The sequence below is a fragment of the Peromyscus leucopus genome, chromosome X, assembly GCF_004664715.2.
Source record: "Peromyscus leucopus breed LL Stock chromosome X, UCI_PerLeu_2.1, whole genome shotgun sequence".
Taxonomy (NCBI): domain Eukaryota; kingdom Metazoa; phylum Chordata; class Mammalia; order Rodentia; family Cricetidae; genus Peromyscus; species Peromyscus leucopus.
Genome location: NC_051083.1, coordinates 3232419 through 3286389, shown reverse-complemented (window position 1 = coordinate 3286389; position 53971 = coordinate 3232419). Strand labels below are relative to the sequence as shown.

General features: G+C 57.0%; 3 protein-coding genes across 3 annotated transcripts; 1 reads left to right on the top strand and 2 right to left on the bottom strand.

The window, feature by feature from the left end:
• Positions 1-11155: 11155 nt before the first annotated feature.
• Positions 11156-21737, top strand: LOC114689076 (steryl-sulfatase-like). The gene is given in 13 exon segments (XM_037199230.1): positions 11156-13230; positions 13551-13672; positions 14681-14798; positions 15130-15134; positions 15943-16366; positions 16938-17074; positions 18551-18688; positions 19465-19581; positions 19584-19626; positions 20272-20393; positions 21354-21464; positions 21467-21675; positions 21678-21737. Coding segments are annotated over 13 exon segments (2205 nt in total). The 5' UTR covers positions 11156-12631.
• A 2991-nt stretch (positions 21738-24728) lies between these two features.
• Positions 24729-32647, bottom strand: LOC119086683. Its single transcript, XM_037199229.1, has 10 exons — positions 32614-32647; positions 28426-28576; positions 28149-28383; positions 27677-27858; positions 26697-26878; positions 26279-26373; positions 26001-26135; positions 25651-25716; positions 25223-25384; positions 24729-24958 (listed from the first exon to the last, which is right to left on the bottom strand). Exons 1-10 carry the CDS (start codon positions 32645-32647, stop codon positions 24827-24829), a joined length of 1374 nt encoding a protein of 457 aa, XP_037055124.1. The 3' UTR covers positions 24729-24826.
• Positions 32648-49993: 17346 nt separating this feature from the next.
• Cd99 (CD99 molecule (Xg blood group)) lies at positions 49994-52441 on the bottom strand. Its single transcript, XM_028863498.2, has 4 exons — positions 51861-52441; positions 51459-51509; positions 50848-50964; positions 49994-50045 (listed from the first exon to the last, which is right to left on the bottom strand). The coding sequence occupies exons 1-4, from the start codon at positions 51931-51933 to the stop codon at positions 50029-50031; spliced, it is 258 nt and encodes an 85-aa protein (XP_028719331.1). The 5' UTR covers positions 51934-52441; the 3' UTR covers positions 49994-50028.
• Positions 52442-53971: the final 1530 nt, after the last annotated feature.

Genomic DNA, 53971 nt, shown 5'->3' with positions numbered 1-53971 from the left:
TCTAAGATGGCGGGCGCGGCGCGGCGGAGGTCGCCTGTCAGTCAGGCGCAGGCTCCGCCCCCGCGACCCCACGACCTGTCAGTCAAGCGCAGGCACCGCCCCTAAGATTCGGACGCGCGCTCTGATTGGCTCCGGCCGGAGGAGGGAACCCCGGGTTTCTAAGATGGCGGGCGCGGCGCTGCGGAGGTCGCCTGTCAGTCAGGCGCAGGCTCCGCCCCCCCGACCCCACGTCCTGCCAGTCAGACGGAAGGCTCCGCCCCCGGGCTGGCCACGTGCGCGCTGATTGGCTCCGGAGGAGGGAACCGGAATTTCCAACATGGCGGGCGGGAGAATGCGGAGGGCGCCTGTCAGTCAGGCGCAGGCTCCGCCCCCGGGCCTCGGACGCGCGCGCTGATTGGCTACGTAGAAGGGAACAGGGGTTTCTAAGATGGCGGGCGCGGCGCTGCGGAGGGCGCCTGTCAGTCACGCCCAGGCTCCGCCCTCCAACGCCAGCCTCGCGCGCTGATTGGTTCCGGAGCCGGGCACCGGTTCCCAAGACGTCGCGTGGGGGGCGGAGTCATGGGGCGGGGCCCGGAGGAGGCTGCGGGCGCCTGTCAGTCACGCGCAGGCCCCGTACCCGGCCCCAAGGCTGTCCGTCAAGCTATGGCCCCGCCCCCGGCCCCTCTCGTGCGCGCTGATTGGCTCCGGAGGAAGGAACGGGTGTCCGAGCTGCGGACGCCTGTCAGTCACTCCCAGTCCCCGCCCCCGGGCCCCTCTCGAGCGCGCTGATTGGCTGTGGAGGAGGCGGAGCCCCTCCCCCGCCGCCGATGACGTCAGCGCCGGCCCAGCGCGGCACCGGAAGTCCCGCCCCGTGCCCGAAACCCGGAACGGCCGGCGTCCTGGACACCGACCCGGGGTCCGTGCATCCGTGCGTCCCTGCGTCCGTGCGTGCGTGTGGACGCCGCGGGTGACCTCCGACCCCGGCGCGGAGGGCGGGGCACCGGGCGGGGCGAAATAGGCCACTTCCGCTGCGCGCCTGTCAATCATCCGAGGGAGGGGAGGGACTTCCGGGCTCCGCGGCGATGGCAGGTCGCGCCTGTCTATCATCCCGGCGAGGCGGGCGCGTCCGGGGACTGCGGCAGTCGGGTCTGTCAGTCATCGGGGACAGGCGGGCGCTTCCGGTTAGCGGTTCGCCCTCCTGTCAATCACGGTCGCTGTGGCGGGCGCTTCCGGGCACTGCGGGAGTCGCGCCTGTCAATCATCCCGGCGAGGCGGGCGCTTCCGGGTACTGCGGCAGCCGCGCCTGTCAATCATCTGCGAGAGGCGAGCACTTCCGTTGCCTGCGGTTACCGTCGCTATCAATCATAGCGCACAGGCGGGCGTTTCCGGGCATTGCGGCAGTCGCCCCTGTCACTCATCCCGGGGAGGCGGGGTCTTCCCCAAGCCCGCTGAGTCCCCTGTCAATCACGGCGGCGGGGGAGGACGCTTCCGGGAATGCGGCAGTCAAGCTTGTCAATCTTCGCCTGAAGGGCGGGCTCTTCCGTTGGCTCAGAGACCCGCGCTGTCAATCACCTCGAACAGGCGGGCTCTTCCGGGCACCGCAGAACTTGCCTCTGTCAATCAACCCCGATAGGCGTGCTCTTCCGGTCAGCGATTCCCGCTACTGTCCATCACCCGGAAGAGGCGGGCTCTTCCGGTCAGCGATACCGAGCTCCTGTCCATCACCCCACAGCGGCGGGCTCTTCCGGTCAGCGAATCCCGCTCCTGTCCATCAACCCTCAGAGGCGGGTTCTTCCGGTGCCCGCTTCTGTCCATCACCCCGCAGAGGCGGGCTCTTCCGGTGTGCCGTCCGCGCTCTTGTCCATCACCGCGCAGAGGAGGCTTTTCCGGTGCGCCCTCCTGTCCATCACCCCTCAGAGGCGGGCTCTTCCGGTCAGCGATTCCCGCTCTTGTCCATCACCCCTCAGAGGCGGGTTCTTCCGATCAGCGATTCCCGCTCTTGTCCATCACCCCTCAGAGGCGGGCTCTTCCGGTCAGCGAATTCCGCTCCTGTCCATCAACCCTCAGAGGCGGGTTCTTCCGGTGCCCGTTCCTGTCCATCACGCCGCAGAGGCGGGCTCTTCCGGTCAGCGATACCGCGCTCCTGTCCATCACCCCGCAGAGGCGGGCTCTTCCGGTGGACGGCCCGGCTGCGCTGTCGATCATCCCGCGGAGGGCAGGCACTTCCGGCGCGCACCTTCTCCGTCACCCGCGCAGCCCCGGCCCTCCCGGTGACGTCACGCGACGCCGTGACTACGCATGCGCGTCTTTCATTCACCCAGTGGTTACGTCATTCACTCATTCACCCCGCGTCATTCACTCATTCACCCCGTCATTCACTCATTCACCCCGTCATTCACTCATTCACCCCGTCATTCACTCATTCACCCCGTCATTCACTCATTCACCCCCCGTCCCCGTCATTCACTCATTCACCCCGTCATTCACTCATTCACCCCGCGTCATTCACTCATTCACCCCGTCATTCACTCATTCAATTCGTGTTTGCGTCATTCATTCGTTCACCCCGCGTCCTTTTCCACGTCTTTCATTCATTCACTCGACGTTGACGTGTTTACTTCATTCATTCATTCACTCCTTGTTCCTGTCACTCATTCACTCATTCGTTCACTCATTCATTCACTGCGTGCCCCGGTGTTTACTTCATTCATTCATCCATTTACTCGGTGTCCGTGTGTTTACTTCATTCGTTCATTCACTCATTCACTCCTTCTCCCTGCGTTTACTTCATTCATTCACTATGAGTTCGTCCGTTTACTTCATTCATTCATTCATTCATTCATTCACTTATTCACTCTTGGTGTCCCTATGTTTACTTCATTCATTCATTCACTCCCTGTCGCTGTGTTTTCGTCTTTCATTCATTCCTTCCAGGTTCTTGTGTTTACTTCACTCATTCACTGTGTTCAGGTGTTTACTTCATTTATTCATTCACTCATTCATTCATTCACTCCTTGTTCCTGTCATTCACCCATTCACTCCGTGCCCCTGTGTTTACTGCATTCATTCATTCATTTACTGGGTGTCCGTGTGTTTGGTTCATTCATTCATTCATTCATTCCCTCCTTGTCCCTGTGTTTACTTCATTCGTTCATTCACTCCGTGTTCGCGTTTATTTTCTTCATTCGTTCGTTCTATGTTTATGTTTGCGTCATTCATTCACTCCGCGTCCGTGTGTTTACTTCATTTGTTCACTTTGTGTCCGTGTGTTTGCGTCATTCATTCATTCACCCCGTATTTGTGTTCACTTGATTCATTCACTCATTCACCCCGTGTCCGGGTGTTTGCTTCATTCATTCGTTCACTCCCTGTCTGTCTTTACTTCATTCATTCCCTCCGTGTCCTTTTCCCACGTCATTCATTCATTCATTCACTCACTCCCTGTGGATGTGTTACTTCATTCCTTCACTCATTCTGTGTTTTGTGTACTTCATTCCTTCACCCCGCGTCCGTGTGTTTCCGTCCCGGGGGGTGGGGACGGCGCCGGTCGGGGTTCTCATCCGGTTTCATCCGGTTTCATCCGGTTTTTAATTCGGTTTTGATTCATTTTTAATTTCATTGTTTTCGATTTGATTCGATTTTTAATTCTTTTTCCTTCAATTCAATCCAATTTATTCCAATTTAATTCGGTTTGATTCAGTTTAATTCAATTTTTATTTCATTTTTATTCAGTTTAATTCAATTTTCATCCGATTTGATTCGATTTAATTCGATTTTCACCCGATTTCATTCGATTTAATTCAGTTCAATTCACTTTAATTCAGTTTTTCATTCAATTTATTTGAATTTCACTCCATTCCCATCCAATTTAATCTGATTTAATTCAATTTAACTCAGTTTCATTCAAATTGCAATCAAATCTAATTCAACTTTCATCCAATTTAATTCGATTTAATGCAATTTTCAATTCGATTTAGTTCAATTTTTAATCAAATGCTTAAATTTAATTCAATTTCCATCCTTTTAATTCGATTTGATTCGGTTTCATTCAATTTTTAAATTCAATTTAACTCGGTTTTCATCCAACGGAATTCGATTTAAGTCGATTTTGATTCTTTTTTAATTTAATTTAGTTCAATTTAGTTCGATTTTAATTCAAATTGATGCAGTTTAACTCAATTTTTAATTCGATTTCATTCAATTCGATTTTTAATTCACTTTCGTTCGATTTAATTCGGTTGAATTCAATTAAATCAATTTTTAATTAAATTTAATTCAATTTTCATCCAATTTAATTCTATGTAATGCAATTTCTAATTTGATTTAGTTCGATTTAATTAGATTTTTAACTCATTTTCGTTCGATTTAATTCGGTTTAATTCAATTTTTAATTAAATTTAATTTTCATCCAATTTAATTCGATTTAATGCAATTTTTAATTTGCTTTAATTCGATTTTATTCAATATTTTAATTCATTTTTAACTCAGTTTTTCATTTCTGCTCAAGTTTCCCGGCCTGGGCCCCCCCCCTCCCCCCAGGCGGGTGCTTGAGCTCAGTGCTGCCCGGAAGTACTGAGCACCGGGTGCTTCCCGTCTGCGCTGCTCCTGACTCGGTGCTTGTGACCGGGGTCGGGCGCAGTGCCCGGGTGACTCAGTCCCCAGCACCCTGGGTGTGCCTGAGCGGCTGGCGAGTGCCAGAGGTGCTGGGAACTCGGTATTTAGGGCCCGAGGAGGGGGGGAGTGCTCATCACTCAGTACTTTGGGATTCCTTGGAGAAAAAGTGCTGATGGCTGGGTGACCGGGGTGCAGGGTGCTCGTGACTCAGTCCCCAGCACCCTGGGGCTGGGTAGAGTGCTTGTGACTCGGTCCCCAGCACCCTGGGGCTGTGAGGAAGCAGGGGTGTGGGTGCCATGGGTGCCGGGGGTACTGGTGACTCAGTACTTGTTGTGACCTCCTCGGTGCCCGTGACTCAGTCCCCAGCACCCTGGGGCTGGGTAGAGGGCTCGTGACTCGGTCCCCAGGACCCTGGGTCAGCAGGGGAGTCTCGAGGGCGGACGAGAGCCAGAGGTGCTGGTAACTCAGTACTTCCACAGCTGACAGGAAGTGCTGATGACCGAGTCCCTCTGACCCCTAGGAGGTGCTGATGACCGAGTCCTCCTGACCCCCAGGTAGTGCTGAGGACTGAGTCCTCCTGGCCCGCAGGCGGTGCTGATGACCGAGTCCTCCTGACCCCCAGGCGGTGCTGATGACAGAGTCCTCCTGACCCCCCCGAGGCGGTGCTGATGACCGAGTCCTCCTGACCCCCAGGCGGTGCTGATGACTGAGTCCCCCTGACCCCCAGTTAGTGCTGATGACCGAGTCCCCAGCACCCCGGGGCTGCTGCTGTGAATTGAGCGGTGCCCAGGCCACGCGCGCCCGCCCAGGTGCTGATGACTCGGTACCTACGGGGAGTGCTGGGGACTGGGTGCTTCCCCGGAAAACCCAGGACCGCGGGACGCGAGGAATCGAAACGTGAACACGGAATCTAAAAAATGTTCTTGAAACGAAACAGAAAATTTTAAAAATTTAAATTTAAATTTTGAAATGTGAAAATGAAATAAAAAAAAAAGTTTTTAAAAAGAAACAGAAAATTTTAAAATTTTTAATTTATTTGTGAGATGTGAAATTGAAATTATAAAAAAAGTTTCTAAAATCAAACAGAAAATTTTAAATTTAATCGCGAGATGTGAAAATGAAATCTAAAAAATGTTTTTGAAATGAAATAAAAAAATTTTAAAAATTTAATTCGGAAATGTGAAAATGAAATGACGAATGATATTTTCACAAGGAAACGGAAAATCTAATGAATTTCTCGATTTTATTTCGTGACAGGAAAAGAATAAAATACGGAAATAAAAATGTGACAATGAAAGGATGAATGATATTTTCAAAAGGAAACAGAAACTCAAAGGAATTTTAAATTTTATTTCGTGAAAAGAAAAGAATAAAATACTGAAATAAAATGTAAAAAAAATACCGTAAATTCACAGGAAAAGAATAAATCATGAAAATGTGAAAAAATAACGGAAATTCACCCAGGAAATCAAAACATTAAAATAAAATACAGGAAATATTTTAAAATCACACACACCATAAAAATAATAAAATAAAAAAAACATTTAAAATTATACAAAAGCAAAATTAAAAAAAACTACATAGAATATATTTCAAATCCACAGACAAAACCCGAGGGTGGCGCTAAAATAAAATGCTCCAAAAAACCATGTGAGAGCCGCAGACAAAACCCGAAATAAAACGCTGAAAATAAAATGCACGAAATATTTTCTGCATGACACCCAAAAAAACCAAAATGAAAAACTTGCAGGATGCACAAAACTAAAATAAAAATGCACGGAACGCTGAAAAATTTAAAAAATACGTTGAAGCTGATGCACAGAACTGACAGGAAATGTTGACGCGAAACGCATAAAAAAAGATAAAATTATGCATACGACTGGTATAAAATGTCTTTATTTTTTGAATTTTTTTTCTTTATTTTTCTCTTCATTTTAGGATAAAATTGTCAAACGTCGGACACACATAAGAGATTAAAAAGCAAAGATTCCCCCATATAAGACAAAAATAAATGAAATAAAATAGTTGCTGGGGGGGGGGCGCGGCTCAGGACCTTTGGGAAAAAAAGTCGAAAGCGGACAGTTCTGATAAGGAAAGGAAAACAGGTTCGTGATCAAAAAGGCCTTAAAAATCAGAAATTGCGCCCAAAAAAAAGGAAAAAAAACCGAAATAAAACAGGTTCGTGATCGAATGGAATGTTTTAAAAATCAGAAACGATGCCCCCCCCCCCAAAAAAAAGAAAATCAAACCCAAAAAGTTTTAGAAATGAAAAGCGACGTTTCTTTCCCACATCGACGCCGGGCAACATTCTGAAACAGAACATGATTTGAGAAAAGCAAAACGCAACGCATTTCTTTTTGTACGCGCTGTAAAAACCACATGCGAAACATTTTAGGTAAAAAAAGAAACATTATAGGTAAAAAGAAACATTTCAGGTAAAGAAATATTTTAGGTAAAAAAGAAACATTTTATGGAAAAAAACATTTTACGAAAAGAAACATTTCAGGTAAAGAAACATTTTTGGTAAAAAGAAATATTTTATGGAAAGAATCATTTTATAGAAAGAAACAAACACTTTATGGAAAGAAACATTTTATGGAAAAAGAAACATTTTAGGTAAAGAAACATTTTAGATAAAGAAACATTTCAGGTAAAAAGAAACATTTTATGGAAAGAAACATTTTAGGTAGAGAAACATTTTAAATAATCTCAGAAGCAACGGGGACAAAAACCCAAATTAAATGTTGTAAAAAATCAAAGAAAACACTTTTTTTTGTAACGAAATGAAACAATTTAACCACCCAGAGGCCCTGGCTGCAAACATGGGAATGAAAGGCGGTGAAATGGAACCTGGAATCCCGCACTCGTGACGATCAGTTCATGAACGACACTGAAATGACAATGAAAATAAACAGAAATTAAAATTGGATGATCATTAAGTGACCACTCAAAGTTGATTAATCAGAATCAAGGGGTAACAAAAGTAATCATTTCAATTAAATAGTGATCCGGATTAAGTGACGAGTCAAAGTAATTAACCAGCATTCAATAAAAATAAAAATTAAACACGACTTGAAATTAATTCAATAATTTGAATTAGATAATCAGAATTAAACAATAATATCGTAATTAGAATTAAGTCACCATTCGAAGCGAATGAATCAGAATTAAATGGTAATAAAATCCATTGATCAGAATTAAGCAGCAACCAAATAAATAATCATTTAAATTAAATAAAAACTGAGATTAGGTGACAAGCCAAACTACATGATCAGAATTAAATGGTAATGAAATCCATCATTTCAATAAAATGATAACTCAGATTCAGTGACAATGCGAACCAAATGACCCGAATTAATTAATCATTAAAATTAAGTGACAATTCGAAATCAATTCATCAGAATTCAGTGGCAACGAAACTAACCATTAAAATTTAATAATAATAACCAAATGCTAATAGAATTAAATCAAAACTAAAGTTTAATAATCGAGGTAATTAATAATTCAGATGAACTGACAGTTTACCTTGAAAAAAATCAGAACTAAATAATAATAAATTTAAAGAGGAATTAAAAGTAAGTGACAATTCAAGATTAATTAATAAATAATCATTTAAATTAAATAATAATTGAAATTAGGTGACAAACCAAACCAAATGATCAGAATGAAATGACAATAAAAGAGAATTAAAGTTCAATAAAGATAATTAAAGGATGATGTAATCATAATTAAAACTTAATAATTGAATTATTAATAACTAAAAACGAGTGAAAATTCCAATTAATCAGCATCAGGTGACAATAAATTAGATCACTAAAATTTAACCATAGTAATTAAATGATAATGAACAGAATAAGAATTAAAATTTCAAAAAAATAATTAAATGATGACGTAATTAAAATGAAAATTATATTAAAATTAAAATTTAATAACTGAATAATTAAAAATGAGTGAAAATTCCAGTCAATCAGGATTAGGTGACAATAAATCAGATCATTAAAATGTAACCATCATAATTAAATGATATTAAAACTGAATGAGAATTAAAAGTCAATAAAAATAATTAAATGATGACGTAATTAAAAATAATTAAAATGGAATAACTGAATTAATAATTAAAAATGACTGAAAATTCAAATTGATCAGGACTAAACGAGGACGAAATACTCACGAGAAGGAAACCATCATTAAAATTAAACGATAAATAAATTAAATAATGAACCACGAACCCCGGCTTCTCGTCCCCGCCGTTTCCCGCGATTCTTCTCCCCGGAAAAGCCGCAGACAGGAAGTCCCGCCCCCCGTCGCCTGGACAACGGCGATGACGGACAGCACGGCGGCGCCTCCCAGCGACCCGCAGACAGGAAGTCCCGGCTCCAGTCGCCGGGATACGGGGTGGATGGACAGGCGAGTGAACCGAGGCCGGAAGTCCCGCCTCGGGTCGCCAGGATACGGCGATGACGGACAGAGGCGAAGGAATGGGGATTCCCGGAAGTCCCGCCTCTAATCGCCGGGATACGGCGGTGACGGACAGCGGCGCAGGAATGCGGGCCCCGGGGCTGCGTCCGTCACGTCAGGGTCTCCCGGAAGTCCCGCGTCCGGTCGCCGGGATACGGCGGTGACGGACAGCGGCGCAGGAATGCGGGCCCCGGGGCTGTGAATCCGTGTGTCAGCGGAAGTCCCTCCTACGCGGCGGTGACGGACAGCGGCGCAGGAATGCGGGCCCCGGGACTGTCAATCCGCTGTGTCAGCGGAAGTCCCTCCTACGCGGCGGTGACGGACAGCGGCGCAGGAATGCGGGCCCCGGGGCTGTCAATCCGCTGTGTCGGCGGAAGTCCCTCCTATGCGGCCCCTGAGTGACAGCGGCGCAGGAATGCGGGGCCCGGGGCTGTCAATCCGCTGTGTCAGCGGAAGTCCCTCCTACGCGGCCCCTGAGTGACAGCGGCGCAGGAATGCGGGCCCTGGGGCTGACAATCCGCTGTGTCAGCGGAAGTACAGCCCACGCGGCGGTGACGGACAGAGCCCAGGAATGCGGGCCCCGGGGTTGTTTACTTCCTGGAGGATTCCTGAGTCACTCGATAGGAAAGCGGAAGTCCCGACCCGGTCGCTAGGACACGGTCGTGACTGACAAACCATTCACGTCGCAGAACGGAAGTCCCTCCCAAATTGCTAGGAAACCTCTTTGATGGACACCACGACTGAGAGTGGCAGCGGAAGTCCCTCCCTAGTCGCTAGGAAACCCTCATGAATGACACCGAAAACCAAGAGTAGGACCGGAAGTCCCTCCCTAGTCGCTAGGACACCTCCATGACTGACACCCCCGACCGCGCAAGGCCCCGGAAGACCCTCCCGCGCCGCCCCTGAGTGACGTGCGGCGCAGGAATGCGGGCCCCGGGGCTGTTGACTTCCTGGAGTATTCCTGAGTCACTCGACGGGAACCCGGAAGTCCCGCCCCGGTCGCTAGGACACGCTCGTGACTGACATATCAGTCAAGACTCCCACCGGAAGTCCCTCCCCAATTGCTAGGAAACCAATTTGATAGACAACCAGGGACTAAGAATTGACCGGAAGTCCCTCCTAAATTGCTAGGAAACCCTCTTGACTGACACCCCCGACCAAGGACGAGACCGGAAGTCCCTCCCAGGTAGCTAGGAAACCCTCTTGACTGACACCCAACACCAGAGCGGGTCCGGAAGTCCCTCCCTCGCGGGCCCCCTGAGTGACAGCGAGGCCCGGGAATGCGCCTGGGGTGCTGGCGGCGCCTTGACTCGGTCCTCGCCGCCCACGCGCGCTTCCGGCCCCGCCCACCGCACCCCCAGGCCCCGCCCCAGGCGCCTGACGTCACAGCCCGGCCCCCCGGGCCCCGGCTCCCTTTGTTGTTTTTTTTTTGCTGGGTGCTGGGTGCTCGGTGCTCGGTGCTCCCGGGCGTGCACGGTGATTCCGGGGCGGGGGGGGTTCCGGGGTCACGCACAGGGTCACCGAGGGGTCACGGGGAGCCCGCGATGACCCCCTGACCCCGCACTGACCCCGCTCTGACCCGCACGCCGGGCGGTGACGTCACCGGGAGGGACCGAGCACGCGGGGTACTGGGTGGGCGGAGGGGCGGGGCCTCAGGGGCGCGGGGCAGGACGGGAAATAAAAACCCCGGGGGGACCCGGGAGCCGCGGACGCTGAGACCCGGGAGCACCGAGCGCGGTGAGTGCTGGGTAAGGGGGGGGGCGGGGTCAGCGGGTCGCCGCGGGGTCGGGGGTGAGCGCCGTGACCTCCCGTGACCCCGCCGTGACCCCGCCTCTGACCCCAGGGTGGTTTTTTTCCCCCTTATTTTGGCCCTTAGCATGATCTTAGCATGTTGTGGGTGGGCGGGGTCGCCGCGGGGGTCACTAAGGGGTCGGGGGTGAGCGGGGGCGGCGCCCTGACCTCCCTGTGACCCCCGTGTGACCCCCAGAGGCCCCGACCCCGACCCCAGGGTGTTTTTTTTCCCCTTTATTTCTGTCCTTAGCATGTGCTTGGCATGTTGCGGGCGCCAGGGTCACCCAAGGGTCACCATGGGGTCAGGGCCAGCCCCGTGACCTCGCCGTGAACTTCCCTGACCTCCCGGTGACCCCCGCCCGAGGCCCCGCCCCCGTTTTTTGGCCCTTTCTTCTGCCCTTAGCATGTTTTTAACATGTTCGGGGGGGTGGGCGGGGTCACCGTGGAGTCCGGGGTGGTGGGGGGCGGCGCCCTGACCCCGCCATGACCCCTCCTGCCCTCACCGTGACCCCCGCCCGAGGCTCTACCCCTGTTTGTTTACCTCGCTTAGTGTGTGCTTAGCATGTTTTTACCATGTGCGGGGGTCTGGGAGTCACCAAGGGGTCAGAGCGCTAAGCACACGCTAAGCACACGCTAAGAACATGTTAAGTATTGACGGTGCTGCGCGCTCAGTCCGCGCTGGGTGCTGCGGGCCAGGGATTCCCTGAGTGCGACACGCTACGTCCTCACGCAGAACGCGTGACGCCGACCCGCGCGGTGCTGCACGCGAAGCACACGCTAAGAACACGCTAAGGGCTGACTCCGTGCTGCTCGCTCGGGGCCGAGTGCTGCGCGCTGAGTCCTCCTCGCTCGCTCCGTGCTCGGTGCTGGTGAAGTCCCCGGTGAGCACCCGGTGCTGGGTCCACGCTAAGAACATGCTAAGAACACGCTAAGTACACGCTAAGCCCCTAGCGTGCTTCCTAGCGACTGGGGAGTGACTTATGGTCCCGCTCTTAGTCCGCGGTGTCTGTCAAATTGGTTTCCTAGCAATGGGGGAGGGACTTCCGGTCCCGCTCTTAGTCCGCGGTGTCTGTCAAATTGGTTTCCTAGCAATGGGGGAGGGACTTCCGGTCCCGCTCTTGGTCCGTGGTGTCTATCAAATTGGTTTCCCAGCGACCAGGGAGGGACTTCCGGTCCCACTCTTGGTCTTGGGTGTCTATGGAATTGGTTTCCTAGGAATTGGGGAGTGACTTCCGGTCCCGCTCTGAGTCCGTGGTGTCTATCAAATTGGTTTCCTAGCCATTGGGGAGGGACTTCCGGTCCCGCTCTTGGTCCCTGGATGTCAATCAAATTGGTTTCCTAGATATGGGGGAGGGACTTCCGGTCCCGCTCTTGGTCCTGGGTGTCTATCAAATTGGTTTCCTAGCGACTGGGGAGGGACTTCCGGTCCCGCTCTTGGTCCCTGGGTATCTATCGAATTGGTTTCCTAGCCATTGGGGAGGGACTTCCGGTCCCACTATTGGTCCTGGGTGTCTATCAAATTGGTTACCTAGCAATTCGGGAGGGACTTCCGGTCCCTCTCTTGGTCCCGTGGTGTCTGTCAAATTGGTTTCCTAGCCATGGGGGAGGGACTTCCGGTCCCGCTCTTGGTCCGTAGATGTCTATCAAATTGGTTTCCTAGACATTGGGGAGGGACTTCCGGTCCCGCTCTTGGTCCCTGGATGTCTATCAAATTGGTTTCCTAGCCATTGGGGAGGGACTTCCGGTCCCGCTCTTGGTCCTGGGTGTCTATCAAATTGGTTTCCTAGCCATGGGGGAGGGACTTCCGGTCTCATTCTTGGTCGTGGTTGTCTGTCATATTGGTTTCCTAGCAATTGTGGAGGGACTTCCGGTCCCGCTCTTGGTCCCTGTTGTCTGTCAAATTGGTTTCCTAGCCATTGGGGATGGACTTCCGGTCCTACTCTTAGTCATGTGTGTCCATCACGAGGGTTTCCTAGCGACCAGGGAGGGACTTCCGGTCCCGCTCTTGGTCCCTGGATGTTTATCAAATTGGTTTCCTAGCCATTGGGGAGGGACTTCCGGTCCTACTCTTAGTCATGTGTGTCCATCACGAGGGTTTCCTAGCGACCGGGGAGGGACTTCCGGTCCACGTCCTGAATGGTTTGTCCGTCACGAGCGTGTCCTAGCGACCGGGGCGGGACTTCCGGGTTTACACGCTAACCTCACGCTAACCCCGCCCCCCGCAGGACCATGTGGCTCCTCCCCTGCTGCTGCTGCTGCTCCTCCCCCCGGAGGCCCCGCCCCCGCCGCCGCCGCAGGCCCCGCCCCCCCGAGGCCCAACTTCGTGCTCATCATGGCCGACGACCTGGGCATCGGCGACCCCGGCTGCTACGGCAACACGACGCTCAGGTGACCCCCGACCCCGACCCCGGGTCACGACCCCGGGTCACGACCCCGACCCAGCCCCCGGGTCACGGCACACATGTTACATGTGTGATCTCTGATCCAAACCCGTGACCTCTGGACCCGGGACCGTGACCCCTGACCCGAAACCTGAACCCAGGGGCCGACCCGTGACCCCCGACCCCAGACCCGGGACCCAGAACCCCCGAACCCCGGGTCCCACACGCGTGTCACACGCGTGTTTTCGGGTCCCGGACCCCCAACCCGACCCCCCGTGACCCCACATGACCCCCGTGACCTCACATGACCTCGTGTGACCCCCCCAGGACCCCGAACATCGACCGCCTGGCCCGCGAGGGGGTGAAGCTGACGCAGCACCTGGCGGCCGCGCCCCTGTGCACGCCGAGCCGCGCGGCCTTCCTGACGGGGCGCTACCCCGTGCGCTCGGGTGCGTGTGTGCATGTTGTTAGCGTGTTGGTGTGTGTGAGCGTGTCGGTAGCGTGTTTTTGGCATGTTGTTTAGCATGTTGTTAGCATGTTAGTGTGTTTTTAGTGTGTCGGTAGCGTGTGTGAGTGCGCTAGCGTGTTGTTAGCGTGTTGTTGAGTGTTGTTAGCATGTGTTAGCATGTTTTGGCATGTTTTTGGCGTGTGTTAGCGTGTCCTTGGCGCGTGTGTTGGCCTGGGATGCCGTGTGAGCGCGTGGGGGTCGCCCGGGGGGGGCGGTGGGGAGCCCGGTCACGTGTCGGAGAGCCGGATCCTGCGTGTGAGCGCGCGTGTGTTCTCATGTTATAGCATGTGAGTGTGTCAGTGGCGTGTGTTAGCGTGTTCTTGGCGTGTGAGCGCGTGTGCGAGCCTGGGGCCCGCCCCGGGGGGTGCGGGGGACGGGCGTGGGTGACCCCGTGTGACCCCAGTCTGACCTCACGTGACCCCTGCGCCCCCGTGTGACCCCGTGTGATGGTTTTTTTGACCCCTGTGTGACCTCCCATCATCCCCATGACCCCTCTGTGACCCCGTTATGACCCCGCTGACCCCCATGTGACTCTTGCTGACCCCTGGCTGTCCCTGTGACCCCCATAACCCCACCCCTGACCCCAGTGTGACCCTGCTGACCCTCCAATGACCCCCGCTGACCCCCCTGACCCCCCCGTGACCCCCAATTGACCCCATGTGACCCTCCCTGACCCCTCTGACCCCCCACCGTGACCCCGGTTTGACCCCCGTGTGACCCCCGCTGACCCCCCCGACCCCTCGCTGACCCCCAATTGACCCCATGTGACCCTCCCTGACCCCTCTGACCCCCCTGACCCCCGCTGACCTCCGCTGACCCCCTGACCCCCCGTGACCCCCAATTGACCCCATGTGACCCCCGCTGACCCCCCGACCCCACCGTGACCCCGGTCTGACCCCGTGACCCCCGCTGACCCCCACCGTGACCCCCGTGACCCCCGCGCCCCCAGGCATGGCGTCGCACAACCGCGTGGGCGTGCTGCTCTTCGCGGCCTCCTCGGGCGGCCTCCCCCCCGGCGAGGTCACCATCGCGCGGCTGCTGCAGGAGCGCGGCTACGCCACGGGCTCGTGGGTGAGTGGCGGGTCGGGGGGGGGTCGCGGGGGGTCACCCGGGGTCAGGGGGTCGGGGGTCACCCAGGGGGTCTGGGGACTCCACCCCGGGACCTGGGATCGGCACCATCCCAACTCCCCCTGCGATTTTATGGCTGGTGGTGAGTGGCGGGGTCACGGGGGGTCACAGGGGTCAACCGGGGGCAGGGGGCGGGGCCGTGGGCGGGGTCACAGGGGGTGGGGCGGGGTCGGGGCCGGGCAGGGGTCAGGGCCGGGGAGAAAGGGGCGGGGTTCGGAAAATGCAGCGGGCGTGGCCCGGGGAAAAAGGGCGGGGCTGGGGCGGAGTCAGGATCGGTGGGCGGGGTCATGGGATAAAGGGGCGTGGCCGGGGTCCAGCGGGCGTGGCCCGGGGAAAAAGGGCGGGGCCTGGGCTCGGGGGCGGGGTCGGGGGCTTTGGGGGGCGGAGTCCGGGAGAAGGGGCGGGCCAGGGCCGGGGGCGGGGCTCACGTGTATCCGTGACGTCACGTCGGACCCCGCCCGGCCCCGACCCGACCGGCATCGTCCCCACCCCCCACCCCCCACCCCCCCGGGTCACCCTGGGTCATCCTGGGACCCCGAGCGGCACCATTCCCACCCCCCACGCCCTCCTATGACCCCCACTGACCCCCACCTGACCTCCCTCGCCCCCACGGACCCCCCCTTACCCCCCCTAGCGTTATTTTCCGACCCCGACCGGCACCATCCCAACTCCCCACGCCGTTTTTCCGACCCCGACTGTCACCATTCCCACCCCCCGCGCCCTCCTACCGCCCCCGTGACCCCCACCTGACCCCTCTCACCCCCCCACGCCCTTCTATGGCCCCCACCCACCCCCTACCCACAATTTTACGACCCCGACCAGCATCATCCCAACTCCCCACATGATTTTCTGACCCCGACGGTCACCATTCCCACCCCCCACGCCCTCCTACGACCCCCACTGACCCCCACTGACCTCTCCAACCCCCCCCACCCCCCACCCAGCCCCCACCCACAATTTTACGACCCTGACCGGCATCATCCCAACTCCCCACGCCCTTCCATCGCATCCTGGACCCTTGACTGGCATCATTCCCACCCCCACCCCCCCCACTGACCTCCCCACCCCTACCCCCCCGACCAGGCAAGTGGCACCTGGGCCTGAGCTGCCGCCACCGGGCCGACTTCTGCCACCACCCGCTGCGGCACGGGTTCGACTTCTTCCACGGGGCGCCCCTGACCAACCTGCGGGACTGCCGGCCGGGCGCGGGCACCGTCTTCGGCCCCGGGGCCCGCTGGCTGGTCTTCGCCCCGCTGCAGGCCCTGTGCGCGGCGGGGCTGACCCTGGCGCTGCTGCGGGGCCTGGGCCTGGCCCGGGTGCCCCACGCCGCCTTCCTGGCCCTGGCGCTGCTGGCGGGCGCCCTGGCCGCCGCCTTCCTGGCCTTCCTGCGCTACTTCCGGCCCCACAACTGCTTCCTCATGACCGGGTTCGAGGTCACGCAGCAGCCCGCCGCCTACGACCGCCTGGCCCAGCGCCTGGCCGCCCAGGCCGTGGGCTTCCTGGAGAGGTGAGTGAGCGGGGGGTCGGGGGAGGTCAGGGGGGTCGGGGGGGTCAGAGGAGGGGGTCAGGGGTCACGGGGTGGGGTTTGAGGTCATACAGTAGCATTGGGGAGTTGGGATGATGCAAGTCGGGGGTTTTTGGGGTCGAGGGCGGGGTTCGGGGTCACAGAATAGCATTGGGGGGTTGGGATGATGTCAGTCAGGGGTCAGGGGTCGGGTTTGAGGGTTTGGGGGGGTCTGGGTGGGGGTTGAGGTCGTAGAATAACATTGGGGGAGTTGGGATGATGCCGGTTGGGGTCACGGGATGGGTCAGGGTGGGGTTTGGTGGTCGGGGTGGTGGGTGGGGGTCAGAGGACGGGGTCCGGGTCAGGGGGTGGGGCTTGGGGGGTCAGGGGAGGGTTTGAGGTCGTAGGATAACACTGGGGGATTGGGATGATGCCAGTCGGGGTCACGGATGACACGGAAAGGTTGGGATGATGCCGGTCGGGGGTTTTTCGGGGTCGAGCCCGCGACCCCAACCCCTGACCCCTGACCCCCCTGACCCCCGTGACCCCCCTGACCCCCGACCCCGCCCCCCAGGCACGCGCACGCGCCCTTCCTGCTGTTCGTGTCCTTCCTGCACGTGCACACGGCCCACTTCGCGGGCGCCGACTTCGCGCGCCGCAGCCGCCACGGGGCCTACGGGGACGCGGCCGAGGAGATGGACTGGAGCGTGGGTGAGCGGGGTCGGGGGGTCGGGGCGGGGTCGGGGATCGGGGTGACATGTGTGTGTGTTAGCGTGTGTTCGCGTGTAGTTAGCATGTTAGCGCGTGTGTTACCGTGTTAGCGCGTGTGTGTGCGCATACGGGCCCGCTCTGCTGGTGGGTGTCAGTCATGAGGGTTGCCAAGCGACTGGGGAGGGACTTCCGGTCTCGTTTTTGGTCGGGGGTGTCAGTCAGGACAGTTGCCAAGCGACTGGGGAGGGACTTCCGGTCCCGCTCTGGGGTTGGGTGTCAGTCAGGAGGGTTCCCTAGCGACCGGGGAGTGACTTCCGGTCCCGCTCTGGTGTTGGGTGTCAGTCAAGAGGGTTTCCTAGCGACCGGGGAGGGACTTCCGGTCCCGCTCTGGTGTTGGGTGTCACTCAAGAGGGTTTCCTAGCGACTGGGGAGGGACTTCCGGTTCCGCTCTGGTGTTGGGTGTCAGTCAAGAGGGTTTCCTAGCGACCGGGGAGTGACTTCCGGTCCCGCTCTGGTGTTGTCACTCAAGAGGGTTTCCTAGCGACTGGGGAGGGACTTCCGGTCCCGCTCTGGTGTTGGTTGTCAGTTAAGAGGGTTTCCTAGCAATTCAGGAGGGACTTCTGGTCTCGTTCTTGGTCGGGGGTGTCAGTCAAGAGGGTTTCCTAGCGACTGGGGAGGGACTTCCGGTCTTGTTCTTGGTCGGGGGTGTCAGTCAAGAGGGTTTCCTAGCGACTGGGGAGGGACTTCCGGTCCCGCTCTGGGTCCGTGGTGTCTATCAAATTGGTTTCCTAGCGACTGGGGAGGGACTTCCGGTCTTGCACTTGGTCGGGGGTGTCAGTCATGAGGGTTTCCTAGCGACTGGGGAGGGACTTCCGATCCCGCTCTGGGTCCGTGGTGTCTATCAAATTGGTTTCCTAGCGACTGGGGAGGGACTTCGGGTCCTGCTCTTGGTCCTGGGTGCCTGTCAAATTGGATTCCTAGCAATTTGGGAGGGACTTCCGGTCCCATTCCTGGTCCGTGGTGTCTGTCAAATTGGTTTCCTAGCCATTGGGGAGGGACTTCCGGTCCCGCTCTGGTCCTGGGTGTCAGTCAAGAGGGTTCCCTAGCGACCAGGGAGGGACTTCCGGTCTCGTTCTTGGTCCTGGGTGTCAGTTAACAGGGTTTCCTAGCGACTAGGGAGGGACTTCCGGTACCACACTTGGTCCCTGGATGTCTGTCAAATTGGTTTCCTAGCAATTTGGGAGGGACTTCCGGTCCTGCTCTTGGTCCGTCGATGTCTATCAAATTTGTTTCCTAGCAATGGGGGCGGGACTTCCGGTCCCGCTCTTGGTCTAGCAACACCTGCGTCCTAGCGTGTTTCTCACATGTATGTGTGTCAGCGTGTGTGAGCGTGTGCGCACGCGTGTGAATGCAAACACCCCGCGCCCCGCCGTCCCCGCTCACACGCGTGTGCCCCACCCCACCCCCCCCCCGCAGGTCAGATCCTGGACGCGCTCGACCGCCTGGGCCTGGCCAACCACACGCTCGTCTACTTCTCGTCCGACCACGGCGCACACGTGGAGGAGGTCACGGCGCGGGGCGAGGTGCACGGCGGCAGCAACGGCATCTTCCGGGGTGAGCGGGGCGCGGGACACGCTTACACACGCTTACACGCGCTTACACGCGCTTACACACGCGCTCACACGCTTACACACGATTACACACGCGCACACGCATGTGCAAGCGTGTGATTCCGTGTGATACTCATGGCATCTGCGGGGTTTTGATAACGGGTGGAGCAGGGTGAGGGTGGGCGGGAGACACGCGTGGGCCCGGTCGACAGGTTTACACGCGCACACGCGTGAGCGACGTGGACAGGTTTACCTATTTGCAAGCGCACATGCGTGTTCACATGATCAAACGTGTTTTTGCGTGCGGGACGAACGCCATGGGCTTGGTAGACCACGGCGAATGATGACACGCACACGCGTGTGCCCGGACACTGATGGACCGCGATGCACCCGTGAGTTCGCCGTGCACACGTGTGGTTCAGATCAGGGTTTCACGAGACGCGTGCGGCGTGCGGGGCCGGTGCCGGTGGCCGCACACGCGTGTGCATGGTCCACAGGTGCATGAATCCATGCGTACACGCGTGTTCTTGTACACACTTGCGAATGATCACGTTTCTCTTGTGTTTTTTCCGTGTTTTTCGCGTTTTTCTCGTGTTTTTTCCGTGTTGCGTGTCCCTCACGCGTGTGGAACTGTCCACCGGTGCACGGATCCATGCGTGCACGCGTGTTCCCACGCACACATGCGTGTGACCCCGTGTTTTTCTCATGTTTTTCACATCTTTCTGTGTTTTTCACGTGTTTTTTCCATGTTCCATGTCCCCCGCACGCGCGCGGCCCCAGGCGGCAAGGCCAACAACTGGGAGGGCGGCATCCGCGTGCCGGGCCTCGTGCGCTTCCCCATGATGCTCCCCGCGGGGTCGGAGGTCGCGGAGCCCACGAGCAACATGGACGTCTTCCCACCGTGGCCGCCCTGGCGGGGGCCGGGCTCCCCCGGACCGGTGAGTGGGAGGGGGGCGGGGCCTAGGGGGCGGGGGGCGGGGCCTCGGGGGGGGCACGCGTGGTCACGCCTGCGGTGACCGGGATTCTGCACACGCGTGTTCTGTTATTTTTATTTTATTTTTGAATTTCATTTCCTGGGTGGGGGCGGGACTTCCTGTGGGCGGGTGGGGTGACGGACAGCACCGTGCGGGACTCCAACCCGGGCACACGTCTGTGCAGCCATCCTGTGAACACGCGTGACTTGGATTTTGCACACGCGTGTTATATTATTTTTATATTTTATTTTTTTTTTTGCCCCTTGGGGGCGGGACTTCCTGTGGGCGGGTCGGTGGGTGCGTGGGGTTGATGGACAGCCCAGTTTTGGACCCCGACACGTGCACATGCGTGTGCGCCCGTCCCGTGAACACGTGTGTCTGGGATTTTGCACACGCGTGTTTTATTATTTTCATTTTTTATTTATTTTTCCTGGGAGGGGGCGGGACTTCCTGTGTCTGGCCTGGATGACTGACAGCTGGAGGGCCTGACTTCCTGTGGGCGGGCTCTCAGGGTGATTGACAGCCGTGCCCGGGACCCCGCCCCGCGCACACGCGTGTGTCCGTGTTTTTCTCATGTTTTCTCTCCCCTCTCCCCGCGGCCCCGCCCCCCCAGGGTGATTGACGGGCGCGACCTGATGCCGCTGCTGCGGGGCCGGACCACGCGGTCGGCGCACGAGTTCCTGTTCCACTACTGCAACGCCTACCTCAACGCCGTGCGCTGGCGGCCGCCCAACGGTGAGAGAACACGCATGCGGGGACACGCCTGGGTCATGCGACACGCTTAAAACATGAAACAAGTCACAGAACACGCTTACAACACGCCTAGGACACGCTTAAATCATGGAACACGCCTAATGGACGCCTCACACATGCTTAGGACACGCTTAAAAATTGCAACAAATCGCCGAACGGTGAGTGCACATGCTTAGGACACGCCTGGGACATGCAACACGCTTGGCACATGCCTGGGACACGCTTAGGACACGCCTAGCACACGCCTCATGCACACACACACTATGTACACGCTTAGGACACGCTTAAATCATGCAGCAAGTCACACAACGTGCTTAGTGCACGCTTTAAACACGCGTAGCACACACTTACACCACGGCATAGTCTTACACACGCCTGGGACACGCTTAGGCCACGGCTCACGGTTATTAAACGCCTAATGCACGCATAACACATGCCTAGGACATGCTTAAAATACGCAACAAATCACACAACATGCTTAGCACGCGTCTAGCACTCACTCACCTCACGCGGTAGGCTTAGAACACGCCCCGCACATGCCTAATACACACACGTGATGTGCTGCTCGCTTATCCATTGCCCACACATGTTTCGGCGTACGTCCATTGGACACGCGTGTTTCATGTGTTGCACGTTGACATGTTACCATGTCACACGCATGTGCGCACGTCCATCCATCAGCCACGCGTGACCACCCACCCCGCCCCGCCCACATAGCGCAAGTTTCCGCCGCCCACGCCTGTTTCACATGTCACACGTGAACATGTCAGCGCGTCACACGCATGGTCGCACGTACAGACATGACACACGCGTGTTTGATGCCTTTTATGTTGACGTGTTACTGTGCCACACGCATGCTCGCATGTCCATGACATGTTCTTAGCGTGTCGCACGCGTGTTACATGTCCTTACCGTGTCACCCCGCCCCGCCCCGCCCCGCAGACACGGCCGTGTGGAAGGCCTTCTTCTTCACGCCCAAGTTCGACCCCGCGGGCGCCAACGGCTGCTTCTCCACGCACGTGTGCTTCTGCCACGGCGACCACGTCACGCGCCACGACCCCCGCTGCTCTTCGACCTCTCGCGCGACCCCGGCGAGCGCCGGCCCCTGACCCCGGCCGCCGAGCCCCGCTACCACGCCGTCATGGCCGCCGTGGCCCGCGCCGTCCGCGCCCACGCCCGCACGCTCGACCCCGCCGTGCCCGACCAGCTCTCGCCCGCCAACCTCGTGTGGAAGCCGTGGCTGCAGCTCTGCTGCCGCTCCGCCCCTCCGCCCTGGCGTGCCACTGCGCGGGCGACGAGGACGGCGGGGCGGGGCGCGGGCGCTGACGGTCGGGGGGTGGGGTCTGGGGGGCCCCGGACACGCGTGGGCCCGGGTCGGACCCGACCCGGGCGAGCGCGGCGCCAAAAAAGCCAAGAACATGCCAAGAACATGCCAAGAACATGCCAAGAACATGCCAATAATATGACAACACAAGTGCAATACGCTTGATATCCGGGGTCGGGGTGCACGCGTGACCAGATGAGACCCCCTGGAGGCCGACGAGGGACCACGGACACGCGTGACTCTGGCCCAGACCCTCCCTGAGCAACTGCGACCCCCAAACACGCCAAGAACTGGACAACATGCGTGCAACACACATGATATCCGGGGTCAGGGTGCACGTGTGGCTGGACTTGACCCTCCCCAGAGGCTGAGGATGGACCTAGGACACGCGTGTTTCTGTCCCCACCCGCCCCCGAGACCACAAACCCAAAATACCCCAGGAACACGCCAAGGATACACCAACACGCGTGCAATATGCGTGATCTCCGGTTGTAAGGTCGCGTGTGTGACAGCATGTGACCCCCCTGGAGGCCGACGAGGGACCACGGACACGCGTGAACCTGGCCCCGACCTTCTCCCAGCGACCACGACCCCAAAACACGCTAATGACACACAAACACGCAAACAAAACGCATAACTGTGCTCGGGTTGCACGCGTGACCTCACGTGAACCCCCCCCCAACCCGTGGAGGACGAGGACGGTGCCCTGCGTCATGCGTGCAACCCCAACCCGCCCACGCCACGCCCACGCGGACGTTTCTGCACACACATGAAGGACGCGTGCGCGCGTGTTACTTTTCTGCACACGCGTGCGCCCCCTGCCGCTGCTGCCGCTGCTTCGCCACACTCAGTGTTTGACATGAAGGACGGGCGCGCGGGACCCCAAGCCCACGCCACGCACACGCGTGACCCGCGCGAGCCCGAGACGAATGTGATCACGGAGACGCGCCTGGACCCCGCGCACACACGCGTGATCGGGGGCTCTGGGGGCCCGGTGTGAGCCCTGACACGTGTGCGTGAACCGACACACGCATGTGAGCCCCGGCCTGGGCGTGGACTCCGCCACACTCGTGCAATTTCCAAGAAACACGCGTGTTGACCCCGGCACACGCGTGTGAACCGCGAGACGCCCGACCCCCGAGCGTGAGCAGACACACGCCTGTGAGCCCCGGCATGCGCGCGTGGACTCCACCACATGCCTGTGAAGTTCCAAAAAACACGCGTGTGGACGAGGAACACGTGTGTCGACCCCGACCCACGCGTGTGAACCGCGAGACGCCCGACCCCCAAGACACACACTTGTGAACCCCCGCGGGGTCAGCGCACGCGCACACGCGTGACCCCCGGGGACCCCTGCCGCCCCCAGCCGCCGTCAGTATTCACATCCATGTCGCCCCTGTGTCCCCCGCGTGCGCACTCACAGCGTCACGTGTGCACACGACCACGCCCAACCCCTGTGTCCCTGTCCACGCGACTCATTTTCACGGGAACACGCGTGTTCTGTGATCCTTCTCCCCCCGTGCGCCCCGTGTCGCCTGCATGTGCACGGCGTGTCCTCGTGCCATGTCCGTGTCCCCGAAATTGAAATTTTGATTTTGAAATTCAATTTTAATTTGCGTTTTAAATTTTCCGTTTTGAGTTTTAAAATTCTTCCCCTTTATTATTTTTCTGTCGATTTTGTTTTAATTTTTTGGTTTTATTTAAAAAATTTCCTTTTGATTTCGTTGCTTTTTTGCTCTATTTATTTTTTTTTCAATTTTAAATTTCAAATTTTTTAATTGGGCCTTTAATTTTTTTCCCTTTATAAAATTTTAAAATTCTTCCATTTTTATTTTATTTCTCCGGTCGATATATTTTTTTATTTTCATTCCTTGTTTTATTTCAAATTTTTTCTTTTTACTTCTTTTTCTGTTTTATTTTCCTTTTCAAAAAAAGAAATTTCGAATTTTTCTCTTGTCAAATTCGAGTTTCCCTTTTCATATTTATTTCACCTCCTCCCACGCCCCGTTATTTATTCCGCCCCCCGCCCTCCGCGTCCCCCCGCGTCTCCGCCCGCCGCGTGCGTCCCGCCCCCTATTTATTCCCCCGGAAAAAAACAAAACCCCCGTGTGTGAAGGACGAAGAAATGAATCTCAAAAAAAATTTGTGAATTGTGAAAATGTTTCCCCCGCCCCCCCCCCGGCCGCGTTCACGCAGAGCGAGAATAAACGAAGGACCTGGGCTCGAGCGTCTGGTCTTGGGCGAAAAAAAAAAAATTTCCACGGTTTGATTTCTATTCTAGTTCAAATTTTTAATTTTCAAATTTTAATTCTAATTTTAAAATTTTGTTAATTATTTCCCCAGGTTTAAAAAATTTTTTTTAATTTTTTTGTCAATTTTTACGTTGCCTTGTGAGGTTTCAGGGCCACAGAGGGGGGAAAACAGGAAAAAAAAATTTTTTTTTTCCCGATTGTTTGACTTTAATTCTAATTTTAAAATTTTCTAATTTTTTTAAGTTAAATTTTTGAAGGTAAAGAAATTACTTTTCTGATTTTTAAAATTTTTCTAATTTGTTTTCAATTTTGTCACGTTGCCTTGTAAGGTTTCAGGGACACAGAGGGCGGGGGGCAAAAAAAATTAAAACAAATAAATGAAGAAAAATTAAAGTAAAACAAAATTTTTGAGAAAAAACTTAAAAAATTTCAAATTTGAATTGAAAAACTATTTTGGGGAGGAAAAAATTTAATTTTTTAAATTTCAATCCCATGCTCGGTGTCCTTGTCTCCCGCGTGGCGCGGGGGACTCAGCCGCCAGCACCCCAGGCGGCGAGGAGGACTCAGCGAGGAAAAAATAACACGGACCACGCGGCAGGCGAATTTCAAAATTTTCCAAAATTCGGAGGAAGAAAAAAAAAACAAATTTGAAATTTGAAATTTTCGAAATTTCCAAATGAAATTTTTTTATTTCACAACTGAAGACAGAAAAAGGCGACGCTGTCAATCAATCCCCGCACAGGAAGTCCCGCCTCCCCCCCCGCCGATCACGCGTGCCGTGACCACGCGCGAACTCACACGCGTGACCGTGTCCGTGTCCGCGCACACGCGTGTTGTGATCACGGGGCCCAGCCCTCGCGCAGCAGGAAGCGCGCGGCGTCCCGGAAGCCGGCGCGGGCCTGGGCCTCGAGCGCGGGGCGCGGGGGCGGGAAGAGCGCGTGGCGCAGGCGCCGCAGGTTGGACGCGGAGAGCTGGGGGGCGGAAAACACGCGTGGTCACGGGAAAACACGCGTGTGCGGGGCGGGGGGTCACGCATGTGTCATGTGTGTCGCAGAGAGGGGGTGGGTGGACGGGAAGTGGGTGGGGGCGGGACAGGAAGTCAGGTGTGTCACAGGAAGTCATGGGCTACAAACAGGAAGTCACACGCGTGTGCACGACCGGAAGTCACGCGCATCATGTGAAAACACGCGTGTTGCATGTCACGTGTCCCGTGCCCCCCCCTCCCGCGCACTCACCGCCACCTCCAGGTTGCTCACGCGCACACGTGGGCCCCAACCCCACGGCCCGGGGTCCCGGGGCGACACGACGGCGCCGCCGCAGAACGGGGACACGGACACGGCGCGGCCCAGGCCAGGGGGCACGGGGAGGGCGTTGGAGAGGGCGCCGTCGGCCCAGGCCTGCGGGGGAGGGGCACACGCGTGTGAGCACGGGACACAGGAAATGGAACATGGGACCCGGAACACATAACATGTGATTGTGCAACACGTGACAAACGTGTAACATGAAACACGTGACGACGCCCGTGCACACGCGTGTGAACATGGGACACAGAACACCGAACACACGACATAAAACATGGGACACGCGATGGTGCAACATGGAACGTGCGTGTGACACGGAACATGTGAACCCGCCCCACCCCGCTCCACGCGCCCCCGCCTACCTCGCCCTCGAACTCCACGGCCTCGAATCCGGCGAACACGGGGACGAAGCAGCTGGCGAGCAGGACCTGGGGGGTGTGGGAGAACACGGGACGACACGCATGTGCGAAACCCACGGCCGCCGAGGCCACGCGTGACATCCACAAACGCATGAGTCCAGGTCACACGCGTGTGCGCGGTGTCGGCGCGACGGACGGGGCCCAGTGGGGGCCGAAACACACGCGTGTGTCACTCCACACTGCGCACACGTGTGTCGTGGCATGTCAGGACGTTTTTTACTCTGTGAAGCGTGTTTTCGTGCACAGCCCCTCACCCCGACACCCTACCCCCGATTCCCGACCCCCGCGCTCACCCGCACCAGGTCCTCCCGCGTGGCGAACGCCGACACCAGGCGGTTCCCGCCGCCCTGCGCGCGCGTGACGGACACGTGGAGCCGCCCCTGGGCCCGGGCGTGCGCGTCGGGGGGAGGAGCCGCTCCACGCCGGCCCTGGGTCGCGGGTCACGCGGATCAGTGTGACGTCACACACACGTGACGTCACACGCGCGTGATGTCACTCACACATGTGACGTCATGCGAACACATGACATCACGCACGCGTGTCACACCCGCCGCCCACGCCCCAAGCTCACCTCAGCCGGGCCAGGAGGTCGAACCCCGGGGTCGCGACCCCCAGCGGCCGCCGCCGCGCGTCCTCGGCGAGGTCGAGGGCGAACCGCGTGCAGAGCTGCGGGGGGGAAAAACACGCGTGTGCGTGCGCACACGGGTCCCGTGATCCCCGCTCCAGGCGCCACCCCGAACCCCAGGTCCATGTGACACGCGACACGCATGATGTATGACGTAGGCGTGACGCACATGTGACCGTTTCCCGTGCACACACGTGTGGAAACCCTGGGGTCACGTGACTCCACCCTGGGTGCAGCCACCCCACGCCCCAGGGCAATGTCACATGTGACACGCGTGACGCACACGCGACCCATGTTGAAGGCATGAACTCGTGTGATCGTTTCTTCTGCACACGCGTGTGCAAACCCCGCCCCCCACGCTCACCTCCAGCCTCTCGGGCGCCGTCACCAGCGCCGCGGCCACCAGGGCCCCGGCCGAGGCCCCCGCGACCCCCGCGACCTCGCGCAGCAGCCGTGACCCGCACACACGCAACGCGCGCGCCGCGCCCAGGTGGTAGAGGCCCAGGAAGCCGGCGGCCGAGAAGGAGAGGCGCACGGGGGCCATGGCTGCGTGGGGGGGGAGGGACACGCGTGTCAGGGCCGCGCACACGCGTGTGACCCGAACACGTCCCTGCACACGCGTGGGCCGGGAAATCGAGCGCCCGCGTGCGGCCAGGCGGGGATCACACGCGTGTGTGTTCGCGTGAGCGAGGTCACGCGTGTGCCAGGGCGCTGGGGACTCGCGCGTGCACGCGTGACACACGTGCGTGTCATGCAATCAATGCACACGCGTGTCAGCGACGCACACGTGCGTGTGCCGTGGCCACGAGGGACCGTGGGGCGCGGGGATCGCGCGCGTGAGCGTGTTGGAGGTCACGCGTGTGCAGGGGAACCAGGGACACGCGTGTGCGCACATGCAAAACACACGCGTGACCTTGCACACGCATGACCCAAAAATTAAAAAAAAAAACACCACGCGTGAGACTCGCACACGCGTGACCCGTGACCTTTGCACACGCGTGTGCAATTTGCACGCGTGACCCCAAAAATAAAAATTAAAAAACCGGAAACCTCGAACCCGGGTCACGCGTGACGCGTGTTTCCCGCCCCTTAAACCCGACCCGGGACCCCGGGGGACCTCGTGACCCCGTGACCCCGAACCAAGAGTGACGTGCGCCGCCCTCCCGGTGCCGCTTCCGGCCTCCCCGGAGCGACTTCCGGCCCGCGTCCTTTTTCCCGCCTCCGCTGGGGTTTAAAAAAAAGAATCGGACCGGAAGTGCCCCGGGTGACGGGCAGCGCAGCGACTCGGCCGGAAGTCCCGCCCCACACCACACTTTCCAAATCGCTAGGACCCCGGGGACTCACGTGGGGAATCTGGGAGAAGCCGCTTCCGGTGTCGGCGCCGTCACTTCCGGTCCGCGACCTTTTTCCCGCCGCTCGGGTCGGAAAAGAAGAAAAAAAAATGAATGGGACCGGAAGTGCCCCGCTTGACTGGCAGCGCCGAGGCCCACCCGGAAGTCCCGCCCCACTCCGCCCTTTCCAAACCCCTGGATCCCGGGGACTCACTTGGGGGACCTAGGAGAAGCCGCTTCCGGTGTCTGCGCGGTCACTTCCGGCCCGCGACCTTTTTCCTGCCGCTAGCTTAGAAAAAAAATATAATCGGACCGGAAGTGACTTCCGGTGTCTGCGGAGTCACTTCTGGGACCCGCGACCTTTTTCGCGCGCTCGAAAAATAAGTCACGGCTTTACGAACGGAAGTCCCCAGTGATCGACCCTCCAGGCCGCAAGTCCCGCCCCACACCGCGCTTTCCAAATCCCTCGGACCCCGAGGACTCACATGGGGGACCGAGGAGAAGCCGCTTCCGGTGTCTGCGCAGTCACTTCCGGTTCGCGACTTTTTTCGCGCGCTCGGGTTGAAAAATAAGTCACGGTGCGTGTGTGTGGGGGGGAGCCGGAAGTCCCCAGTGATGGGCAGCCCAGCCCGCTCGGAAATCACGCCCCTAGAACGGACCCCCGCGTCTCCCGGGGCGGCAGCGGCCACTTCCGGTTTCCCTGACGGCGGACGCCGGAAGCTGCGATTGTAGGGAGGGGCGGGGCCGCGGCATGTCACTCACCCCGTCCGGTTCTCCGGGTCCCGCGCGGTGACTCGCCCCAGAAGGCCCCGCGCGCGGCCATGGCTGCGGCGCCTCTCTGTGACGTCACAAGCGGGCGCCGCCCTGTTGTGTTCTCCGTTTTTACGCCGCCGCCGACGGCCCGACTTCCGCCCTGCGAAGGGCAGCGGCGTCGTGCGTAAGATGGCGGCGCGTCCGCCATTTTAGAGGAATTTTTTTTTTTTCTTTTTTTTTCTTTCTCTCTCTGGGGTCCTGGGCGGCGGCGGCGGTGACGTCAGTGGGGGCGGGGCCTCAGCGGTGCGGGTGACGTCGCCCCGGGTCGGCCACGCCCCCCGTGCGGGGGATAAACGAGGCGGGGCCGTGTGAGTGACATGAGATGCTTGGGGGCGGGACTGCGGAATTTTGAAAAAAATTTTTTTTTTTAATATTTTAGGAAATTTCAACTTTTTTCTAATTTTGAATTTTTGGTTTTAAATTTTCACCATTGGCCGAGAAAAAGTCGGGATGTGTGTAATTGTAAATTTTAAATTATTTCAATTTTTCAATCCTTATAATTTTATTATCTTGATATTAATTTTATTTATTCATCAAAATTAATAAAATGGAAAATTTAAACGAATAAAAAATATAGAATAAATTAAAATCTCCAAAATTATTTATTAAAAGATTATTAAATTAATAAAAATTTATGACATCAATGAATTAAAATGAATAACAAATTATTTTCCGTTTTTTTTTATCTTTGCCGGTTCAAATCCATGCCGATGGGGAAAAAAAATACATAGAAATTTTATGTCCAAACCCCACTCCGGACTCGACCTAAGATGCAGCGTCGACTGTAATTTCCATGAAATTTCGTAAAATTTTTAAATTCTAATTTCGGCGTTCCTTCAATTTTACAACTTTTCACAGGGCCCGGTGGGGAAATCACAAGACATTCGCGCCCGTGGCGTGGTTTTCAGCCTTTGTGAAGCTTTCCTGTCTGCACACGTGGTCACGCGCGCGTGTGCACAGCTGAGAACTCAAAAAAGTAAATTTTTTTTTCACCATGAGTTTTTCGCAAAATAAATTCAAAAAAAAAAATTTGAGAATAGAAATTCCCCACTCGGCGATTTTTTTTTTTGTTTTTCTCCAGAACCATTTTCTTTATTTTGAAATTTTTACTCAAAATTTTATCACAATTTCAAAATTTCACCTCCCCCTGCCCCCCGAACAAACACCACTATTTTTTTTTAAATAATTGTCCAGCACCCATGGGACCCACGCACAGGGAAACCAGAAATTAGGGGAAAAAAATTAAAATTAAAAATTTCACCCCCAACAAAAAAAATCCAACAATTTGACAAAAAAATCACAAAACAAAATTTTCTTAGTTCAAATCCATTTTCAATTTAAATTTCCAATCTCAAGTCCGAATCCCCAAAATTCACTCAATTTTGCCAATTTTACATTCGAAATTTCCCAAGGGGTGGCTTTCCTGGACAGGCCCTATGATGGACAGATCGCCAGGACCCTCCCACCATGACGTCACCCGTGTGTCCTTGGCCCCCGATGTCCAGGGCGAACCTGGCCCCAGCCAGAGTGACATGTGATGGTGGGGGGTGGGGTGGCATAGGTTTTATTTTTCATGAATTTTCTTGAAAATTTTTAAATTTGAAATTTTACATTTCTCCCCTTTTTTAAAACGTTTCTCGGTTTTATTTTTTTTTTTCACACAGGAAATTCTCAGAGCCTAAAAAATAGAAGAGAATTTTAAACTGTTGTGAAATGTTTCCTCCCTGACATGAGACCGCACGCGTGTGCACAGCGGAGAATAAATTTTTTTTTCACAACAGTTTTTTGACAAATTCATATTTTTCCCCAAAAATCGACGTTAACCATATTTTTTTTTATTTTGAATTTTTTACTCAAATTCAAAATTTTTTCACAGTTTCAAATTTTCCGCCCACACGAAGACATCGCCACGGTTCCCGGTGCTGGGCGGGGCCTGTGAGGAAGCCTGAGGCCTGGTGGGAAATCCTTTGTCACCAAGGTCCCTGGGGGTGGGCGTGGCACGGTACTATTGGGCGGAGTTTGCTTAGTGGGCGGGGCCTCCTGGGGTTGGCGGGGCCTCCAAGTGGGTGTGGCCTGCGGTTGCGTGTGATGATTTTTAGTGATTGTTGAGCACACACGTGACCCCCACACACACGCGTGTTTTCAGCGCCCACGTGACCCACACACACGGAATCCACAAAGTAGGGATGTAATTATTTTTAATTATTATTATTGTTGTTGTTGTTTATTTCCTTAAATGTAAAATTTAAAATCAACCGACCACGCTTAAATTACTAGGGAATTTCAAAAAAAAATTAAAATTCCAAATTTCACACGCGGTGAGAACCGGACGAACAAATCCCGGACGTGTTTAATAAAAAATCACAGACAAACTTAATTTTTAATTGAAATCCAAATGTTCAAATTTCAATTTAAATTTCCTGAAATTCAAGCCCTTCCAAGATTTCCCTGCAATTCTCAAAATATTGATTTCACAAAACAATTTTTTTGTCTAATTTTCCAGGGGGTGGGTGGGGCTTCCTGGACGCACCCCGTGATGGACAGGTCACCAGGCCCCACCCACAATGTCGTCACCCCCACCCGCACCCGAGTTCCCATGTGTCCCGCGTCGGTGTCACGTGACCCGGGTCAGCCCACCCGCAGGACGATGCCGGGGGCGGGGCCGGGAATTTCTTTTCTATGAAATTTCAAATTTTTTCAATTTGAAATTTTTATTTCTATTTTGAATTTTTTCGGAGCCCAACGTCTGAGTGGCGGTTTTTCCCACCCCCGGCCTTGGCGCACATGGACCGATGAAAAGTCGGGATTTTTTTTTCAATTTGAAATTTTAGATTCATGATTAAGTTTTGATTATTTCAATTTTTAAAAAATTAAAATTCTATTATTTTATGATCATGAAATTCATTTTATTCTTTCTATTAAATCCGACAAAATCAACAAATTTAAATGAATGTGATTTCATTCATTTAAATTTGTTGATTTTAAATCTATAAAATTAAAAAACAAAATTTAATGAAATTAAAGAATTAAAATTAATAAATATTATCAATCATTTGGTGTTAAAAAATTATTTTAATATTTGAAAAGTTTTTTACTTTAACCGTGAAAACAAAATTGACCGCAGTTTAAATCCACGCAGGCGGGCGAAAAAAAATTAAAAAAAAAAATCAGAGTCCGGACTCGACCTGACATTCAACGAAGTTTTTAATTTCCATGAAATTTCTTAAAATTTTTAATTGTTTTTTTCTAAATGATAATTTCGGAAGAAATTCTGAGAGGCTAAGGAATGATGGCGTCCGTGGCGTGATTTTTTACCCTTACACGTGATCGTGCGCGTGTGCACAGCGGAGAACTAAAAAACAAAATTTTTGTGTCACAATGAATTTTTTGCAAATTATTTTTTTTTTTCGGGGTAGGGGAGACCGAAAAACATGGAAAAAGAAATTCCCTCGACCCAGAATTGTTCTCCTTCTCAACGACGCCGCGTGAAAAAAATCAACGTCAACGACACACAAACCGCCAGACTGATTTTTATTTAGAATTTTTTACTGAAATTCACGAAATTTTTTGAAATTTTCCGTTCAAAATTTCACCAAAATTTTCACAATTTCCAAGTTTCCCCTTCCCCGCCCTGAAAAATGATCACACACGTCCCGGGAATAATGTTTTTAATAATTGTTAAGCACACACGTGACCGCCGCACACGCGTGTTCCCGGTGCCCACGTCTCTGACCCACACGGAAGCCACAAAGTAGGGATTTAATTATTTTTAATTATTATTGTTATCAAATTCCCGGGAAAGTTTGAAAATATTTTAAATTCAAAATTTCACATGTGGCGAGACCTTGAGGAATGAATCCCGGACTTTTTTAAAAAATAACAGAGAAAATTTTTTGAGTTCAAATTCATCTTTAAAGTAAATTAAATTCAAATTTCCAATTTCAAAACTAAAATCCCCAGAATTCACGCAATTTTCCAAATTTTAATTTCGAAATTTGAAATTGTTTTAAAAAATTTTATTTTCTCCAAGTCTCCACGGATGAAAAAAACCCCGGGGGTTGGGTGGGCGGGGCTTCTTGGACACGCGCCACGTGATGGACAGGTCGCCGGGCCACGCCCCCAGTCACATCACCCCACCCGCACCCTGCTGCTGTGAGTCCCGCTCCGACATCACGCGTGTCACGTGTGTCCCGTGTCGGCGTCACATGACCCGGGTCCGACCTCTGCTGGGGCTCCGGGTCGGGGCGAAGCTGTCACAGGACGGAGCGTGTGAGGACCGAGCGTGGCACGGGGAGCGTGACACTGGGACGGCGTGAGCAGAGCGTGGCACGAGGACGAGCGTGAGGACGAGCGTGAGCACTGAGGACGGGGAGCACTGAGGACGAGCGTGAGCACTGAGGACGAGCGTGAGCACCGAGGCGAGCGTGGCATGAGGCCGAGCGTGAGCACTGAGGACGAGCGTGAGCATGGAGGGGGGGAGGAGGCGTGAGCCGAGCGTGAGCATGGGACCGGCGGGTGGGGGGGGGGGGGGGGGGAGGGGGGGGGGGGGGGGGGAGCGGAGCTGAGGACCGAGCGTGAGCACTGAGGACCGAGCGTGAGCACTGTGAGCACCTGAGCTGAGCGTGAGCACTGAGGACCGAGCGTGAGCACTGAGGACCGAGCGTGAGCACTGAGGACCGAGCGTGAGCACTGAGGACGAGGGGCATGAGGCGAGCGTGAGCACTGAGGACCGAGCGTGAGCACTGAGGACCGAGCGTGGTGGGGGTGAGCACTGAGGGGGGGGGAGGACCGAGCGTGAGCACGGGGGGTGAGCGGGACGGCGGAGGCGGGTGAGCACTGAGGAGAGCGTGAGCACTGAGGACCGGAGCGTGGAGGCGTGAGCACTGAGGACCGAGCGTGGAGCGACGGAGGAGGCCGAGCGTGAGCACTGAGGAGGGGGGGGGGGGGGAGGACCGAGCGTGAGCACTGAGGAGCGTGAGCAGGCGAGGGAGCCGAGCCGAGCGTGAGCACTGAGGACCGAGCGTGAGCACTGAGAACCGAGCGTGAGCACTGAGGACCGAGCGTGAGGACTGAGGACCGAGCGTGAGCACTGAGGACCGAGCGTGAGCACTGAGGACCGAGCGTGAGCACTGAGGACCGAGCGTGAGCACTGAGGACCGAGCGTGAGCACTGAGGACCGAGCGTGAGGACCGAGCGTGAGCACTGAGGACCGAGCGTGAGCACTGAGGACCGAGCGTGAGCACTGAGCACCGAGCGTGAGCACTGAGGACCGAGCGTGAGCACTGAGGACCGAGCGTGAGCACTGAGGACCGAGCGTGAGGACGAGCGTGAGCACTGAGGACGAGTGTGAGGACCGAGCGTGAGCACTGAGGACCGAGCGTGAGCACTGAGGACCGAGCGTGAGCACTGAGGACCGAGCGTGAGCACTGAGCACCGAGCGTGAGCACCGAGCGTGAGCACTGAGGACGACGTGAGCACCGAGCGTGAGCACTGAGGACGAGCGTGAGCACTGAACCGAGCGTGAGCACTGAGGACCGAGCGTGAGCACTGAGGACCGAGCGTGAGCACTGAGACCGAGCGTGAGCACTGAGACGAGCGTGAGCACTGAGGACCGAGCAGTGAGCACTGAGACCGAGCGTGAGCACTGAGGACCGAGCGTGAGCACTGAGGACGAGCGTGAGCACTGAGGACCGAGCGTGAGCACTGAGCACTCGAGCGTGAGCACTGAGGACCGAGCGTGAGGACCGAGCGTGAGCACTGAGACCGAGCGTGAGCACTGAGGACCGAGCGTGAGCACTGAGGACCGAGCGTGAGCACTGAGGACCGAGCGTGAGCACTGAGGACCGAGCGTGAGCACTGAGACGAGCTGAGCACTGAGACCAGCGTGAGGACCGAGCGTGAGCACTGAGGACCGAGCGTGAGCACTGAGGACCGAGCGTGAGCACTGAGCACCGAGCGTGAGCACTGAGGACCGAGCGTGAGCACTGAGACCCGAGCGTGAGACGAGCTGAGGACGACCGAGCGTAGCACTGAGGACCGAGCGTGAGCACTGAGGACCGAGCGTGAGCACTGAGGACCGAGCGTGAGCACTGAGGACCGAGCGTGAGGCACTGAGGAGGCGAGCGTGAGACGAGCGTGAGCACTGAGGACCGAGCGTGAGCACTGAGGACCGAGCGTGAGCACTGAGGACCGAGCGTGAGACTGAGGACCGAGCGTGAGACACGTGGAGGACCGAGCGTGAGGACCGAGCGTGAGCACTGAGGACCGAGCATGAGGACCGAGCGTGAGCACTGAGGACCGAGCGTGAGCACTGAGACCGAGCGTGAGCACTGAGGACGAGCGTGAGCGACCGAGCCGTGAGCACTGAGGACCGAGCGTGAGGACCGAGCGTGAGCACTGAGGACCGAGCGTGAGCACTCGAGCGTGAGCACTGAGGACGAGCGTAGCATGAGGACCGAGCGTGAGCACTGAGGACCGAGCGTGACAGGACCGAGCGTGAGCACTGAGGCGAGCGTGAGAGACACCTGAGCGTGAGCACTGAGGACCGAGCGTGAGGACCGTGAGCATGAGGACCGAGCGTGAGCACTGAGGAACGAGCGTGAGCACTGAGGACTGAGCGTGAGCACTGAGGACCGAGCGTGAGGACGAGCGTGAGGGACGAGCGTGAGCACTGAGGACGAGCGTGAGCACTGAGCACGAGCGTGAGGAGCCGAGCGTGAGACCGAGCGTGAGCACTGAGGACCGAGCGTGAGCACTGAGGACCGAGCTGAGCACTGAGGACCGAGCGTGAGCACTGAGGACGAGCGTGGAGCACTGAGGACCGAGCGTGAGACTGAGGACCGAGCGTGAGCACTGAGGACTGAGCGTGAGGACTGAGGACTGAGCGTGAGCACTGAGGACCGAGCGTGAGGACCGAGCGTGAGGACGAGCGTGAGGACGAGGTGAGCACTGAGGACGAGCGTGAGCACTGAGGACCGAGCGTGAGGACCGAGTGTGAGCACTGAGCACCGAGCGTGAGCACTGAGGACCGAGTGTGAGCACTGAGGACCGAGCGTGAGCACTGAGGACCGAGTGTGAGGACCGAGCGTGAGCACTGAGGACCGAGCGTGAGCACTGAGGACCGAGCGTGAGCACTGAGCACCGAGCGTGAGCACTGAGGACCGAGCGTGAGGACCGAGCGTGAGCACTGAGGACCGAGCGTGAGGACCGAGCGTGAGCACTGAGGACCGAGCGTGAGCACTGAGCACCGAGCGTGAGCACCGAGTGTGAGCACTGAGGACCGAGCGTGAGCACTGAGGACCGAGCGTGAGCACTGAGGACCGAGCGTGAGGACCGAGCATGAGGACCGAGCGTGAGCACTGAGGACCGAGCGTGAGCACTGAGGACCGAGCGTGAGCACTGAGGACCGAGCGTGAGGACCGAGCGTGAGCACTGAGGACCGAGCGTGAGGACCGAGCGTGAGCACTGAGGACCGAGCGTGAGGACTGAGGACCGAGCGTGAGCACTGAGGACTGAGCGTGAGCACTGAGGACCGAGCGTGAGCACCGAGCGTGAGCACTGAGGACCGAGCGTGAGGACCGGGTGCTGGGTGCTGGGTACTGGGTGCTGGGTGCTGCCGTCCATTCAGATTTATTTAAATTTCATTCAGTTTTATTTAAATTCATTCAAATTTCGAGGCTAAAACGGCGACGTCATGTTTGACATGGAAATGTATTCAAATTTTATTTAAATTTCATTCGGTTTTATTTAAATTCATGCAAATTTCAAGGCCGACCGCGGTGACGTCATCGTCGTCATGGAAATTTTTATTCAAATGAATTCCCGTTCGACTCAGATTTTATGCAAATTTCGCTGGGTTTATGTAAATTTTATTCAAATTTCGAGGCTAAAACGGCGACGTCATCATCTTTGACATGGAAATTTATTCAGATTTTATTCAAATTTCCTTCAGTTTTTATTTAAATTCATTCAAATGTCAGAGGCCGACAGTGGCGGTGTCGCCATTAACATGGAAATTTATTCAAATCTATTCCAGTTTACTCAAATTTTATTCAAATTTCGCTCTGATTATTTAAATGTATTCAAATTTTGAGGCTAAAACGGCGACGTCATCATCTTTGACATGGAAATTTATTCAGATTTTATTTAAATTTCCTTCAGTTTTTATTTAAATTCATTCACATGTCAGAGGCCGAGAGCGCGGTGTCGCCATTAACATGGAAATTTATTCAAATTTATTCCAGTTTACTCAAATTTTATTCAAATTTCGCTCGGTTTATTTAAATGTATTCAAATTTTATTCAAATTTCGCCCGGTTTATTTAAATGTGTTCAAATTTTATTTAAATTTCGCCCGGTTTATTTAAATTTATTCAAATTTTATTTAAATGGCAGGGCCGACAATCGCTCTGTATTTGGAAAATATTTTTTTAAAAAAATCTCTCCTGAGTCTGTGGGGCGTGGCTAAGGGTTGGGGGCGGGGCTCAGGGGCGGGGTCCGCCTGTCCGTCAAGGGCTTGGCGTTGATTGACAGCAGCAGCCCAGTAGTGAAAAACAGAAACAAAATAAATCTCTCCTGAGCCAGGGGGCGGGGCTGAGGGCTGGGGGCGGGGCTGAGGGGCGTGGCCTGTGTCGCGGGGTTGTCAATCAGGATCCTGTGCATGACGTCACCCCGTCCGCGAATGGCTGATTGACAGCCGCAGCCCAATCATTACAAAGAAGAAAAATAAAAATCTCTCCTGAGCCCGGGGCGGGGTTAGGTGGCGGGGCCGGGGGCGGGGCCCGCCCGTCCATCAAGGGCTTGGTCATGACGTCACCCCGTCTACGGGCCGTTGATTGACAGCAGCAGCCAAAGAATTGAAAAGAAGGAAAAATAAAAATCTCTCCTGAGCCAGGGGGCGGGGCCGGGGGCTGGGGGCGGGGCCGAGGGCGGGGCCTGGCGTTCCAGGGCTGTCCATCATCACCCCCGTGCATGACGTCACCCCGTCCGCGGGTCGGTGATTGACAGCCGCAGCCCAGTAGTGAAAAACAAAAACAAAAACAAATCCTTCCTGAGCCGCGGGGCGGGGCTGAGGGGCGGGGTCTGCGGGGTCCCAAGGTTGTCAATCAGGATCCTGTGCATGACGTCACCCCGTCCGCGGGTCGTTGATTGACAGCAGCAGCCCAATCATTACAAAGAAGAAAAATAAAAATCTCTCCTGAGCCTGGGGCGGGGCTGAGGGTGGGGGCGGGGCTGAGGGCGGAGCCTGGCGTTCCGGGCTGTCAATCAGCCCCCCTAACATGACGTCACCCCGTCCGCGGGTCGGTGATTGACAGCAGCAGCCCAGTAGTGAAAAACAAAAACAAAAACAAATCCTTCCTGAGCCCGGGGGCGGGGCTAAGGGCCGGGGGCGGGGCTGAGGGCGGGGCCTGAGGGTCCCGGAGCTGTCAATCAGAAACCTGTGCATGACGTCACCCTGACGGAGCTGCTGATTGACAGCTGCAGCCCAATCATTGAAAACAAGGAAAAAAAAAATCTCTCCTGAGCCCGGGGGCGGGGCCGAGGCCTGGGGGCGGGGCCGGGGCGGGGCCTGGCCTCCCTGAGCTGTCCATCATCGCCCCGTGCATGTCGTCACCCCCGATGGAGCCGCTGATTGACAGCCGGGCCTCAGCATGGATGGAGAAATCTCTCCTGAGCCCGAGGGCGGGGCCGGGAACTGGGGGCGGGGCCGGGGCTGGGGGCGGGCCGGGGCGGGGCCTGGCGTTCCGGGCCTGTCCATCATCACCCCATGCATGACGTCACCCCCGATGGAGCCGCTGATTGACAGCCGGGCCTCTGAATGGATCAAGAAAACTCTGCGGAGCCCGGGGGGCGGGGCCGGGGCCGGGGGCGGGGCCGGGGGCGGGCCTGGTGTCCCCGGGGCTGTCCATCATCGCCCCATGCATGACGTCACCCCCGACGGAGCCGCTGATTGACAGCCGGGCCTCAGCATGGATGGAGAAATCTCTCCTGAGCCCGAGGGGCGGGGCCGGGGGCTGGGGGCGGGGCCGGGGCGTGGCCTGGTGTCCCCGGGGCTGTCAATCACTCAGGACCCGGTGCTCAATGCCGAGTCCCCCGGGTGCTGATCCCCGAGTCCCCCTCACGGCACCTCCGGGTCCGGCCCCGGGGCCCCAGGAAGTGCCTGGTGCCAGGCCGCGGGATGCTCGGTCCCAGCACCCAAGGACTGAGTTCGAGCACCCAGCAGACCCCGACCAGGATGCTCAGACCCAGGGCCCCGCGCGGACTCAGCGCCAGCACCCAGGGACTCAGCCCCCAGCACCCGTGGACTGAGTCACAGTACCCAGGGACTCAGTCCCAGCACCCAACAGTTCCCATCCCTGATGCTCAGTCCCAGCACCACCGACTCAGCCCCCAGCACCCAGGGACTCAGCCCCCAGCACCCCCCACCCCCCTGGATGAGCTCCATCAGGCCCCCGCCCACCCCCGGCGCGCGATCGAGCATCATCACCCGGCCCCAAGCACCCTGGCTGTGGACGCCGGGTGAGTGACAGGGCGGGGAGGGGGGGCGCAGGGGACTTGGTGCATGTGGGTGCTGGCCTTGAGTCGCTCGGTGGACTCGGGTGCTGAGTGCTGAGTCGCTGGGGGCTTCAGCTTGAATATGCAAATTACCTCATTAGCATATGCAAAATGATTCCCCTGTCCTACTGCCCTGGGGCTCCACTGCACTCATTTGCATAGCCCCTCCCCCAGAGTCGTGCCTGATTAGCATGAAATTAGCATAGGCATGGTGCTCGTGGGCCGGGCAGCGAGCATGCAAACAACCTCATTAGCATATGCAAATGAAGCCTCGGCCTCCCAGGCTGGGGCTCTGCAGCGTCATTTGCATAGTGGAGTCCGTATCCCCGGGCCATTAGCATGCGATTTGCATACGTGCCCCAGCCAGGGCTCAGGAAGAGAGTGGGAGATGGCGATTTAAATATGCAAATGACCTCATTAGCATAGGCCCATAGCCATAGCTGGAGCTCCACGGCACTCATTTGCATAGCAGAGGGCCATTAGCATACAATTTGCATGCGGGCCCAGGCCAGGGCCCTGGAAAGGAGCGGGAGGTGGTGCTTTGCTGTTTTGCATATGCAAATGACATCATTAGCGTATGCAAATGAGCTCAAGATGGAGCCCTGCCGTGCTCGTTTGGAAAACAGAGCTTGCGTCGCGGCCGATTAGCATAAAATTTGCATATGCATCAGGACCAGGGCTCTGCAGAGACTGGGCAGGGAGATATGAATATGCAAATGACCTCATTAGCATGCGCGATTGGCCAGGGGTGGAGCTCCACGGCGCTCATTTGCATAACAGGACTTCGCCGTGGTCCATTAGCATAAAATTTGCATATTTCTCAGACCCTGAGCCCCGCGGAGACTTAGAAGCGGGATTTGAATATGCAAACGAGCTCATTAGCATATGCAAAACGGACTCAATACCACGCCAGACGGACCCGGGATCCCAGCTTCTTTTATTATTGACGGACAGGACGGGGCGAGGGGCGGGGCCAGGGGGAGAGGGGGCGGGGCGAGGGGGCGGGGTCCGGAGATCGGCAGCCTCCAGGTCACTTCCTGTCCCGGGTGCGGAGGGAGGTCACGGGGTCGCGGTGACGTCATCGACGCCGTCGCCGTCCGTCATCACACGGGGGCGGAGCCTGCGGGGCCGAGGGGGCGGGGCCGAGGCGTTGACATCATCGCACGGGTCGGGGAAAGCCCCGCCCTTATGTCCCGCCCCTCACCCCAAAACCGGATGTGGCCTCCACCAGGACAGGAAGTGGCCCCAGGCCCCGCCCCATGACGTCACCGCCCCAGGGGAAACCCGGAAGTCCCGCCCCAGTCCCCATCCCAAAACCGGAAGTGGACCCCAGGGCCGGAAGTGGCCTCCAATGTGACCGGAAGTGGCTCCAGGCTCCGCCCTATGACATCATCGGCTAAGTGGGAGCCCGGAAGTCCCGCCCCAGGCCACATCTCACAACCGGAAGTGGCCCCGGGACAGGAAGTGCCCTCCCCAGCCGTGACAGGAAGTGGCCCCGGGACCGGAAGTGGCCTCCTCAGCCGTGACCGGAAGTGGCCCGGGGGAGGGGGGGGCGCCGTCACTCACCGCCGCCGCGGCTTCCGCCCAGGCACCCGCGCGACCGGAAGTAGGCGGCGCCCGCGCCCAGCAGCGCCACGACGGCCACGGAGACGATGGGGGAGACGATGCGGGCCACGGCGCTGCCTGGGGGCGGGAGGGGGGGTGCTGGATGCTCGGTGCTCGGGGGTCCTGGGTGCTCGGTGCTCGGGGGTGCTGGGTGCTCGGTGCTCGGTGCTGGGTGCACGGGTTGGGGGGTGCTTGGGAGAGCTCGGTGCTCAGTACTCGGTACTCGGTGCACGGGGTGCTGGGTGCTCGGTGCTCGGGGTGCTGGGTGCTCGGTACTCCATACTCGGTGCACGGGGCGGGGGTGCTCGGTGCTCAGGGTGCTCGGGGGTGCTGGGTGCTGAGTACTCGGTGCTCGGGGCGGGGGTGCAGGTTGCTGGGTGCTCGGCATGGGTGGGGGGTGCTGGGAGCTCGGTGCATGGGGCAGGGGTGCTGAGTCCTCGGTGATGAGTACTCACTGCTCAGTACACGGGGGTCACGCGGGGTCAGGCCTCACCTTGGGTGCTGTCCACCGGGGGACTCGGTTCCTCTCGGCCTGGGCAGGGGGCGGGGTCAGGAGGGGGCGGGGTCAGCAAATCCCTGACCCCGCCCTCTGAACCAGGCCCCTCCCCCTGACCCCTGCGCCCCGCCCACTCTCCCCGGGCGCCGCCCCCTGATTCCGGGCCCCGCCCCAGGCCACGCCCCCTGCCCGTCACTCACCGTAAGCCCCGCCCCGGCCGGGCTGCGCCCCGGGGTCGCCTTCGCCGCCGATGCCTGTGGGGGGGGAGAATGAGGGGTCGGGGCCCGGGTCTGTCAATCACTGGGGGCGTGGCCCGGCTCGCATAGATTTGCATAAATTATGACTGCACCCGGGACAGGGGAGGCGAGGATTTGCATAAATTTGCATAAACTAGGCCCACCCCGTGGAAGTGGACGATGATTTGCATAAATCTCCATAAATCCGGGCGGCTCCGGCGCTGATTTGTATGAATTTGCACAAAGAGCGACTGCTCGGGGCACCGATTTGCATAAATTTGCATGAGCCCCGCCCCACAGTCGTACATTATGAATAATTTTGCATAAATTATTGCTGTTCCGATGGGATGGACACAGATTTGCATACATTTGCATAAATTTAACTCAAGCGCGGTGCCAAATCCCGCCCATTTGCGTTCGCCCCGCCCCCTCCTGCATACATTTAAATATCATTATTGATGAACAGCTTGCCTGGCAGCGGCCGGAACCCCTGCGCCCGTGATTAGCATAAATTTAAATACAACGGAAGGGCGCCCCGCCTCCCACTCGGGACACGGGGACCGGGAGCTTCCCCTCGGGTGATTTGCATAGCCCCGCCCACCGACCCCGCATACATTTGGCTCCGGTTTGCATAAATTTAAATAAATTATATGGTTTCCCACTCGGAGCCAGAGCAGCTGGATGGGTTAATTTGCATAGCCCCGCCCCCGCCTGAATAAATTTACATGGCATTAAGGGCCCCCGAGGAACAGCCATGAATGAAAGGATCCGAGCCGGGCACATTTGCATAGCCCCGCCCCTGTCTGCATACATTTGCATGACACCAAACACCCGGGCGGGGCCTTGGAGGAAAGTTGCCCTGATTTGCATAAATTTAAATACATTCTTCGGAGCAGGGCCGCAGAAAGCCTCTCGGGGCGGATTTGCATAGCCCCGCCCACCCGCCTGCATTTGCATGGCATGAAGGGACCCAGATCGGCCCTTTGCATAAACAAGACCCGATTTGCATAAATTTGAATGAATTAGAAGACCCGTGATGGGTTATTTTCCCCCCCTCTGGGCCAGAGCCGAAGGCTCCCAGGTTCATTTGCATACGCCCCGCCCCTTCGCCGACATTTGCATGTTCAGTGAAGAACCCAGGCGGCGGCCGCGCCCGTCGTTTGAAAACCTCAGCGCTGATTTGCATAAATTTAAATAAAAATGAATTTAAATAAAATCTGCGCATTTTTGCATAAATTTGCGTGTCGGCCGGGTTCCCGCCCCTAGTTTGCATTAATTTGCATATTGAGAGAAAGCCCCGCCCTTCGCAAGCATCAATTTGAATGCCGCGGCCCTGCTGACGTCACTCCAGGCCTCGTTTGCATGGATTTGAATACATTTGCATACACCCCACCCCCACCCGCCAGCGAGGTGATGGACTGAGTCCCCAGCACTCACCTCCGAAGTCGTAGTCGTGGTGCGGCGGGGGGCGGGGCCGGGGCGGGGGCGGGGCTGCGGCGGGGGCGGGGCCGGGGCGGGGGGTAGACGTCTGCGGGGGGGGGGGGGGGAATCGAGCACAGGGGGTGCTGACTGAGGCGGCGCTCGGTACTGGGGACGGAGTCGGGGTTGGTGGGGGTTCCCGGGGAGGACTGAGCTACAAGCACCCTGCGGACTGAGCCACCAGCACCCAGCAGAGAGAACTGTCTTTGTCGTGACCCAGGAAAAGGACTGAGACCTCAGCACCCTGCAAACTAAGCTCTCAGCACCCTGGGGACTGAGCTACCAGCACCCAGCATGGAAAACTATTATGGCTGTTTCCCAGGGGAGGACTGAGCTCTCAGCACCCTGGGGACTGAGCTACAAACAACCGAGCACCCTATGGACTGAGCACTCAGCACCCTACGGCCCCGGCGCCCACCAGGTCCACGACAGCCGCGGTGCTGGGTGCTCAGTACACGGGGATGAGGGGGCGGGGCTGGGACGTCCCTTGGACCCTAGGCCCCGCCCCCCGACTCCAGGCCCCGCCCCATGAACCCGGGCTGTTACCCTGGCCCCGCCCCCGCCCCTGTCACTCACCGGAAGCCCCGCCCCGCCCCGGCCCCGCCCCGCCCGTCACTCACCGGAAGCCCCGCCCCAGCCGGGCCGCAGCCCGGGGTCGCCTTCGCCAACGATGCCTGTGGGGGGGGAGGAAGAGGAAGTGAGGGGGCGGGGCCGGGTCTGTCCATCATGTCCGGGCGGGGCGGGGCCCGGCTCGCTCCGATTTTGAATAAATTTACATAAACCACAGCAATTCCCACGGAGACGAGGCTAATTTGCATAAATTTACATAAAGGACATGTCTTTCCGGGTGACCGGGGCGTGGATTTGCATGAATTTGCATAAGCCACGCCCCCGGGAGGTTTTACAGCGGAAGGAACCACGGATTTGCATAGATTTGCATAAATTTCGGGAGGTAAAAGTGAGGGGCGTGCGCGGCTGATATGCAAATGTATGCAAATGCGCCCTTCGGGCCCCGCCGATGTGTGCGGGGTTGCGGGAGAGGTGGGCGGGGCTATGCAAATTTCCCCAGAGGACGCCGCTCTGTATGTAAATTTATGCAAATCGGCGCCGAGGCATCGGCAGTAGGAGCGCCTAGGGCCTTTAATGACATGCAAATGTATGCAGGGGTGGGCGGGGCCACGCCAATGCGCCCCAGAGAGGCTCCTCCCGCTGCCAATCATTCTATTTAAATTTATGCAAATGAGCGCCAGCGCATGCTGGCCGCGCCCGTTAATGACATGCAGATGTATGCGGGGGTGGGCGGGGCTATGCAGATCCGCCCAGAGGACCTTAGCGTTGCATGCAAATTTATGCAAATGAGGCCGTCCATTCATTTAAATTTATGCAAATGAGATCGCGCGTTCTATTTAAATTTATGCAAATGAGCGTTGTTGGGCCCTCTGGGGCGTTAATGACATGCAAATGTATGCAGACGGGGCGGGGCCGTGGTAATGCATGCGGGGTGGGCGGGGCCGTGCAAATCCGCCCCGCAGGCCCCTGGTATGCAAAGGGATCGGATGTAGTCGGGGTGGGCCCGGGGGAGGACTGAGCAACCAGCACCCTGCGGACTGAGCACTCAGCACTCTGTGGACTGAGTTATGAGATCTCTGTGGACTGAGCAACCAGCACCCTGCAGACTGAGCTACGAGCACTCTGTGGACTGAGCCCTCAGCACCCTGCGGACTGAGCAACCAGCACCCTATATACTGAGCTACGAGCACCCAGCCTAAAAATCCGTCATCGCCGTGGCCCGGGGAGGAGGACTGAGCCCCGAGCACCAAGCACCCGACTCACCTCCGCCGTGGGGGTCGGGTGGCGCCGGGTCCTGCGGGAGCCGCGGGTAGAGACCTGGGGGGGTGCGGGGGGACTGAGCGGCCAGCACCCCAGGCACTGAGCGATGAGCACCGAACCAGGGCGGGGGGGGGGGCGGGAGGGCCGGGGCAACCGAGCGACCAGCACCTCAACCCAACAACCAAGCGACCAGCACCTCAAGCCAAGAACCAAGCATCAAGCACCTTCGTCCCCCACAACAACCAAGCAACAAGCACCTCCCTCACCCCAGAAACCAAGCAGAAGCACCTCAACCCAACAACCAAGCAACCAGCACCTCCCATTACCCAACAACCAAGCAACAATCACCTCACCCCAAAAGAAAACCAAGCAACAAGCACCTCAACCAAATAACTGAGTGACAAGCACCTCCCTCACTCCCACAACAACCAAGCAACCAGCACCTCAACCAAGTAACCGAGCAACCAGCACCCCCTCACCCCCCCAGGACGCCTCTCACCCCCGCTGGGCTTCTTCGTGGGTTCTGGGAAAAAGAAAGAAAAAACAAAACAACAACAACCGAGCACTAAGCACCCGGGAGACGCCGCGAACCTCGAGCCCGAGCCCCGGGTGCTGGGTGCTGGGTGCTGAGTACTTTGCCCCGCCGGGCGCTGGGTACTTAGCCCCGCCGGGTGCAGGGTGCTGGGGGCTGAGTACTTAGCCCCGCCGGGTGCCGGGTGCTGCGCTCACCAGGGTCGTCCAGGGCGTCCGCCAGGTCGAAGTCGCCGTCGCCGGCTGCGGGGGGGGGGGGGGGGGAGATGACGTCACCGCGAGCGGCAACATCCGCACCCCCCACCCCCCCCCACCCCCGGGGGGGAGAAACCGGAGTCAGCCGGACCCGGGGCCTCCGGGCGGGGGTGGGGGGGTGAGGTGGGGGGGCCGCCCCGCCAGAATAAAAGTCCCCGCCCCGCCGCCCCCGACCCCCAACCCCCAGGCCCCGGACTTTTATTTCAATTTTGAAATTTTGAAAAATTTTGAAACTTTTTTGCCAAATTTTGCCCAATTTTTCGCAGATTTTCAAATTTTTTTTTTTTTTTTTTCGAAAATTTCGAATTTTCCAGCCCGGGTTCTAGGTTTTTTTTGTGGGGGGCGGGCCACTCCTTCCCTCCACTCCCTCCCCCCCCCCCCCCCCCCGTCTGTCCATCAAGGTTCGGGTTTGATTTTGTTTTTGTGTTGGACGCCGTGAAATTTTGATTCTAAATTTTGATTTTTGTTTTTTTTCTTTTGGATTTCTCTCTCGGTTTCTTTGTTTTTTTTTTTTTTTAAATTCAAATTTGGGTTTTCGGGTTTGTTTTTTCTTTTTATTCAAATTTTGTTTTTGTTTTTTGATTTTTTCCTTTTTGATTTTCTTTTCTTTTTGTTTTTTTAAATTCTAAATTTCTCATCTTGGTTCATTTTCTTTTTTTTAGATTCTTTATTTCTTTTTTTTTCTTTTTTTTAGGGGGGAAATTCTCATTTCTCGGTCAAATTTTCGTTTTTTTTTGATATTTTCAAATTCAAATTTCTCATTTGATTTGGCGCGTTTGCCGAATTTTGCGAATTTCCTTTTGGGATTTGGTTTTATTTTGTTTTATTTTTTTAAATTTTCCCATTTTTCTGTTTGAAAAAAAGAACCCGGTTCCCCGCCCTCCCTCCCGGCGGCGCCGTTTCCTCCTCATCTTCATCCCCCACTCCCCGTTCATTTTAATTTCCAAAATTTCCGATTTCAAAAACATTTCCAAGTTTTTTTTTTAAAAAAATTCAAATTTAAATTTTTTTTTTAAAATTTCGATTTTTTAAAATTTCGGGAATTGACTTTCTCACAAATTTCTTTGTCAAAGGGAACCCGGGTCCCCTCGCTCCCTCGCTCCCTCCCTCCCGGGCGGCGCCGACGTTTCTTCCTCAATTTTTTAATTTCCAAAAAAAAAAAAGAAATTTCCCGATGTTCAGAAAAAAATTCCAATTTTGAAATCAAAATTTAAAAATTTTCCAAACGAAATCAAAATTTCGAAATTTCATTTTTTTTTGAAAAAAATTTTTTTTTCAGAATTTATTTCCAGAATTTCATTTGGATTTTTTTTTTTCCCCCAAACCCCGGGGCCCGTGACGTCACCGGTGACGTCACCGCGGCCCCAACCACTCCGCCGCTCCGCTCAGGGTGCTGGGTGCTGAGTGCTCAGTCCTCCCCTCCGCCCGTCCCCCCCCACCCCCCCCCGCGGGCCCCGACTCACCGAGCGCCGCCGCCGCCAGCACCCAGAGCAGCAGCAGCGGCCGCCCCGGGGTCTCCATCCGCGGTGCTGGGTGCTCGGTGCTCGCTGCTCGGTGCTGAGTCCCTCCGGGCTGCTCTGGCGTCGGCCCCGAGTGGAAACTGAGGCCGCGTGGGGCGCGATGCGGGGTGGGGTGGGGGGCGGGGCCGCCGCGGGGTGCTGGGGACTGAGTACTCCGACCGGCCGGGCCGGTCCGGCAGGAATTTCTCTCCCGGGGTGCGGTGGGGGGGCGGGGGCGGCGTGGGAACCCGGGGTGGAGGCGCCCGGGCGGGCGGGGCGGGCGGGGCACCGAGCAAAAGCACCCGGGACGGGGGGACTGAGCGCCGAGCACCTGAGTGAGCTCCGGGTACTGGGACTGAGCAACCAGGACTGAGCACCGAGCACCGGGACTGAGCGCCAGGCCCGAACATGGAGGGTGAGGTACTGAGCACCGAGCACCCAGCCAAAGCACCAAGCACGGCCTTGAGTACCCAGCACCCTGACTGAGCACCGGCACAAGGACTGAGCACCGAGCACCAGGACTGAGCACCGAGCACCAGGACTGAGCACCGAGCACCAGGACTGAGCACCGAGCAACAGGACTGAGCACCGAGCAACAGGTACTGGGACTGAGCACCGGGACTGAGCATCAGGACTGAGCACCGGGACTGAGCACAAGGACTAAGCACCGGGACTGAGCACCAGGACTGAGCACTGAGCACCGGGACTGAGCACCAGGACCGAGCACCCGCTGTGGGTACTCAGGACTCAGTGATCTCCGCCCAGGGAGGTGGGTGCTCAGTGCTCAGTGATCTCCGCCGCGGTTGCTGGGTGCTGGGTGCTCAGTGATCTCCGCCCCGGGTGCTGGGCGCTCAGTCCCACGACTCCCCGTCTCAGCCCCGGGCCCCTGCCAATCACAGCCCCCGGGATGACGTCACCGCGGGCCAAGGGGGCGGGGTCCGGCCAGGCGCCGCCCCCTGCCGTCCATCAGGCCTCGGCCCCGCCCCGTCCTGGCGACAGCGGTCCCGGGGACAGGAAGTTGGGGGACGGAGCGGAAGTACCGCCCCAGCTTGGTGACGGACAGGGGAGCAGACCCTGCAGGGGCCTCTGACTGGGACAGGAAGTCCCGCCCGCTCCCGGTGACTGACGGGCCCGACCCTCCCCGCTCTCTGCCGAGGACAGGAACTGCGGACCACACACCGGAAGTCCCGCCCCAGCGGGGTGACGGACAGGGGAGCAGACCTTGCAGGGGCCTCTGACTGGGACAGGAAGTCCCGCCCGCTCCCGGTGACTGAAGGGCCTGACCCTCCCCGCTCTCTGCCAAGGAAGGGACAGGAAGTCCCGCCCCAGCGGGGTGACGGACAGGGAAGGCCGAGACTCCATGGGTTTCTCCGCCCAGCGCAGGAACTGGGAGCGGGACACAGGAAGTCCCACCCTGATATGGTGATTGGCAAGGAAAAGACCCCAGTTGGATTACTCCGACCGAAACAGGAAGTCCCTCCCTCTCAAAAGTGATTGACAAGCTTCCGACTTTCGCCCCTCTCGGCCGAGAAGAGGAAGTGACTGCGAGACACAGGAAGTCCCGCCCTAGCAGGGTGATGGACACGGGGCCCCGACCCTCCTTGGTTTTCTCTCCCTAGACCGGAAGTGCGGACCATAAACCGGAAGTCCCAGCCCAGCGAGATGATGGACAGAGGAACCGACACTCTCCAGCTTCCTCTGCTCGGAACAGGAAGTCCCGCACACTGGCGCTGATTGACAAGCCCGGCTTATTCCCTCTCGGGCCAAAGCAGGAAGGGGAAAAACGGACAAGGGAAGTCCCGCCCTAGCGGGGTGATGGACAGGGACCCGGCACTCTCTTGGTTTTTCTGCCCAGAAACGAGGTCCAGACACCGGAAGTCCCGCCCCAGCGGGGTGATGGACAGGGGCCAGGCACTCTCGGTTTTTCTGCCCAGAAACGGGGTCCAGACACCGGAAGTCCCGCCCCAGCGGGTTGATGGACAGGGGCCCGGCACTCTCTTGGTTTTTCTGCCCAGAAACGCGGTCCAGACACCGGAAGTTCCGCCCTAGCACAGTGATGGACAGATGCCCGGCACTCTGTTAGTTTTTCTGCCCAGAAACCGGAAGTCCCGCCCCAAGAGGGTGATTGACACGGGAACCGACGCTCTCCCGGCTCCGTTCCCCAGCGCTGGAGGCGCCGCCCCCCGGAGGCCCCGCCCCCGGCCCGTGATTGACAGACTCACGCATAGAACCCGCCTGGGGCTTAAACACTTTTTATTGACTTCCGTTTCCGGCCTGCCTGGCCCCGCCCCTTCCCGTCGTTTCCCCGGGGGGCGTGGCCTGCGGTCCCGGCAAGCCCCAGGGCCTACGGGGGGTTCCAGACTCAGGGCGGAAGGTCACCCGGGGTCACGAGGGCGGTTCCTAAAGTACTCCCCCCCCAGGGGCCCGGAAGTCCCACCCCTCTTTGGTTAAAAGAAGCTGGGGGCGGGGTGATTGGCATCTGGGACGACCAATGGACGCCCAGGACCAGGAGAGGGGGCGTGGCCGGAACGCCAAACCCCTGGAAGCAGAAGCCCCGCCCTGCTTTGGTTAAAATGAAGCTGAGGGCGAGGTGATTGGCAGCTGGGGCCGTGGATTGACACCCAGGGAAGCAGGACGGGGGACCCAGGACCCCGGTTGCCGGAAGTCCCGCTCCTAGGGCTTAAAAGAATCCTGAGGGCGACGTGATTGGCAGCTTTGGCTTCCAATGGACGCCCTGGGGCCGGGACAGCGGGCGGGGCTGAGACCCCGAGGACCGGAAGTCCCACCCCCTCTTTGGTTAAAAAATACGAAGCCGGGCGTGGGATGATTGACAGCTGGGGCCATGAATTGACAGCCCGGAACCCCAGACCCCGGAAGTCCCGCCTCTCTTTGGTTTTGAGATGAGCAGCGATGCGGGAAGTCCCGCCCCCAAGGGGTGATGGGCAGCCGGGGCGGGGCCGGGGCCTCCGGCGCCCGAGCCGAGGCAGGGGAATGGCCGGGGAGCCCGCCGGGTCCTGAGACGTCAGGGGCGGAGTCCGGGGTCCGGCGGGTCCGAGGGTGGGCGGGGCCTACACGGGGGCGGGGCCTGGAACGAGAAGCGGGGTGACGTCAGGGGGAGTGACAGGAAGTTCCGCCCTCCAGTGGAGATTGACATCACGAGAACCGGAAGTGGGTGTCCCCCGAAACGTCCCACCCTCCCGCCATGAATGACAGCCCTTCCCACGGCTGGGTGACGTCACCCCGTAAGCCCCGAACTCCCGCCTTGAGTGACGACCCCTGGGGATGGTCAGTGGGGATGCCGTCACCTTTAGGTACCGGAAGTCCCTCCCTCCCGCCGTGACTGACAGCCCCGGGGTTGGTCAGCGGGGATGCATTCACCTTTAGGTACCGGAAGTCCCTCCCTTCCGCCCTGACTGACAGCCCTGGGGATGACATCACCCTTAGGTACCGGAAGTCCCTCCCTCCCGCCTTGACTGACAGCTCGGGGGATGGTCAGTGCAGATGACATCACCCTTAGGTACCGGAAGTCCCTCCCTTCCGTCGTGACTGACAGCCCCGGAGATTGTAAGCAAGGATTACGTCACCCTGAAGTACAGGAAGTCCCGCCCTGCCACCCTGACTGACAGCCCCGGGGATGGTCAGCGGGGATGACGTCACCCTCAGGCACCGGAAGTCCCCCCCTGTAGCCCTGACTGACAGCCGGAAACTGGAAGTGGGGCTGCCGTCCGCACCGTGGGGATGACATCGCCCTCAGGCACCGGAAGTCCCTCCCTCCCGCGCTGACGGACAGCGGGGAACCGGAAGTGGGGCTGCCGTCCGTCCCCCGTGTTCCCCGAGCGCCCGGGGAAGCCCCGCCCCGGAAGCCCCGCCCCCCGGAAGTCACTCACCCGCGTCCCGGAAGCAGAGCCGCCGCTTCTGGTAGGCCACGAAGCTGGAGACGCCGCCCGCGAGCGCGGCCAGCGCGGCGGCCACGAGGCCGGGGACCAGGCCCTGGGGGGCGGAGCCTGCGGGCGGGGGGCGGGGTCAGGACCGGGGGGGCGGGGCCAGGGCCTCAGGGGGCGGGGCCAGGGCCAGCGCGACCGCCACAAGGGTGGTGCTGGGTGCTCAGTGCTGCGGTGCTGCAAGCTCAGGACTGAGTGTTTGGGGTGCTGCAAGCTCAGGACTTAGTACACAGGGTGCTGGGGCTCAGTACCGAGGCGCTGCACGCTCGGGACTCAGTGCACGGGGTGCTGGGGCTCAGTACCGAGGCGCTCGGGGTGCTGCGTGCTCGGGGACTCAGTACTAAGGCGCTGCAAGCTCGGGACTCAGTGCTCGGGGTGCTGGGTGCTCGGTGCGCAGTGACTGGTTAGGGCCGAGGGTGCTTGGTACTTAGTACGCAGCGGTTAGTACCTAGGGCTCCGGGTGCTGGGCGCTCAGTACCGGGCGGGTGCTGGGCGCGGTTAGTGCTCAGTGCGGGGGCAGCGTTAGCGGCGGGTGCTGCGGGCCGGGTACTCGGTACCTTCGGGGTCCGGCTCCCCGCTCCGGGGTCCCTCGCCGCCGCGGCCGGGGCCTGCAGGGGAAGGGAAGGGGCGGGTGCTGTGCTCGGTACTCACTGCTGGGGCGGGTGCTGTGCTCGGTACTCACTTGACGACCGCGCACAACGTGGCGGGTGCTGGTGCACAGTACTAACTCCTCGGCGCAGCCCTGACTCAGTTTCCCCCTGGGCGTCCCTGGCCCCTTCCCTCAGTGACGTCATCGGTGGGCGGGGGCATTTGGGACGATGACGTCACCGGTGGGCGGGGGCACAACGGTCAGGGGCGGGGAAGTGACGTCATCGGTGGGCGGGGCTATCAGTGGGACGATGACGTCACCGGTGGGCGGGGCACACGGGGAGATGACGTCACCGGTGGGCGTGGCTTACCGCGTCCCCCGGCCGCATCCTCGAGGTCCGAGTTGGAGAAGTCGCCTGGGTGGGAGGGGACGGGAATTTGCATAAATTAGAATACATCAGCATACGGAGGGGAGACTGAGCGGGGCGGGCTCATTAGCATAAATTAGAATACATTAGCATACAGAGTTGGCGGCTCATTAGCATGAATTAGAATGCATTAGCGTACGGCGGAGCAAGACAGCTGGCGAAACTCATTAGCATAAATTAGAATACATTAGCATACGGAGGGGGACTGTCCTGGGTGGTTGGAGGCTCATTAGCATACATTAGAATGCATTTGCATACGGCAGAGCAAACAGATGATAACAGCTCATTAGCATAAATTAGAATACATTAGCTTACGGCAGAGGAAACACATGGCAAAAGACTCATTAGCATAAATTAGAATACATTAGCATGAGGCCAGGCCAAAGCCCACTGGAGTGAGTGGGACTTGTTTTTGCGTAGATTAGAATAAATTAGCATAAGGGGAGGGGCAAGGATTGGGGTTTAAGTGATTTGCATAAATTAACATCGACACACATCCGCCGGCGGGTCTCATTAGCATACATTAGAATGCGTTCTCACAAGGGGAGGGGCAAAAGCTGGGGAGAAACTGGGGTCCTGCTCATTAGCATAAACCAGACTACATTAACATAAGGGGAGGGGCAGAGGCAACGGAGGGGTTGGACGGTGGCTCATTTGCATAAATTAGAATACATTACCATGACGAAAAGCAAGAGGCAAGGGAGGAACGGGTGCTCATTAGCATAAACCAGAATACATTAGCATAAGGGGAGGGCGGGTGTGAGGCGTGACGGTGAGGCGGCTCATTTGCATAAATTAGAATGCCCCACCCCGCAGGAAGCGCTGGGAACCTCACCAAGCTCATTAGCATACATGAGCCTCGCCCCTCAGGCAGGGCTCCGCCCTCCTCCCTGACTGACAGCCCCGCAGCAGGGTCGGGGCGGGGCCGCCGGGTGACTGACAGGCGAGGGGCGGAGTCACCACAGCAGCAGCCGCAGCCCTGGGGCAGTCGTCAGGAGGGCGGGGCGCATTAGCATACATTAGCATACGCCGGGCCTCGTTAGCACAGAGCAGGGGCCTCATTAGCATGCGTGCGGGGAAATGCAAATGAGTCGGGGTGGATTTGCATATTGCTGAGTGAATGAGGGGAGACCCGGGCTAATTTGCATATATTGAAATAACCAAGCACCCATCAGAGCTCATTAGCATGCGTGAAGGGGAAATGCAAATAAACAGGGCCTGATTTGCATAATTCAAGGTGAATGACCCTAGACCCAGCCTCATTTGCATACATTACAATACCTGGGCGTCCATCACAGCTCATTAGCATACGGGGAGGCAAGGTTGCGTAAACCAGGCCTCATTAGCATGCGTGCGCACAAATGCAAATCAATCAGCTCCAATTAGCATATTTCCGATGCCAACCAGGGTAGACTGGGCCTAATTTGCATAAATTAACATAAGCGGGCGCCCGTCAGAGCTCGTCAGCCTGATTGGGAGAAGACGAGCGAGCTTAGGCCCAATTAGCATAGACCGGGCCTCATTAGCATACGGCAGGGACGCGTCCTAATTAGCATACATCGGGCCTCATTAGCATACGCGGCAGCAAAGGCGAGTACGTCAGCTCTAATTAGCATATTTCTGAGTCCTTGAGCTCAGACCGGACCTCATTTGCATATAGTCAAGCAAGCGGGCGCCCAAGGGAGCTCATTAGCATACGCGGAACCAGAGAGGGCTGAGCTAGGCCCAATTAGCATAAACCAGGCCTCATTAGCATGTGTAGAAAGAAATGCAAAGAAACCCGAACCCCATTTGCATATTTCTGAGTCAAAGAGCCCAGACCAGGACTCATTTGCATGAATTAAAATGAGCGGGCGTCCGTCCGACCTCGTTCGTCTAATTATGAATAAGATCCAATTAGCATATCCCTTAATTAGCATGCAGCGGAAGCCAGCAGAGACCTTCTAATTAGCATAAGTCAGCCCTGATTAGCATATGCGCGCCACACACCGGAAGTCCCGCCCCATGGCGGTGACGGACAGGGGAGGCCGACGTTCCATGGGTTTCTCCGCCCA

Bases quoted from the DNA above. Each gene is read 5' to 3' on its own strand.
- Cd99 (XM_028863498.2), bottom strand. From the start codon at position 51,933: ATGCAAATTCCCGTCCCCTCCCACCCAGGCGACTTCTCCAACTCGGAC. The intron at 51,510-51,860 runs GTAAGCCACGCC...CTTCCCCTGCAG, and splicing joins GGATGCGGCCGGGGGACGCG to GCCCCGGCCGCGGCGGCGAG. The intron at 50,965-51,458 runs GTACCGAGTACC...CCCCGCCCGCAG, and splicing joins CGGGGAGCCGGACCCCGAAG to GCTCCGCCCCCCAGGGCCTG.
- LOC119086683 (XM_037199229.1), bottom strand. From the start codon at position 32,647: ATGTCGGAGCGGGACTCACAGCAGCAGGGTGCGG. The intron at 28,384-28,425 runs GTGAGTGACATG...CTACAATCGCAG, and splicing joins GACCCGGAGAACCGGACGGG to CTTCCGGCGTCCGCCGTCAG. The intron at 24,959-25,222 runs GTGAGTGCGCGG...TCCGCCCCCCAG, and splicing joins TGAGCAACCTGGAGGTGGCG to CTCTCCGCGTCCAACCTGCG.